This window comes from Saccoglossus kowalevskii, chromosome 16 (assembly GCF_978046115.1).
Source record: "Saccoglossus kowalevskii chromosome 16, keSacKowa6.1, whole genome shotgun sequence".
Classification (NCBI taxonomy): domain Eukaryota; kingdom Metazoa; phylum Hemichordata; class Enteropneusta; family Harrimaniidae; genus Saccoglossus; species Saccoglossus kowalevskii.
Genome location: NC_140656.1, coordinates 21,142,894 through 21,214,982, shown reverse-complemented (window position 1 = coordinate 21,214,982; position 72,089 = coordinate 21,142,894). Strand labels below are relative to the sequence as shown.

The following is a 72,089-nucleotide window of genomic DNA, read 5'->3' as shown; positions in this document are numbered from 1 at the left end:
TGTAGAGCACATTGTATGGAAGACACTTGAAGATCTCTATAATGCTGGCTTGGAGAAGTGTGGCTTATTCTTTTGTATGCAACACAGGTATTTCAGGAAATTTATGCAGAATTATATGTCATTAGCAACAAATCCCGATTTGCCCGTCAAGGAATTTTGCAGATCGATATACCATTATCGAAATAGATACACGATTTATTCCTTACAGCAAGTTGCAGTTTGCTGCGACAAGGTCAGCATATCGTTTTGTACGATAGATACATCCATATTTGTTATCTAAAGTTGCAGGTTGTCAATACATAAGTGATTGTTCATCGAGGAAGATGCTGCAAATGTTATTCTCTGTAATATATTTGTTGTAGGTTCAACTGTGGCAAATACACTTACAGTCTTTAGAGCCAACAGGCAGCAGTTGGGACCAACTAATGAGTTTATCAAGCACTTTAACTGTTTAAATGCAAGACGTTTTACTTGAGGCATTAGGGAAGGAAAACGCAACTTCCTACACTATAGGTCCCCTGATGGTGCAATGTGCAGTCTAGATCTTGTTAAATGTCTATGAATTTGTTGTTATATCGTGAGATAGGGTAGAACCATTCAAATTCTGAATTCTCAATGTCCAACTCCTAAGTTTTTTTACATATTTTAAGTTACTGCGTTTTCTCACTGCATCATTCATAGTTGTATATAAATGATAACTCATGTCATTACATTGTCAATTATCACATCACATCCACCATAAATTTAGATATGTTTTTTTTTATTCTAACAATATTAAATATATTGGTCCGTCTGTTTGTCATGTGCATTACTGTTTTGTCACTCAGTGGTTGAAGGGAGATTTTCTTGGTTATCTGTCAAGTTGGTGTCAAAGAGCTGAGATTGGTGAAGTATCAGAAACAGAATGAAACTCAGTTTGTAGACCATTGAGTGCATTTTCATGTCTGGTAAGTATATTTCACCATGTTCAAGGGTTATAGACAGAAAATAAAACCAATATATAGAAATGCAAGATGTTTTTTGTTGGCTATTTGTAGCTGTTTTTTTTTAAAAAACTGGGAGATTAAAAATCAGAAGTTGATACGTTTTAGCCTGTCGAATTCAACCAAGACTTCCCACTTTTCAGCATCATTCACAAAACAGTCCTGTTTATAGTCTGCATTTTCCGAAAGAAGATTAGAACAAAAACATTTTTTTTCTGTTTTTTCTCAAAATTTGTGTTCACTTCAAGAAATATTGAAGAATATAAAAACAAAAAAAGTACAGAAAACTTTTGGTGGTGAAAAGGTCAAGACGGACAGCTGACTGGCTAGAAGCCTGCGTGTTGATGTGTATCCTTTGTAATACATAATGCAATACCTTCAAAATTGTATGCCAGTGTAACATGCATAAGTAAGTTGACAATGAAAAGAACAATGATAAGTTAGACATAAATGTTCCTACCAATGCGTACAAATAGTAAAAATAATACATTTGAGACAATGCAACGTTCCGTGATTTTTGTATACACTTGTGTTTCAAGGGTGAATACCTCTCGGCAAGATGGTTTCACGTGAAGCAAGCCATTCTGCAATTCACTCGCCTTTGAGTTCAAGCAAGTCAACATTTGACATACATCAAGTGTATGCACGTACCTAGCTCGCTATCCACCCATTGTAAATATATTACCCTATATATAAATTTACAAATTGAATTGTTCCTTCCCGCTGTTTTGCGATGGAGCCTAATTACTTCGATAGTATGTATGTGCAATATATGCATCTTCTAAAGATGTTTTTTCTCCGCCACATATCTACAAGCATTGAAAATGATTGCCAGCAGTTGTAATGTTCATCTGGTATGATGTCTTTGCTTGCATGGGAAGAAAACACCAAAACCCAGTTCTTCCACTGATCTGCTGAGAACCCAGAAGATCAGCAGCAATTTTAGAAGGAATCCTTCCAATTGTTGCTGGTACACTCAATTTATCAACACGGTCTTGATTATTGATCAAATTGTCAGCATTTATAACGCCTAATTTTGTCCATGTTTTGGTTACGTGCTTGGCTGTTCCCAGCAGCAAATTGTGCATTGAATCAAGATGAAAAAGTACAGGCTGAAAATAGTTCAAATAATTTAAATGTGACCATCTTGCACCATATTCTCTTTCAATTCTTGTTTGTTCTGCAGGTGTTTTGGCATGTAATGTTTGAAATCCAAACGCTTTGTGGTCACTGCCAGTGCGGACTGGGTAGTGTGCTGCATCATAAGTCACTGTTGTCGGCCACAGAAGCTGCTCATGATATCATGGATGAGTTCGCTGCTTCTTTTGGTACAAGCTGCCACTCTGACCCAAGTCGCCATGGTCACGGTAAATCAAGTTTTAATGTCGGCACAGGCAGCGGTGTACTTCACTCTACACCATCACCATATGGTGGTCAACACAGTTACAATAGAATATCACAGTTGACAATCTCAGATAGTAGAGAGCAATACAATACAGTATCTCGACAGCGACAACTGCTACTCGATCTCAACGCATCAAATTATGCTGGAACTACAAGTAGTACCACGAACTATCAATAGATATGATCTATATTTTATTTCCAGAGTACGTATTTCCAAATTGCTTTCCTAAAATTGAATGAACTTGGCTAAATGGACTTCTAGTTGTCTGCGTTGATGTACATTACTATTTATTCAGAAACTATCACTTCCCTTTTCTGCAAGCTTGTTGGAGAGTTACATGTAACACAGGTGGCCGACTTCCCCCTGCCTCTTGTCTATGTTATGCAAATTAGGCATGTTAGACCCAAAGTAATGTGAACAATATTTTATGCACGAGGTACAATACCTGCTTTAATCCATCATTTTTTACTTCTAATTTTTTTTTTTCAGAATGTCAGCAAATGTTGGAAAATGTTAATGCATCGGAAGACATCTGAAAAAGCACTGCATCAAAGAAACAGCAATTTCAGGATATATCATCATAAGAACAGAACAGTTTAATCAAACAATATTAGATTCCCGTTTGCACCAGATGAAAACTGCATCTGAACTTTCAGTGAGTATCTACATGTCTGTAATTCTGGTTGTTTTGTGGGATGCAGTGTCATTGTATATAATTTTCAAAAGGCCACTCTTAATTTTTGAACAAAGCTATTGATAATGTTAAAACGAAAGCAATAGAATAAACAAATGAATGGGCAAAGCAGGCTAATCCTGTACAAAAAAAAATCACACCTTTCCAGCCAAATATTTGAGATCAACGCATTGAAAAAGCACATAAAAATGTGAAAAATGTTTGTACTTCGTATAGACATACATTTTGTATTTTGTTAAATTAAAAAAAATGTAATGAAAATGCAAACACATCATTTCCCATCATTTTATTGCAGATTGCATATTTCACTGTTTTTTGTGGTGATAAAATTATTTTTATATATTATTTTTACTACTGAATTCTCGTGAATATATTCTTCGCCTGATACATATACTGATGTGCATATACTGTCGTTTCCCGTCTTCTTGCTTAGATATGGAAAGTAATAAATAACATAATACATTTATTATTATTTAATCAGTACACCCACTTGAATGGTCAAGTCATGTAAAAGTACACGAGGCTTGCAAGATTAGGGTTAAATTGACAAATCATTTTAAAATTGAATATGTAATATATCTTGAAGTGATACAAAAATACCCTGCTATATTGCCACAGCCTTCATAGTTGCCACATTGTTCTGGTAATAATTATGCTAATTAGTATACTGTATAGTTATTGTAAGATGCATTCCAATGAGGGAGATGTAACCTGTTCTACACAACTCATACATTTGTGATCCTACCACAGCTTAGGGCATTGTGAAAATATGATCATAATAACAGCAAGACATCGCATAAGGTTTTAAAATGGTAATATTAATTAATTTAATTTTTAGTTCACTTGGGAAAAAAAACACATTTATATCCTAGTAAAAAATGGCTAAGTTCAAAAAAATGTATAATTTCTGTGCCTTCAATACTAGTATTCTGAAAACACATACCAGATATATAGAATAGTATATATTGAAGAGTTGCAAAGTTGCAATATTTCTTTACTGTATTGAATTTCTGCTTTCCCAAAAACAGATGGAATGATGCATACAACAAAAATATTGAAGAAAAACAGTTGCGGATGAAATTTGGTGAAAAATACACTGAGGAGAATTATCAATGTATGGATTTTTGCTGTCACGCATGCTGTGATTGGTTGAGACTCTGTGACATGACACTGAATAAAAATGGATATTACATGGTATATTGTCCGCCAAGTGGATATTTAAGTAATACCCCCCCCCCCCCCGCCGAAGGCGGGTATACCACGAGATATTGCACAATTCACGACATATATGCACGAGCCGCAGGCGGGGCGCTATTTTTATTATAGTGTACCAGGATATTGAGAATTCGATAAAACTAGTAATAAACGAGTTTACTTCCATCTACTAAAAGATCTTGATTATGGCCCTTGAACATGAATATTATGTAGTTGTACGCTGAATGCATACACAAATTACATACGCAATACAGTTCAAATTGAATACAAACTAATGTTTATTCCACAAGAAAACGAAACGTATCCACAACGTAAACACAACAATTAGCATAACAAAAGATGACCTTTCTGACCTTTTACTGACTGCGTCAACGCCATTTGAAATACAGAGGTAGTGTACAGTTTGGATCATTAAAACAACGGATTTTCCACGTTTTTATACCAGTTTTGTAATTGTAATTTGCCCATTGAAAGTACAGTTTTGAAATAAACCGGTTTGTGACTCGTCATACTACTTGTAACTGGATATTTGACGTTCAGCCGTACTGGGTTCGACCGAAATTTGGGACGCAGTGTATCGTGTATGGCGACCGGCACGGCGACCCCAGTCCCAATATCTGACCTGGATACATTTGATATAATCAAAGTTTTGTGACAGTATGACTGACAAATCTTGTTGTTACCGGTAATAGTCTAAATCACTACCAAAAATAAATAGTTGTGTGGAGGAGTTTGTCCTAGATCCACTCATCACACAGAAGTTCTAAGCTTTTTCTGGTTACATTTTCGACTACTATATTAAAACCCCAAGTCCGAAAGCTTTGATTCTGCATATGTAGACGGACTCGTCCATTATCTTTTAATTTCATGACTATTTCCAATTCTCTAATTATTTTCTTCATTACTGGTAAAAGTTATATTTTCTGCTAGAAAAGTGCTTTTAGTCTTACGCCAGACCTACATTTGTTGGTCTTTTGTAGAATTGAAGAAGTCATCTGTAACAATTCACGCAATTCCTCGTAACATATTTAGTGACAATTTAACTGACGATGTAAACTGTTTATCATATAGCACGATTTTGTAGTTCCAATTTTGCAACACATCAGTTCTTTTTCTGTACCACTAAACTGCCACAGAGTGACAAGACAAGTGGCGTGTGTTATCCAGCACTCATCTTTTTTGATCTTATACATATCATGATTTGGTTAAATTGTTGATCTCGTTTATCAGCTGAACTGCTTTAGCATTTAATATTTTATTCAATTCTATTGCAGGTACTGCTGCTGCATTATGCAATGCTGTGTATGGTGTACTATAAGAGTTGAGACAAAATCAATTCAGCTCAATTTGAATAACAATGACCATCATAGTTTCTGGAAGTGTTCAAGTCCCCCAAAATGTAGAGACGATAGTGGTAGAAAATGGTGCCACTGTGCGTTATTATTACACGTTTATTTTGGGTTCATAAGCCATTAAAGTTTTAAAGAATAGTTTCTTCTTGGATTTAGTGAAGGGACATGATGCTAAAAAATGGATTTCATTTTCAATCTCATTCATATTACACAGAAGTTCTAGTGGTTGTACATATTTAAATGAAAGCGCGTTTGATATGGAAGAACAAACATAGACAATAATAGAAAACGAAATATGAAAGTCTGATATACAAATACATAGACTGCAGTCAAGCAATAGCAAACAACGCATAAGAGAGTTAAATTAATGTTTTGAAGCTAGTTTTAAAAACAAACTTTGATCAACATTATTTACATTGAAAGGAAGTGTTATAGAGCGTTTATGCCATCCAACTATACCGTGTAAAACATTATGATCGACTTTATACAGTTTTAAGAGCCCGTAAATATACCCCTTTGCAACTTTGTAGTTCGCTGTGCAACGATCAACTCTTATCACATTATTATCGCAGCCAATATCAACATTTGTCACATGATATTGCCAGTTGATTTTCTGATTTATGTTTTAACCAGAATAGTAACTGGTAGTGTTGCAAATAACGATGACTTCACTGTCGAAGAGGCGACGCCTCCATTTAGTCCTGTACCAAACCTTCCCAATGTTTTGCTCACCGATTGTCTGATGGTACAAGTGACAGATGAAAGTGATCATCCATCCATCGATCGAGTCCATGGCAGGTGACAGTGAACAATTATGAAGACAGTATAAAAGAAATCAGCCTGGTAAGTCACTAGTAAATGTCAATGATCCGACAAATGACTATGACCAATCATGTATCTCCCTGACAGACGACAGTATAAACAAAAGAACGTTTTACGCGTGCGATTTTATTTACATATTACGTATGGGATTGGCTCTCTACATTTTATTGCGACTTTGTGACCAATCGGGAAAACATGGTTGCACTTATTTACATATTTTCTTCATTAAATAGTCTTGTGACGACACGGACTAACACTTGTCCTTTGCGAGCTCAACGCGACACAACCTTCATCTACGTGCTCAACAACCTTTCAATCTTTGCCCAGCCAACCATCAGCTGCTGTAAGACTTCAGTTCATTTATTCTCAGCAAACCATCAGCTCTCAGCAAACTATCATTCGTTGCTTTTTTAAACATGATTTCGAACACCCACGATTTGGAAATTCTAGAAGTGGCAAAAACAAACGTTACATTTAAGTAGTTGAATAACAAGGGGCTGACCCCACTTGAATATTTTACTTTAGTTTTGTTCCATTTGAACGACAGACCAAACCTTGAAACACTGAAAGTGAGAGCCATATCCGATGCTTCAAAAACGAGTTTCTCTTCGAATGGATCGAAAAAACATGAGATTACATTGCACCGATCTAACCCTGACAATCGGACATGCAAATCATCATGGCATTGTAATGTCTCAATTAATTATACAAGAGAAATCTCAATTTATGTATTAACAGATGAAAGCAGTAATCGTTACTGGTTCAATCACAAGATCAAGTATCCGAGCTGAATTATGGCGTGTTATTAAATCCAGCAGGGTGGTCGATACAGCACACATATTCGAGTTACCACGTGATTTTTGTCATCCCTCGCCTTCATTTAACCTAGCTCGATGAACTACTAACTACACGATCTCCCTGATCCGTTCCATTGAGACATCAAGAATCACTTCTGTGTCACCTACAGTCAAATACTCAGCTTCAAGACACGTACGATTCGTGTCATTAACTTCCTGCGCAGCCTAGCAAAAGAAATCACTCAACTAACCTCGCCACCAGATTCGAATCTCATGGTCAACGACAAAAAAGAAACATAGGAGATTCCTTTCCGATGGGTTTGGCTACAGAGAAACAATTGAAGTTACTAGCTCGCTAAATTGTTCACTTAGAAACGAGACATCTAGCCGATCTGCATCATTACATCGACTCACAGACTGCACTCCTCAGCAAAGTCACCAAATTGACAAACAACAGATTGACAAATTTGTGGGATCACGTGTCAAATTCCAACAAGAACATTGCTAACATACTTAAACTACGTTTCTTGCAAGAACACGTAGATGTCACGGGAGAAAACGTCTACACAACAAACACAATTGGAACTATTTCGGGATAATTGGATTCGCTTAAAATGTGCTATTGTAATGGTTTGTTTTCACAAAAATATTTTATTTTTTTCTGATAATTTCTTGTATTGATATCAGAAATGAGGAAATTAAGAACAATACTACCCTAAATCATTCAAACTTTAATACTTTGTTTGTTCACTGACCTTTGAAGATGAGAACACGCTTTGCATAGATTGGAACGCTTAGTAATAAAATCTTCACAGATGTTTCCTGAAAATAATACTGCTGGAAGTTTCATCGTACGCTGGAGCCGAGGAATTTATTCTTTATGGGAAAGATTCAATTAATTTTAGCAAAAAATACAGCACCAGGACAACTTCGTATTCATCGTACGAATATAACTGCCACTCATTCAAAGTAGATAAGATCGGCTCGCATTCATTCATGACTAGAAAAGAAATCCGCTGAGCGTAGAATAAGAAAGGGCCCCGGCAAGTTTCTGACCGACTCTATCAATGGAGACAAAAAGGGAAAACGAGAAATCGCCAATATGAAGATGCTTATTCGGGCATATACGAATCAATCGAGATGGTTTAAGAGTAAAAAAAACTGGACTTTAATGGCTGGTTCCCGTTTACCATATGATATTAAACGTTAACCCGTTTTAAAAAGTACCTAAAAAGTAAGCACGCGACTAAAGTGATAAATGGAAACAGATGTTTGAATATGACTTTATCACGTGAGAGAAACATCAAAGGTAGCACATCCATCCACCACTAATTGCTGTTTTAGTGGCGTGGAGGATATCTGGGTAAGGTGCAATTCGAGGATTGACGAGAACCCTCAACGAGATGTCTCCAAGATATAAAATGCGCAGCTAATGGGGGTATTAGTAAAGTGGTCGCGTGTCCCAGCAAAACGATAATTAGCCTATCTGATGTATAAAATTAGAAGTCTGGGGCAATTATAACAAATTGGATTTGCCCCTTTCTTGTCGCAAATTAAACGAAGTAAAGTATAAGTTCACTAAAATAGCCAAGACAAATAATTTGGTATATTCTAAGCAAACTCGTACATCTTTAATAGCACATATGCTTAATTTACTAACCGAACACCTCTTTACACCTGGAAAGTTGAGTAGAATAGTTACGGGTATTGAAGCCACTGATTCATTTAAACTTCAAGTGGGCGATTATCGACGCAATTTATAAAAGTAACAGTGATATGACGCATGTATACAAGATTATCCGTGAATTATCTATGACCTTGCTTACTAATAAATCGGTTCTTAACGAAGCGTTAAGCCTACAAAGTGAATGTTTGGAAATCATCTGCAAACTTTAATATACAGCTAAACAATTTAACGCTGATCTAAGCAAACTTCCCGCTTGAATGATACCCAAAGCAGCCCTAAAAATGTTTATGGCTGTAAGAGCTATGAAGCCTTCATATTCCAGATATCACACCTTGGATTCCAGAAAGGATACGTAGACAAGATAAAAGAAAATCAAGATGTAATGACTTATCAATGAAAAAGGAGAAGTGTACAGAAGAGAGTCACTTGGAATTGGTTAAAATCGTCAGTGTTTGTATGGAATTTGTGTTCCGTTAAAACAAAACAGTTGTTAATAAAGTATTGTATCCTGATATGCACAAGTATATACACTTACACCTCGTTTCCTGAAATACACCCATGTCAAAGGATCTTACTGTATATTAATGAAATGAGATTTGGTTTGGTTTGTGGGGTTTGTTGAGTTTGATAATATTTATATTACTGATTTTGTTTCTAGCCTCTACCACATATTGGACAACTATACGATGATTTTGGCATGCATACAATTGGAGTTATCAAATCCAGTGGCATAGCCCAAATACGAAGCTGGGGTTAAATTCACATATCAATTAAAATTGATGTCACATGTTTCAATTAGAATAATGCTGTCGGCATTTGCTTTTATGTGCACGTGCTGCGTATACCAAAACAATACTTTTTACATTAAATTTAAATTAATACGAATTCCCAAAAAACTTTTAACATGTTGGTGGCATATCAAATAATTGTGAGTTTATCACATACAATACACTCTCCAAAAACAAAAGAAACAAGTAATTGACACTCAACTTAATTTACATGAGGATTCCGTTTATAAGAAGTGACAATCTCATTCATAGGAGGTCGAATTTTATCTACATTAAGTCCACGTCGGTAGACGCAACACCACCAATTACAAGCGAGACTCAAGTACTCAAGCAGCCAACTCGAGTGAGTGATTCCCCTTCATCCTCAACCCCGGTGACTTCAGATCCCCTGGTTGCAGATCAAGCATATCCACCCTTCCCCGACTGAGCCCCTCGAAAATAGTATTACACCAGCATAAAAGATGATACACCCATTCTTACAGAGTTGAAAAACATATCAAACAATAAAAAAAGAACAAATGGCACATTTCAACAAGTGGACCTGACATTACCGTAGTCAGCAAAAGAGTTCTGTGTTAGCCATTGACATGCACAAATCAATGAGAACATGACTAATAAAGAGAGCAGTCTCATCAAGTTTAGAATCCCCTATCAGCGTGTCTACACAAGTCGTAACCATTCCATATATGTTTGGACATCCAATAATTAAACTGTGGTAAGCCCATTATTTTCCAATAGCAGCAAACGTCATTTTGTTTTAGAAGTCATATAGATATTACTAACTGTATAATGGAAAAAACAGAACTTAGGGAGTGGGCCGAGGACAATATTACTACAAAAATTTCACATTTTGGCTGATAATATTATTTATTTTCGACTTCAAGATGCTTGAGTCGCACATGTTTATACAAATGTACATTTGGATAAGGTAGAAATTTGGGTTGGTCCTTCAGAGTTGATTTTATAATGATTCGGCCTTGCAACAAAATCTGCTCAAATTGTGTTTTGAAAATGGTGCCGTAGGGTATATTTCACAGCTTTCCTCAATTCGTCAACAGAGGGCGCTGTGCAGTAGCTAAATAAATGAAAATAAAATATTGGTCAGCACAGGAAACTTCACGAAGTACTTGGACGCTGTGGGCGACAAAGATTCAATCAGATACTAATACACTTGAATTGATCTATAAAGTGGACAGAGGGTGCTTATTTGTAAAATTGTACTCTTTAGGAGTCGAGTAAAATCACGGACCAAGTATTTCGGGTAACTATCTGACCAAAGAACATGCGATTTTATTTACATAATGCGTATGAAATTGGCGACACAACGTTCATCCACATGCTCAACACTTCAATCTTTGCCCAGCCAACCATCAACTACGGTAAAGACTATTCAGTTCTTTTTCTTCACTATCAATCGTTGCTTTTTTAAACATGATTTCGAACACCTACGATTTCGAAGTCCTAGAAGCGGCAAGTACAAACGTTACATTTGAGTAGTCAAATAACAAGGGACTGGCCCCACTTAAATGTGCAACAGAATGTATTAAATACAATCACATTCCAAATTTCGCTTGAAACAGAGCCATAGCCGATACTACACAAAACGAGTTTCTCTTCGAATGGCTCAAAAACCAAATGAGATGAAGCCCTACGATTCTTAACAAATTACATTGCACCGGACACACGCATGCAAATCTATATGCCATTTTAATGTATATTATACAAGCGAAATTTCAATTTATGTATTCACAGATGAAAACAGTAATAGCTGTATTTCAATTGCTACCATGGTTACTGATTCAATCACAAGATCTAAGGGAGGAGAGTCATATGGCAATAAGTACAACTTGAATTTATGTCCAATGAAGAGAAGCAGGGGATGGCCATCTCTTCAGATCTCCAAAGTGGAGGGCTGACCCTCTAAATCAACTTATTATAAAATTGGATCAGCGCCTCAATGATATAGGGATCATGGACAAGCTAGTAAAGCAAAGGCACAGAAAAACAGTTTTTTTCACTCAGAAATAAAGCAAATAAACATTACTCAGCCAGCTGTGTCGTTTAAACTTTCTTAAAGTTGTGTTTTCGATTTTCAATCTAACATTATCGCAATAAGTTTTTACAATTGTTGGATTGAGTTATAGAGTCAAATTAACCTATTTACAAAGTGCTTTCAAGACGCAATAGTGGCTTTAAGTCCTTTCTTGGGGTGTTAATAATAGTAGTAATGATAATAATAATAACTCTTTCATTTCTATTTTAATTCCCTTGTGCTTTTTCCTTTACGTCTATGTCAATTTGTAATTTTCATTTTTTTTTTTACTCTTGGCATGTACTTATTTTTAAGTGTAATGTAAAACGTGCAAGTCAAACTGTCTTATAAATTGCTTAGTCCTTTCGAAATGAGGATATATTGTTTTTTGTGAGCAATTATAATATCACAAAGCTGTATCATACTGAAATCATTTGTGGGTCACCATGACACACAAATGATGCGATATTTTTATGTATTCATTTGGCTACAGATTTGTAAGATTTTATATTTCCAACAACGCAGTAACTATTGACATAAAGTATGAGAAAGCTTGTAATTCGCTTTCAATAGTAAAGTAAGGAACAAAGTAGGGAACATCCATGAATGCCTCTTCTACAATTAGTATAACCCTTGAAGAAAACTCGCTTTGCACAGATTAGAACGCTTTGTAATAATAGCTTCACAGATAATAGAACATTAATAAATCTCACGATTCAAGTTTCCGAAAAATAATACTGCTGGAACATGGCATCGTACGCTGAATCCGAGGGATTTCTTCAATATGGGAAAGATTCAAATAATTTAAGCAAAAAACACAACACCATTACGACAGGTTAACTTCGTATTCGCCGTATCTATTCGAATCGGATATAACAGCCATTCATTTACAAGAAATACGAACGGCAGGAAACTGCTCACATTCATTCCTGACTAAGAAAAGAAATCGACTGAGCGTGTCATATGAAAGGACCCGGCAAGATTCTGACCGACTTTATCAATATAGACAAAGAAAACTTATAAAATGCGAAAAATTGCAAAATTACCATATATTAAACGTTAACCTGTACCTAAAGAGCAAGCACGTGACTAAAGTGATGAATAGAACCGGATGTTTGATTATGACTTACGGTTATCACGTGACCAACGCGGCAGAAGTAGCACATCCGTCCATCACTAATTTCTGTTTTAGTTGCCTGAAGGATATCTGGGTAAAGTGTACTTCGAGGATTGACGAGAACGCTCATAGAGATATCAACATGTGCAGCTAATAGGGATATTAGTAAAGTTCGAAAACGAGGGGTCGAGTGTATAAGCAAAGCTATAATTCGCTGTATCAAATTAAAGGTCTGGGCCTTTGTAACAAACTGGATTTGTACGCGTTTTTCTGCCTCTTGTCGCAAATTCAGTAATGGATAAGTTCACTAAAATAGCATCGGTACATAATTTGGTATATTTTGGGCAAACTCGTATAGTTCTAACGGCACATATGCTTAATTTACTAAGCGAACACCCCTTTTTACCAGGAAAATTGAGAAGAAAAGAAGCCACCGACCATTTGAATCTCTAGAGGACGATTGCCGACGCAATTCATAAAAGTAATATGACGCATGTATACAAGATTATCACTGAATTACCTATGACCTTGTTTACTTACTATTAAATCGGTCGACATTCTGTCCACGCTGATTTCCGGTCCCTGAACGAAGCGTTAGGTCTACAAAGTGAACGTTTGGAAATCATCCGCAAACTTAAATATACAGCTAAACAATTTAACGCTGATCTAAGCAAACTTCCCGCTTGAATGATACCCAAAGCAGCCCTAAAAATTTTTATGGCTGTGAGAGCTATGAAGCCTTCATACTCCAGATGTCACACCTTGGATTCCCGAAAGGATGCGTAGACAAGATAAAAGAAAATCAAGATAGATGTAATGACTTATCAATGAAAAAGGAAAAGTGTACAGAAGAGTCACTTGGAATTGGTTAAAATCGTCAAAGTGTGTATGGAATTTGTGTTCCGCTCAAACAAATAAGTTGTTAGCGAACATATATGGAATGAAAATATATCACCCAGTGGGACTGGTGGAGTGCAAGGGAACTGAGAAAAAAAAACTGTTATTAATAAAACAAAGATGAGGCTTTAATACACGGAATCACTTTGGGTCACAGGTGACGTACAACAACCAAGACACAGATACTTTTAAATCGATCTCATGAAGCTTACAGAAGAGGTGCCGCAATGTTTTTTACTGAGAATGTAAAGCAATTTACAATCTTCTTTTGCATTGAGCAAATATTATTTGCACATCCTGATACATTTGTGGGTCGAAAATATAAACTCCATACACAAGATATACTTCCATCCTCTGACGACACCATGATGAGCGCAGTTACAACTGCGTGATTCAATTTGAATATTGTCTTGAAGTTAGAACCTTGACCATTGCAAATCAATGTGTGTAATATTACTGCTACATATACAAATGAAAATTAAAGTATTGTGTTCTGATATGCACTTGTATGTACACTTAAAAATCGTTTCCTGAAATACACCCATGTCAAAGAATTTAACTGCATATTTATGGAATGAGATTTGGTTTGTGGGCTAGTACAGAAAAAGTATCGATAGTGATACACTGTTGTAAACTGTATTTTTACAACCATGAAGAAGTAACGGTATGAAGAACGCTTCAGCCTGAAATTCCTCGGAAGGAAATTCCCAAAATTAAACACCGACTGGTGTGAATGATATTAGTCATGTAGTGACTCAGAAGGTAATTATAGAAGATTCTTCCAGCCAATGTAACTGTTCGGTTTGATGATATATTATATTACTGTAGCATCTACCACGTATTGTTCAACTATACGATGATTTAGGCATGTATAAAAGATATACACATTCTTGACGAGTTCGCAAACACTTCAACATCTGATACAATCAAACAGAACAAAAGGCACACGTGTACATTTACCGTAGTCAACAAACAAGTCATCTGTTGAAATGCTAGCCATTAACATGCACCAAATTCATGAGTACATGACTAACAAACAGAGCTCTCACAACAAGTTTATAATCTCCATTCAGCGTGTCATACCCATTCTATATATATATATGGGAGTGGGCTGAGAAAAAAATGATGTATACAAAGTATAAAGCAGAAATCCTTAGATGTCTATATGAAAGAACTGCCAGTGATTCAGAAACTTAGGGAATCGCGCCTTGCACGACGAGTTGGCATGTTTGCCATTTCTTTCCAAATATTCAAAAACTAGATCTGGAAAAAATTAATATGCAATACCTTAAATAAAATTAATTTACAGCGACTTTTCTTCAGTTATGGCAACTATACGAAAATCACATCGTCTATTACAACAAGTTATTCATGTCAAGAAATCTGATCAGATTTATGTTACTTTATGTTAGAATCTTAACTAACTGTCAAGAAAGGGTTTAGAATATACAAGACGTGCCAATTTAACCTATTTTGACACTCTGAACGATTTATGAACAGTTACAAATTGCTATGTTAGATATACCTTTTGACGTGTACTATGGTGTTATTGACAAGCACTGGCAGTAGACAAACCATCATACATTAACACAGAAAGAATGCATACACTAAATTTTAGCAATGATCAATATATGAGAAAATATGGCTGCCAGATTGGCCATTCGTCAACCACAAATTTAATCTTGAAATGTATCCAGACCAACCAAACCTATTTTGGTATGGTTCAAAACTTAATCAGCCATCTTTGATATGATTAAAAAAAACATGGCTTTCAACATGCATGATGTACGTGATAATTAAGATTAAACGAGTATACAATTCTCTGGGGTGAAAAACAAAATGGGACCAGACGTTCATCTGTGAACTGACTGTGAAACAAATGTTCGAGGATATGCATGCTAATATTTATAATGCTAGTCAAGTTTGAATAAGGAAAACTAAAAGAGCATTTCCAACAAATAATTACCAAAATTGCTGCCAGTCAGTCATTGTTGATAGAATCTCAGACATCCAAAGAATCAAATTGATTCAGATCGGTCGCACATATACATGTAAAACGAAAATACAAGTCCCGCTTTCATAATTTGTTCCAACAATAACTAACAATTTGTAAGTAAAGCTTTGTAGTGATTTACCACATGCGTGAATATAACAATAGAAATGACAATAACTTTGATGACTGCTATACAATTCAGGAACCCATCACATTTCAAAAACAATGCTTGTGACTGATTTACCAGATGCTGAGAATGCAAGAGAATCTGAACAAAGCCGAAATGTAGACTTTATGAAAGCAACAATACAATGACAAGAAAAGAAGATTTCGTAAAATGAACAGTGTGCCACGTGTTACGAGTATTGAAGAAGGGTTGCATTTTACCACATAACTCGCACACACGTTATCTGCGAAAAGACAGAAATTACAATGAGCATTATTAAAACTAGAATCTAGTGATAAACAACAATATTCGTGAATAAATTTGTAATTTTTCCCGACGTGACAAAGAATAACACAACACGCTAATCAAGGACTTATAACAAGAGTTGGTATAGCATTATTGTCAAAATAATAATTCCAGTTAACCAAGCAAACGAAAGACGGACTCCAGTAACTGCACACTTCACGAAGACTGAATTGTCAATGACAATCACGATGCATGAACGAGCAAGCAATCGGTAAAATGAACTCGCATTTCACCAAATAAAAGAGCCCACGTGATATGCAAATACTGCTGCTTTGCATATCAATGTAACATTCCCGGCAAGAGGATTGGCCTATCATGGCTGGCATACCTTTATTGTTCGAAGACGAAGTTTTTCTGTCTTATTTGTTTTGGGTGTAGATGTACAATTATGAAACAAGAATGGTATAGCAATTATTATTGGTGTTTTTACTGCAGTAGCCGTGAAATAAACGGTTATTTTAGTTCTACTTTGAAGGGAACTGGAATTTGTATTTGTTCTTTTATAACTCCTGTAAGAGCTTGATTGTCGCTGTTCGCGGTTGTTTTCCTTGCCACATGAAACGTTAGTAAAAAATCACAACAAATTGACAAATGTTGTTAGCTGTCATAATCATTTTAGATTTTCTTCTCGAGGATCCATAACACGTGTTAAGTGTGGTCATTCACAGCTGTGCTTTTGATGGCAGTCACTCTGCTCTTGGTCGGATGTATTACCACAACAAACGAAATGTTTTCAAAGGATATATACACGACAAAATATATATTCAACCCAATATTCACCGCGAAAATTAATTATTCAAAATATATTGATAAAGTGGATAGCTGTTTGGATTTTTGACACTATATTACACATTTTGCAAGCACGTTTTAGCGATTAAACACAGGCATATTGTCGCGTACGACTTGTTTACCACTTCCGTGTCACTGAGAATGTTCTAGAACCGTTCTGTATCTGGGTGGAATATTCTAGATTTTTAGAAACTGGTTGAATAGGTAATATAACACTGTAGAAGGCAATAGAAGGTAATTGAACATTCTAGAAATTTGTAGTAAGTTCCAGACTCATTATGTATGCTGATGTAATGGTCTGTTTATAGACAGTGGGGGTATATACAGGGGAGTTGTTCAGCACTGAGATCAGATCGATAATCTCGTTGAATTGTATTGGAGTTTAAGTATCTAGTTATTGGAGTAGTTGAGTTTTACCGCGTTATTGTACTTGATGTTTGCAGATTATAATAATACCAGTACCAGTTGAAACCTTATCTGTTGGCTCCGTGTTCGTATGTTACGGTAATATTACGTTGCGTGTGACACATATGTAGTGTGCGGACTTTCAGCTGAGAAGAATTAATTGTGATTCATTTTGACTGTGACTCTCGATGGTCAAATCGGAAACAAATGTTGTTTTTTCGGAGGTCTCGCTATTTTACCAAATGAGGCACTATAAGATGAACTTAAACGTTAGTTTTTCCAGAGGCAAATTTATGTGCGTTGTCTATGGGAGGCAAACATATCGTGTTTACTTATCAACAGACGACATTACATGTCACAAATGAGCTAAAACAGCTACATCCAACGAAACTGCCGTGGCAATCTTATTCAATCTGAAAATAATAACACAGATGCTGATAAAAAATACAACTCTCAGCTCCATATCCACCGACATTAATGTAAATATAAACTATCAACATGAAATAAACGCATGCATCGTACCTCATATGAAATTAACTACTGTACGCGATATGAACACAACTACAGAAAGTGCAAAATGACGCAGTCATTCAGCCAGTTAAAAACGTAACCATTCAATCTGATACAATCACACACACACTCAAACCGTTAATCAAACTGAGATGCACATTAACGTTGCCGACACAACCACGGAGTTCTTAACATTAGAAGCCAGTTTAATCCTGATGAAAATATAAATAACCAATTAAATGCGATTGCAAGTAAAAGCGTACCCCAGACCATTCGTCCCGGTGTTATCGCTATCGCCACACGAGACTCCAGCTTGTCTCCTATACAATTTGACTGCGCACATCCAGAAAGTAGATGTAGCTGTGATTGGTGGAATACTAATGAGTTGAGTGTCAATCAAACGCCCACGCTATCTTTAGTAAACAAAGTCACGCGACACGCGCCATTTTAGTTTTGATTAGTTCATCGGATCGGAGGGTTGGTGCTCGCCATCCATAAATCAAATCAAAATGATTTCTAAGGAAATTGTCGCGTCAGCAGTGGACAGTGTATGTATTTCTTCGGTGTACTGATGCACGAATGCACCGTGACACGGTGTTTCTCGGGTGTCGCCATCGCTGAGAATGCCGCCGGCGCAATTTTTCACCCAACTCGCGATTCTGTTTTGCAACATTTTATCAATATTCCCTTTGACAAAATCGCCGACAAAAGCACCGCTTTGCTGATCTTTTGTTCTATAATTCTTAATGCAAACACCGACCCTAGTAGTAATTAGTAACGTCGTCTAGTACATATGAACGGTCGTCATTGCAAATCGAACATCCTTTTGAAATTTGGACGTCGGGCAGGCGATTTCAAGGCACCGCACTTAAATATTAGCAACATATTTTTCTGAGCGGTTGTTTATTCTCTTTCAAACGAGACATAAATGTGACGACATAGTCGATCCCTTATCCACCGCTAAGAATGCCGCAATGTTTCGTTCGTTTTGCAACATGCCACAAATCGTCGAAAAAAACACCACTTCGACGGAAGCTTGCGTAATAAGGGGGTTAAAACAAGAAAACAAATGCCATGTTTAATACATATCGACCTGTTTTACTTGCGAAAGATAACGGAACATGAACTCGTTTCGTGCGACTTCGGAACCCGAAGGAACACACCAACAACGTTGAATTTACCCGCTATCTTCCAAATATGGTATATTAATTTATTCAGTTGTTTATTTAGAGTGACGTCCGCGGTCGAATGCGATTGGCTATCGATGTCAGTGCAAAGGTCATATGAATATTAAAATTAAGTGGGCGGAAGGAAAATTGTATAGGAGACAAGCTGGAGTCTCGTGTGGCGATAGCGATAACACCGGGACGAATGGTCTGGGGTAGTAAAAGCGGTAATAATAACGCAAACACTGATCAATATAAACAAGCCAAAACGTGTACCGATCACTCTGCTGATGCAGACAAATTACATAACTCAATCACCAATAACAACATTGCAGTCATGGCAACGACCAAAAACAAAATGACACAGGTGGTGCCGTTACTGTTTAATCTGCCTCAGGTCATTTTTACCTGGACGTAACGTAACGCCAACTGAAATCACCGTTGAGGAGATGATACGAATCCATCGCTCTTTATCCATGCTTTTTGAGATTGTTCTCTCTAATAAAATGGAACTGAAACATAGCAGACGAATTCATACCTTGCCTATAAACATTACAATTTACTTGACTATCATGTACGTATGTGTTGTGAAATACACAAGAATGACCTGAACTGCGTACATAATATTATAATAACTTTAATGAGGGACACATATCTCATAAATATTATTTTATAATGCAATTAATATGTTTTATAAAACGCCACAAGCACATATTTTCAGCCTTGGCCTCCACCGTGTCTATTGTGTTTATTAGAAGACACGTTTTCAATTATATTAAAATGGTCACCAGATTTAATTGCCACTCCTCCTTTTATTATGGGTCGAATTTTGCGAGCCAATAAAGATTCCCTGTACTGATTTATTTGAAGCAAGGCACGTCTCAATACATTTTGAAATCATGCATCTACCAAACATTTCGGTCTGTATTAGATCAGTACGGAGTAGTAAACCCTGCCTTAAAGTACAGGTTCCTGTGTTTGAATTCGACCAATCACATGTGTAGAAATAATTTTAAACTCATAGTTGCTGTCGACATAGGAAGTAAAGTAAGCAAATAACACCGAATAAACGGCAAGGTAAAGACTATGTCTAATTAGATTATGTCTATTAGATTGATTTCACTTAAATGGTACGTGTGTAACTCTTAACCGGGGTCTTATTGCTGATCCATAACAATTATTGTGGATTATCCTTAAGTAGATGTGATAAGCCTGCTGAGGGCATGTTTTATTTACAGCTAATAACAGCGGGATTACAGGCTCTTACGATAAAACCTTTCGTTTTCGACATTGTGAAATTCGTATTTGGGAGAAAAAAAACATGGAAAAACTGATTTTGACAAAATAATTCAGAAATTTATATTAAGAATAATTCACAATGAAATATATCCCCTATGCACCCATAACTATTTTGTATAATTACCGATTACACAAGTATATTACAGAAAAAAAGATAATTCGCTATATTCTCTATATTTTTGCATTTTATTTGTCTTGAATTATGACAGAAAGAAGCTGAATGAAATTACAAACTATCTAGTGTGTTCAACAACAATATGAACAATAATAAATACGATTTGCTTGGTAGAAACAAGTTAAGCGTGCATCACAGATGCTAAACAAATAATAAAATTACAGTATTTTACGTCAGATCCATTGCATGCATCATAAAATGTACACCCATAGGTTGTTTGTTATGAAATCTACCAATATTATTTCAAATGTGCGACTTGAATTCATGTGATGGAAAATCGTGTAATTTATCCCCAACTTCACTAGTACATTTCAGTTCTGCGTGGATTACACTTGATCCGACCTTTTTTGACCCCTCTCACCCACAGGCCATATCGCCCCCCCCCCCCCCGCCACACAATGTGCACTCACCATACTTCAAAATGGCTTAGACTTTCAGTTTATCATAAGTGATGTCGGACCTTGTGAATGCGACGTTTGACGGTGATTAAGATGTATAAATAGTCGGTTACCACGTGTAGCATCTAATATACATACGTATGACTGATCACAATGTAGTATTCACTAAACAGATCCGTGACATCCTTTATTTTAGATCCTATTTGTGTTTCTAAAATTTTGTGCACCGTTGGTGGGATGCGGAGATGTGACATATAATACAGCGCCATCTATTGTTTGGAAGCATAGTTACATATAATTGTGACTTGAGGTAGGGGGCGTACTTACGGAAGTTTGAGTTTTTTTTCTTGGAGTATTTTACATCGAAACGCAGATATTGTTGAGATGAAATGAATTACAGTATTTTGTGAACGGTTTTTATGACTTGTTAGTGTACTCCGTCCATGAACAGCTGTTCATATGTACAGTGTATTCCTGGTTTGTGTAAATGCATCTCTTCTACTTGAACTACAATGGAAGAAAACATTTTTTTATTTTTAACAAAATAGCATATTAATCAAATATTGTATTTAGTAACACTTCAATGAGTCAGATGGATGTTATTCGGGATTTGAGAAACATTTTGATTTACATAATAAAATAATGATTTACTTGATAAGGTTTACTCTGTGAAGGAGGTGGCGCATTTGCATTGTACACAGATGCCAAACTCAAACTCCTGCGAATACATGAGTGAAATATTACAAGTTGATCACAAATGGGATATTGTCCGTTCAGCGAAGCAGCTAATCATTAAGTTGCTATTGTAACTTTTTGCAGCACCTTTGTGTTTTAAGTGTGCCATCTAGTGGTTGGTTAAGACCCGTTTATTGTTACACTCAGGCGATAGCTAAGCACTAAGTGGAAGAAATTTACAAAGCTTTGTTTTTTCATAACGCAACTTGAGAAAAATTGAGACATGGTTGATTCAAATGTGTTGAAAACATTGGTGGGAATGGTGTATAGTCCCACCATTGGCATTGGCTAACACTGTAGACAATCAAATGTATTAAGCAGAGGTAAAATATCACCTAACTCACTATTTCAAGGGAATCCCCCCCCCCTCCCAAATAAGGAAACTTTGCTCGACGGTTTTATCGTAGTGATTCCTTGATGCTATTAGAATATTTTTGAGCCGAGAAGCAACGTTATTTAAAGCCCCACTGAGTGCTTCAAGATCATTCAAAATGTTTACAGGACTTCATATAGACTAAAAGTATGTCAAATGTTCGTTGTTCTCGTAAATTGTTCAGTGTTATGAGCCAATGTTCCCAAAAGTTATAAGGTTAAAACTCAGCTTTAGGGAACTTTTATTTTCAGAGTTAGTTCATTATGCAAAACATGTGAACAATTATTACAAATTTCGAAAACTCACACACGCGATGGCATATTCCATTTGAACATTTGGGCAATAGTAAAATACATTTGTGAGACGATGCATCGTTTCGAGAATTGTTTTTACAATTTTAAAACATATAGTCAAAAAAGCAACACATCGAAATGTCAGGCTTGGTTCTCATCGCCTGCTACGTGAATACGCCCAGTCCATGAATTGTAGGGCCCGAGATCCGTCTTCTTCGATGAGATACTAGTAGTTGTTTTTGTGTATACTAACTATATACTTCAAGTTTCTGAGACGGACTACATGCGCATACACCGTGACACAAAATCTGGACAGGAAAACTTGAAGAACCATTTGACGGTGAGTAAAATCAGATAGAATGTACGACATGGCCTGTTTTTTAATCAACCTATAACTATATTCATATGCCTACTGTATTCTGTAAGCAACTACAGTTGCTAGCTTATTATTCTCACGTTATTGCACGTGAAAAAACATTTACGTTTGACTGTTGTTTAAATATAAAAACGTGTATGCACAAACAATATAATAATATCCTACTACAACCTCCTTGACTATCTTTTTTTATTGAAAATATAAGTGTAGATATATGCAATTGTGTCATCTCGCTCAGTTAATAAGTGTTTCAAGGGTGAATACATCTCGGCAAGCTTGTATCACGTGAAGCGAGCTTTTCTGCAATTTTCTCACTTTTGAGTTCATCATAGTCAACATTTGACATACATCAAGTGTATGCACTTCTGAGTATCACGTACTTAACGTTTTACTCCTCGCTGTCCACCCATTGTAAATATACCCCTTATATCAATTTACAGATTGATGTTCAAGAATTGTCCCTCCCGCTGTTTTGCGATGGAGCCTAATTACTTTGATAGTAAGGATATTGCCAGGCAACCCACTGGTTAGCGCACATTACTTTTTACACAGCATGACTACCTGGTCCATAACGTGTTTATGTATTGACGGGTAAATGCGACTTTGGAATAGAACGAATGCTTGATACCATTGACGTTATTTCAGCTGTACATTTATGAACAGAGAACGTTTCTAATAGCCCACTATTATTTTCTGTAACATCGGTTTGACTATAAACAGTATCACAGCTTTTGAAAACGTTTATTGGAAATAGGTCGAGCGGAAACACTGAGGCCGTTGCCGCCGGCTAAAGATTCATTTATATGGCTTCCTACTGTCATAGTCGTACGCATTTAACTGTGACGGGGACGACGGGATATAAATAATACAGCACCAGCATTGTTGATAAGGTCTAGAATTTTTCTGAACACAATGAACGCGATTAGGAGTGTGATGGCAGCACGTTACTGCAATAGACTGGGTTTACAGAGGTACCCATGTCATGCGGATACAAGTGAACATCACTGGTTTGTTTGGTGTTCACATGTTTAAAACGTATCAAAATAAATATTGCTGATATTATTTTGAAAGATCAACAGCTGCAGTTTATGTTTCTGTCTGTGTAAAATCTATGAATATAAAACTGAATACTGCAGACTGTCTGGAGCTTTCCCCTAATTTTTATTAATATGTGAGGTTCACATTAGTTTGTTGAACAATACAATGTGTACAACACATAGGTATCGATTCGAAAATAGTTGATGTAACAGATATCGAATCGTGATGATACATTGTACATTTTTTTGAGAAAATCAATAAACTCTTTTATATATTGTCCAATTAAAGGGCCATCCTGACACTTCTTGACAAATGCTCAATGTTATGTAAATCAACTTCAAACATATGTACTATTCACCTGAATATCATTTGTGTAAATAAGACAACGTTTTACTATGTATGTGCATCAAAGTGTCCATCGCTATGATTGAATCATTTTATGAATATATACTTGTACGCTGTGCTTACTTACGTTAATCCTTTGAAGAGGTACAGTCACATCAAAATGCGTATACGGCTATACCAACAACTTTAAACTTTAATGTATAAGTATGAAATGTGATTTTTTCACTTTTTTTTGAACTTTCGGGATGTGTCGCACAATATCAACGTTAATTAAAGCTCGAGTTACTGAATAGTGACGTTCAACAAAAACAATTATCTATGTTGCCCTTTCGTTTGATTCACTGTTAATTGAACGAGTACTAATTTGGGCTTGGTATGGGGCAAAGTGTTTTCGAAAATATAGGTGTGGCCATTTTGGAACTCGATGCTCGTAACTCGAACAATTTTGCGTCTCACTTGTGACATTCTTTAACAGGTTACAGTAAAACACACGTTACATATTTGTTGCAAAGTTTTGATTCGAAATGGCTGACTTGTATTCAATGCATTTTGTAATATGTTTGAGGTTTCACAAACTGTTCTTTATTACTGTATCCTACCATGCCAACCTTGTAGGTCAATTTATTGCAATAATTTCCGGTAACTAACCTGTAGTTCTTTGTGTTCAATTGTACCAAGTACCTATAAATCAAAACTTGTTGCAATTGATGTACGCTATGCCAATCGCAATATTGGGAACAAATAAAAGTTCAATTACCACGATCTTTTCTAATATATTATCACATATTTGGGTTTTAATGGCTTTGTCTAATACATTATCGTTTGAATTATACAAGGTAAATGGTAGCTTATGATGTATAATGATTATTGGCACCATGATCAATGAATTAATGTTCCAACACACATGAACGATTCTCTTTCTCTTCTCCGATCATGGTAGATGTCAAATCTCGTCAACTGCAACATAATTATCAGAGAAGTATTGACACTTGTATATTTCATTGTAAGTAATGTACATCAGCAACAATTTAAGTTCCATTTCCAACTTATATATTGTCTTTACACTTAATTAATGTTCTTGTCATTCTGAAAAATCACTCGACTGAACAGCCAATTTTTGATAAACAGAATTGCCATTACCGATTCTCGTCACTTGTAAAATGTGCATCAGCAACAATTTAAATTCTATTTCCAACTTCTATATTGTCTTTACACTCAATTAATTTTCTTGTCATTCTGTAAAATCACTCGATTGAACAGCCAACAGAATTGCCATTACCAATCCTCGCCTCTTGTGTAATGTAAGTCGAATGCTATTTTGTAAAGACTTATTAGTTTTAAACTCAGATTACTGCCAGTGGCACGTATCACGCGCAGAGAAGGCAGCATTCACTCATTCATTCATTCATTCAAAAGATACAGTTGGGTTTAGAGGCGTATATCATGCCGCTGCTGATGTCATTATATATGTTTTACTACCTATGCTGCCAGTTTGTTGTATATGTATTATGTCTTACTCAATTATTATTTGGAATTGGTTTGATGATATTTCTATATTCATGCATTATTTATTTATTCTACATATTTTTGATTATTTTATTTATATTTTTAATTATGTTTTTGAAATCAAGGTTTTCAGCATTTATGCATTTCTCCCGAAAAATGAATTCAAATTTGCTGTTCTTCAAATTGTCAATTCAAACTCAGTCTAATTATGTTTGACATTGTAGCTAAATACGCCAATAACATCAAAACAACGCGAACACATAAGGTCTGGACCGTTGCATATATATTTCTGAGCAAAACAGCAAATCTATTTTTAAAAGACACCCAATCTATGGAATCCCAACATTTCTACTAATGATTAACGGTAAGTGAACCAAAAAAATGTGGCTCCATGACTATTGATGCTAGTTCACAAATGAATCGCAGAAAATGAGCTTTCAGTACTATCAAATATGAAAAATCAGACAGTATTTACAAACGTTAGATTGTAGAAATGTGAATATAGCACTGTGTTTACAACGCGCCTCGAAATACTCTGTTGGGTGCGCGTGTGATGCACGCTGATTATTCCACTGCACATATATGATACTAACCGTATAAAACCTGTGTTTTGTGTCTCGATACGACAGTGGGTTTCCTCGTGATCCAAGGTTACCACACTCAGCTGAGTAATTTATAAAGCTATAAATGTGTCCGTGGGCAATAACAGAACATTCCGGCAATAAGATATAGGATTACAATGAATGTTTAGTGTTGCTAGGCTACTAAATTATGCAGGTAATAATAACGTTGTTGTGGAATATTAATATTAATGAAACCAGGATAACAACTAGGGTGTGAAACATGTGCACATTTAGTGAGTTTTCATATCTTGAATATTCAGTATGAGTAATATTGTAACGGCATAATATGCTAATGGCAGCGTTGTTTTGTTTTTTTGTATATTCTGCATGAATTTGGGGTTACCTAGTAGGTAGTCTATAAGAGCATTGTCCCACTTTCGTATCGTTGGGTCTAGTCCGCCCTTTAAAGCAAGAGCACACTGCAAAGATTTTGTATGTACTTAGAGCGGAATGATTTAATGAGAACTCTGACTTCACAAGCCATTTCATGATATAACCATAAACGAATTTGAATTAATCTTATGAAGTATTCGAACTTTTTACGTCACATAATTATGCAACTATTACGCCGTAGTCCGCCTCGTAGTCTAGCAGTCGACGTTTTATCCCGATATTCACATATTAATTTCATAATCTCACTAAATAAAGTCACAATATGCCAGTTATATTTTGCCGAACATTCAACGTAACCAGATTTCCAGTTCTTCTTAATTATATGCGCCATGTCCCTCTTGAACAGCCCACCGCATTTACCTAAATCACTCTTGTTACCAGCTACAACCATCGGTATTTCACCAACACCGCTCGCGCGATAATCCAGTATCTGTTCACGTAAGTCTTTGACGTATTGGAAACTGTCAACATTTGAAACATCGAATATAAGAAGAAACGCTGCTACATCTTTCACTTCATCCGAGTAAGATTGAAAATCCACCCAATCATAGTAACTCTTCATTTGAAAATATTGTAGTGGAGGCGTTTCGATAATGTTCAGTTGATAAAGATGTTGATTTGCTAGAACAACTGGTGTATATGTTGACGTTACCTTTGTTGGGAAATGCTGGTCTGGAAACGTGCAGTCTTTATACTGTTGTATAATAGCAGTTTTACCTACTGCAGGGGCGCCAAGTATTGCTATATCAATTGTCTGCATAGTAGATAGATGTCACAGTAGCACAGTATATTTGTAATATTATACTCAGTCGTAACAGGCTGTTTCAAGTTATGGCTCTCGTATAATTAATGATCCATATGTCGTTGATAATGACCAAGTCTTATATATAATGTTCTGTAAAAAATGACTGGTAGACAACAACAGGTACTTATTTTGCAGCTCGGGTCTGTTGAACGTTGACCAAGTGCAACCATTCTCCATCACAATATCTTCGAAAAAAAAATTTGAGTTCCGTCGCATATTCGTTGCTGGGTAGGTATTGTAATAGATGGCAGTGAATTCCTAGGTGTTGTAGAGAAAAGGAAACGAGTGCGACGGTTAAAAGTCGAGTGACAGTATAGTAATATCTACAAAGATACTATAATCCCTTTGTACGCTCGATTTATAATTCAACGTATACTCTGAGAACACAAAGTCTCGGCGGGTCATCAAATAAGGCAGAAGTTTAATTGGTTTCATGCCTTTATTAACTCGATCTGACAATTCTAATATACAATTTTCAATTTGCGGAGATGAAAGCCGGAACATAATCCAACGATAGGCTTTAAATTAGATTGTATTAAAGGTAACAAGAAGAACGAGTTAAGCTGAAATACTGAGTATGGACTTTGGTTCGCTGGCATAATTAAATCTGTAACCTATTCGGATGACGTTTATTAGAAAATGATGAAGGGGAAATTGTACATTCGGGTAGGATCTATAAATCCATATCTTGTTTAGTGCAAATATTCAATTGTCGAGTCTATAACTACATAAGTGGCAATAATGGTAATTAAATTGATATGGTGAAGCATGCAAAGAATATGAAGCACTGCTTTTCATCACAATTATATGGTATTTGCATTGTGTTGTGGTGTTATATGTTTATTTGTTTAATTTCTTAGCGCAGCAATAATAACGACTGTTCAGGTTCATCTTTTTAACATAAAAAATATATATATGTTTACCACTTTTTAAATGTTGTGATGTTCATATTTAGGAAATAGATAAGATTGTTTTACATTTAAAAAATTCACGTCAACATGTTGTGATGATTTCAGTAACATGTTCAAATATTAGATATATTAAGTGTTCATTCATTGTACGTAATTCTGTGGACCCAAAGCCTTCACCAATCGAATAAGTATGGTATATATGCATACATTGCTTAAATACGTAAGATCCATCCATGACGTCTAGGTCAGGTTAGGAGCATAATTACAATATTCGTTCACAAACACATAATAATTGCGGAGCAGTATTTTAAGTTTATGTATATTAGAATCAAGAACGTATGCATTATTTTGTGCAATTTGATTGCCTTTCAAATAAATTATTTTTTTAATGAAAATTAAATATTATCGGTTTTGAAGTGGATAGTATGAACGGCAATTTAATTAAAAAAATACCATTATTTAATATGTACAATACGTGCGGGTGGAGGAAATACTAACCTTATATTGTGAATTTGAACGTTATATATTAGGAGACATTAAACATGACATTATTAGTTGAAGTCGTGACTGTTCTTGTAATTGAATTCTCTGTTCACTTGAAAGTGAGTTTTGCTAAGTACGGCTATTATACTGTAATAAGAACGTTAGTAAAATAGCAAAGTTCATGAATATGTCATTTATCCTTATCTTGTCAAGTCAATGTAAAAGTGCACGAGGCTGGCAGGATTATGGTTAATATGTTCTGTTAAGGTTCCAGTGGTGTACATCTACTCTTAAACAAACCTGGCAGCTAAGCAATGAAAATATAATTTATTTTTATCAAAACAAATGACAATAATAATACAGGATACTGTTTTCCATTATTATTAGATTTTTGAATTTCTGTATTATTGCCAGAATTATGTTTAAGGTAGAGATGCACTTTACCTGACAGGTATTTTAATTAGTTGATTAGGAAACCAAGATGACCTCCCTTGTTCAAAAAACTATATATGTTCGGAAAGCTTATTGTATAAATTTAAAATGTTGTTAGTATTTTTTTATGTCAAAAGTGATTTAAAAAAAATAGCTTCTAAACCATGCTTCTGTTTCCTGTAAAAATTGGTTTATGGGTACATTTGTTTACTATGAAGCAAGTGTCGTCTTGAAAACTGTCTACCAGTTGTCAATTTTACAGGGCAGCAGCTCACATTTCACTACTTCAAGTTTATGCATTAACACCCCCAGGCTAGTTGTCTGTACGGTTGCTGTAACACTGTCCAACCAAAAACAATGCCCCAACGACGTTTTGAAGATAAATATATTGTCAATCATTTGTGAGAATTTCAAAACAAAAGGTCAAAGCGTCTAGGAGCTATTTTTTTAAAGTTCTGGGATGTGCACTAAACAAAGCTGAGATAATTGCTAATTTGCATAACCTTTCACTCAGTAAAAAGTTTGCTAATGCTCATAATTAAAATGGCTGTAACAGTTCCAAATTTGAATGTATTATCGTTTTGTTAAAAGTTAAGTATAGTGCATAATATGGAGATCCCGTCATTTCTTTTTTTCACCATGTTTTTTTTTTATTATTTATGTACAGCCTTGCTAAATCTTGCTAAGCATTCAAAAGAGAGAATGTTTGCACCTGTTATCTATATTTTAAAATCGTTTTTTTTTTTAGTATGTTCCACTATTCAAAATTCTACAAAATTTTAAGTCTATAGTCAAGACTGTTTGGATAATAAAAAGCCAAATAAAAAAAATTCACTCCCAAGTGCCCAAGAACCTGCATCTCTAGTTTAAATGGCGGCAGTCGTCGCGCCGCGTCCTGTTCGTCATGGGACCCATAGCGACGTATACAATGCGTGTCAAATACATTGTTTATTTACATGAAATTCGAACACGCGCTGCGCGACGACCACCGCGCTTTAAGAGTTTCAGTTTGACTAATGTGCGTAATTATTTTGTTGATTAATGAGTCTGTTCTACGTGATAATGCGCTTTTCAATTTCGAATATTTATAATTTTATTAATACATTGCAAATACTTTCCAATATATGACCACTAGGTTCATTGTAAACAACACAAGACAAAATTAAATCATGTTCGAGCTTTCTTTTCGATGTTCAGTAAAATTTTAGCCACAATCAATTTGTAAGAAACTAGTTAGATTACAAAAATTGTCCAGTTTGTGAAACCATAACCTTTACACAAAGGTAGCAATCGTTTGAAGCCATACAATTCAATAATAGAGGGCGTCGGTTCAATTATAGGGACGTGGTCAATATGAAATATAACATTTAAAGTTAACAGTCCGCCTGAAATGCAAAATAGTCCTAGATATTACAAACATTATTAGTTATTTTCCACTATCTTGTTCTTTGGGGGAGTAAGCTAAGTATGCGGCGGGTGTAGAGCAAGATTCGTTTTTGTAGGTTTTATGTTGTCACTACATGTGTCTGATTTCATAACATTACTATTTACCTTTATATACTGTAACACAATTATACCAGTAATCTGATGTCATACATTCTACGCATTGATTATGTATCGAGTGTCTCGTCGTATACTTTGAAAAGAAAAAGGAAGAACAACGAAGAAAGTCAGAATGTTTGTTGTACTAACTGTAATTTATAATTGGGTTAATGAAAGCAAACAAAGTGCTGACTTCACAACGCCAATTTTGGCGCAAATAGCGACTTTATATATATACTTCTTTTACAAGTTCAATTATTTTGTAATCACATATTTCAGTGAAATATTAGTTAGTGAGTGAAATATTAATGTTATACATACTTAAATCTACAGAAATAACACATAATGAACTCATACAATGCGTGTTCGTATTTCTGGGGGAATTTCGGGTTTCAACTAGCTTGAATCAGAACGCAGTAAGATCACGGGCAGAACCCATGCCGATCAAGAATCTAGCATCTTGAAATGATTGTTGATTACTAGTACACAATAGGGCCAGTTTATGTCTATTGTTTCTAACTGTTATTTTTTATCATTTAGTAAAGAAATAACTAAATGAGTCATTGTATTCGTACAATGCGTGCCGACCGACGACTGAAACAAACTGCCGTACGGAGAACGCCGACCTGCAGCGAAAATCAACTTTGTCTCTACACTTCATTACTTTATAGTAACGCTTTATAGTAACCTTTTTTTTATTTTGTGGCATGCATATTTCCAGGTAAATCGCAAATGTTGTGTCCCTATTGTAGAGAAACATGAACTTGTATGTCATGTGATTTGTCAATGTCATTGTCAATTGTAGTTTACCTGAACAAAATTGCAAATAAATAGGAAGAAAATCGACTGTTTGAAGATAATTAACACCAGTTTAAACTTGAGTAACTTATTATAAGTAAATCTAAGACACGAGTATTAGACCCAGTGCAAAATATTTTACACATTGGTCATTTTGTTAACCTGAGAAAACAGTTTAAATAAATAAGCAGTCATTCCGATGCAGCATTTGAAGATCATAAGTGACCAGTATCCTATCTTTTTCTTGATGGCATATAGTCTCATTCGAATGGTAGACGTAGCGTAATTTACTCTTTTACCCACAGTTACAATGTAAATTTCCTTCAATGGGAAAGGGGTAATTTCTTAATTCCGAAACAATCACGTACTAGATTGTAAATGATTTGGAGACAGTGATTTGTGAGACGACTATTCGTGCGTAATATCAGCTTTATATTGACATGCGTTTAAATTCAGTGATTTCCCGTTTTATGGTTAATTACACCGCATCTGCTTCCAAGACAATGTTTCGTGCAGTACAAATTCATTAACAAAAGCAGGAGATGTGGTTATTTGTGATTTGACGCCAAACACAATTAATAGTCTAATACGTTATGTTCCATTTAATGAGCTTGGCGCGTATTTTGAAGTATTAAAGCGGTGGAGTCGTCCCCTGCGCATGCGCCGGATGGTCATAGCGTGCCATTGTTTACAAACAAGCGTCTTCCCATGAGTCTTTAGCGTTTGTTGTTATCGTCGCCTGGGACTCAACGACCCTCAACGGGCTGACGATCCTCACTCACTCACTCTTTGATGAATTTATTTATTTATGTTTTATGTTCAAAGTTTAATATATACAACAAAGAAAATCCCGGCTCCCCCAGGTGATCGGTGAGTCAACCAAACGCATGTGGTTATTTTATGACATGCTTTCAATTTGACGCAAATTCGAAAAACTGGTTTTGGTTAGAAACGTCCGCGCATTTTTGCGGTTTAGTGAACGTTGTAAAAGACCTTACTATTTTTGTGGTGGTTGCGATGGAATCTCAGTCAATTAGAAAAAAAAAACAATTTACAAACTTGCATGGCAAACGAAATTTGAATATTTTCATATTCAAATCGCCGTCCACAAGGACCGGCGGTTTATCGACTAACGACCAACAAGTGTGGGAACACGTTCAATCACTATAATGTCAATATGAAAACTTTGTAGTAGGCGTCTTTAGTTTTGATTTAATCTGAGTTCTCTGTGACGCGAATACATCGGGGCAAACAAGGTAATGTTCAGAGTACATATAGATATTCATCATGGCGCCAGTGAACATCTGTACGAAAAACGGATTATCATCGGGTTAATATGGCGGTAGCTTTGCCGAATTAGTATTGACTCATGCTCTTATTTTCACTGTCCCTTGACAATGTACGACAACTGTTTTTTTGTTTTTTTTCAAAAAGAAAGTGACCGTTGGCAAGCTGGTGTTCCGTCAACTTGGCTGATTTATGAGCGCGACATCAACAGATGACAAATGTTTAAAGCATGCCTTGCGCACTAAACGACTAGTTTGTTTTTACTCGGTAAACATTTCCGATAAATAAAACACATTAAATTCGACACTTTGGGGGTTATTATGTCCAGGACACCAGTTTGCCACATAAACGCCCAACCAAATTGACGCTCCTACTTCCTTTTGCCTTACCGTAACATGTAGGTGAAACTAGAAGAATGCTCCTCATCTATGGTGGTTTATATTCTTTACCGTCATTTCTTTTTGACAAGGGTGAAAATTTCACTCAAGAGCTCGTTCAATTCGCTTTGTGGTATGTAATCAAGGGGGCACGTTACATTTCCACCAACCACTTATGGTATCTGTGGACATCCCGTTCGGTCGTTTTCACTGTACCTTTGTAGTGTGTCCTAATAAAATTATACACTTAATAACCTCCTAGTCATTATCGATTGTGTATCCCCAAACAGTTTATCGAGTACCTACTGAATAAGTTGTGTCGTCTGTTACTTCTAAACAGTCAGCCGTTTAACACAATATGTTAAGATATTCATCCGCAACAGGGAATTTTAGGAAGGATTATAAACTATTACGAACATACAAACACCCACCATGTCTTTCGAAGCTCACGACCACAGCTTCAGCGGTAATTGCACATGCACTTCAATTGGAATGAATTATATTTCGTTAGCAGATATATTGATAAATAATATATGACAGAATTACACAAATGATGCTAACATAAATAAATATAAAACATAATAATAAATAGATTCGGCTACAGCAATATTTTTTTCAAACTGGTCGTGTTTTTACACATGCATATCAGAAGTCCAAATCTCTGTTCGAAACTGTCGTCTGCGCAACACATTTTCAAAAGAACACTTGCTCTCTCCTGAACAATACAACCAATCGTAATCAATATATAATATTAAGATATTGAAATAATAAAATAGTGTATTGTAAATGGTCAAATAAACACAACGATTACAATATTTAATTATCGCCTACGTTAATTTGCAATGACTTTGAATCACAAATGATTAGATTTGCATGGACATACTACCATTTACATTATATGTATCCAGCTACACTCGTACTTAAGGCTGAGGACGTTTGACAATACTGTACGGTACGTACGGGATATGCACTCACCTGCCTAGCTGAACACGACCCCCTCTGTCTAGTATGTACACTACATAACGTGAACTGAAATACGACAACTCCGTATCACAGAAGACTATATGTGGACCATTCTATTATAAACGGGGGTGAGCAAATTACTGCCATATGAAATTAACTGTTCTGTCAATTAGGTATGTAGGCTTTCAGCTGTCAATGTTTGTGATATGTTGGAAATTAATCTGTTTGATTGACCTTGCTTAGAGATTACGTTATTATCTGTTATACGGAGATAAGCAGTGAATGAACTATGAACATTCGATGGTCGCTATTTTTATTGAAAAAAACAAAGGATTAACATGCATAATATAAGTGTCAAGAAAAAAAATTCGATAAAATTAGTCTCTTGAAATGGAGGTCAATTATTGTATAAAACTAAACTCTTGTCACATCATCTACTGACCATTTGATATAATATTTTTTTGTTATACCGGTGACCATGTTTTCCTACTGTAATAAAATATTACTTGCATATATGTGCTCGGTTGAGCGCATTACCATAATTCCGCCCACATTACAAAAATCAATCGTCTGTATATTTGATGCACCCTGCTGTTGCCAGTGCATATCTGTCGCGACGATTGGCATCCCTCTTACACATTGTTTTCGAACTGTCATTTTTGTATTTGTAGTACAGGTGACACTCTCCAATATTGGTGTCACGAGGCTATCAAACCCGTCGACGAAAAAAAATCCGAAGGTAACGCAATATACCTTGATGAGGGCGCAGCTGTGATGTGCTTAAATAAAAGACTAAAATTGAGAAATTCAACACCGTCAGCATCGGGTAAGTTACCATACAAATAAAGTGCAGAAGTAATTATACTGTAATTTGAGAAACAAGGGTTCTTATGTGGCAATCTATAATAGTGCGCAAACTTGCTATTTGCTTGTCTGTCTACTGACACACTTAAGATCGCGCATTGAACCGTTAGTTCGGTATTCACTCCAGCACACTTCGACTGCATCTCACTACTTTGTTGTTTCCTTGTAATACTAAAATTCGCGAGCTTTTCCAGGAAACCGGACACGTGTCAAGACGATATTGCAAATAATATAATTCATTTTATCGGGATGTTTGCCTGCTGGTACCGAAAATAACTAAAACCATAATGTATAGGCACACGTGTGACGTTAAAATTTCATTCACCTGTATATGTCAATAGACGTACATGCTCATATAGAAATCACGGGTAGATTTTCTACTTAATATAATAAATTATTCATCTCACTTAACACATATTTTAAGTGCATTATAATTTGAGTACGACTAACTGGGCAACGCAAAATTAAAGCGGGAGAGTCGTCACATGCGCATGCGTCAGATGGCCATATGATATTGCTTTTAGTCAGTCCGATTCCCGGAATTAGGTTTATTGCCATGGCATTCCAGTCTGATAAGCAAATGCAAGTGGTACATCTCCATTTATGTCAAACGTAGGGCATTCCCATTAATTGGTTTTCACTATATTTATCATTCACACATGAACTCATACGAATCGGGGATTATGAATCACTTCCATTCAAGCGATTATGCAATGTTTTGTATATATAACATTAAATGTTATAAATGTATTTCACAAGACACTGTAAATTTCATATAGAGTGCTATACGGTAAAAGTTGTGTTATAAAATTTCAATTTGTTTTTATTCTTTGGTCTTTCTTGTCAATTAAAGTGACGCTAAATTACAAATGATTTTCTTTTCACGACGATTGTCGCCTCTTATTACGCAGCAACCTGCCAATCAGCAACGGAAATGCCGTTATAATAACGTAATGATTCACGAAAAAAAAATATATATATATTGAATTTCCGTTCTGTGAAAAATATGCCAACATGTATTATTTTCTGCTTTGCCGAGTTTCCAATTGCAGGAATTGAAAGTTTAATTCCTGATTAAATATGCATACATTGCGTGGTTCAGAGAAAGCTTACAATACAAGTGCTGATTTATTGATAATGTACCGTCTAACGCCTAGAAATGTCTAAATGATTAACAATTCATTCCGTGTCATTATGACGTTAGTATACATGTGAATTGTTTTAATCGTTGGTAGAACACTTGACAATAAAAAACAAACGGGATGTTATAGAAGCATATAAATCAGGGATTCTTGAATAAATGGCATCGGAGATGATTAAAGCGGAGGGGTCGTCACCTGCGCACGCGCGGGAGTCCCAAGCGACGATAACAACCATGCTAAAAACGCAATGGCTCATGGGTAGATGCTTGTCTGTGAAAAATGACACGCAATGGCCATCTGACGCATGCGCAGGTGACAACTCCCTCGCTTTGAGCTAGTTTGTATACTGAATACCAGTATATTTATCCCATATAACTAGTTTTTTTGTTTTGTTATATTTATCTTCTTATCTCCGTACTGCTATATACAATTACAACAAAGGTAAATAAAGCTTCAGACGTTCTATGACTACTATATGGACAAGACATAGTTGATGTGGGTATACAATAAACACGATTGGAGATTGTTGATGGAGTCATATGCCTTGAAAACTTATATAACAAATATGTATAGATTACAATGTTTTCTGGCTAGACAAGATTGCTCACACAGAATTAGTGTTGTATCATATCTCCACCGCTAATGAAGAGAGTTACTACCTAGTGTTTTCTTGGCGTCTATTTCAAGATTGTTATTTTACATAATCGCAAATAAACAAGCATTTCATTTCACCCCCCTCCGTATTTTTTTGTTCGTGTTGTACTTGGGTACTCGGGAATAAACGATATGTTGCAGTGCTGTAGCACATGGAACGACAGGGCGTATATGATTGTGCATGTTTACGAAGTAAACCTCGACCTCGCACGTCTATTTTTTTTTAATGAATCAGCGTAGAGCTTCTTCATCAATACTACTGTTTCATTTATTGGCTTCATGTATATGATAAAATGTGCGAATGGGAATGCAATCGTTCAAATATTGACACTTCATAGACTCTTGCCTTCCAAAAAGCTGCCAAGTCAAGTTTTTTTTTTAAGAACGCTTTACCTAAATCTGAAAGTGCACATTTCGATATTTATTCGAAAAAAACCCACCACTTTCGCAGGTTCATTACTTATAAATAATGTCTTGATTACAAAGTAATATATTAACTTTCAATTCGTAAAAATGTGATACAGTCTTAACTTAATACATACGTTCGAGTATACTTGCTAAGATCTTTATTGTTTTGCACAATCAAAAATAAACTCGATGCTTGCATGATAATTTACAGCAGCCTGTAGCCACGTATTAGCAAATGCTCTCACAGCGCTGAGTGATTAAATTGAATCTGCTGGGAATGGACAACATACTGTTTTAAGAGCGTTTATACTATGTATTTAAATGTGTGTGTTTAGGTTATCAAAAGTACGTATTCCGCGCCGACCTTATTTGTACACACGATTATATTTTGGCACTCGACTTGTATATTAGATATGCAAACGTAAAATAAAGATATATCAATTAACAATGTAAACCTCGTTTTTACCGTAGTACAAAAAGCCTCGTCCATTTGTATTTATAGTGCTTACCTGTTTACGAATATAAATGCATACGTGCACGTACACAAGTAACAGCATATCATCGAAGCCATACATCAATGTAATTTACTATTATTACGTCACTCAATAATACACCACCCTAAGGTTTATTTGACAAAATAAATTATTTATTTATTGAACTTATTCTTTGCACAGAACATATTATTAACGGATGACTGTTTTGCTTCTGTCAGCTGTACCCCACGACAGAAATGTTAACAAATAACCTCAATTTTATGAAATAAATAAAACAAAACTGTCGTACAACTTTGTAACGTAATATGTTATATTGCGTTCAGTATTCACAAAAATGTTTTGTCGAGACCCGTTAACAGTATAATCGCAAATTGTTTGATCATTTGATTCTACTGTCTTATGGGAACGTTTGGTAAATAAAAACTAGCAGAATATGGGTTCTCATTAATACGGTCAATGAGATGACATGAATGTTCAATGATCAAGCAACGTTGGTGATGTCCTGCACTAAGCATAACATTGGCGCAGACCATTGTTCGCCATTAACAAATAATTACACTTGCATACACACAGGCGGTTATGTGTCCTGCTTATCATTCATTATGGTAGCCACGGCCATAGTATAATTAATTGCCCGTATACCACTGACTATATTAGGCCAGCAGCATACACATCTCCCCATCAATCGAAGTGTTAAGCATATGTCCAATTTAATTATGTATGTTGTATTTAAAGTACACAATTTTAATTTTGCCCACTGCTTGATTTGGTGTAAAGAAGTATTGAGTTTAGAACATGGCCCTGGGTAAAATATATACATTTACAAATATGTTGGAATTCAACGTAATTCTGCTTACCCTATTTTGTAGATAAAGTTCGAAGGTCAGATGCGCACTGCCAACAAACCAACATCGTGTTTGTCTATATAAATCACACAATTTCAAGTAGAAAATAGGTTTTATTTTAATTTGTCATTTACATACATTCTTCCAGCATGTATAACTCAATTAACACCTTCGTATTTAATTTACACGTAGCCAGTGTTGACGACAGTTTGTTGCACATAAATCATTTATTTATATAATCCCACCTGCCAGTCAGTGATTAACTACAACATTAATTATGTTAACATTTACTATACAAAAGCAACATTTGTATGGATAGGTCGTCCAAATATAAAGCACTTTGTCGTGCAGACAGGCAATTCAAACCTATTTTGAGGGATTAGATGTATCTCTTATCACGTACTCAAAAACGACTGGTAATCTCCGGTAAATATTATAATCATTGTAAACCGTTTTTGACATTAATAGTTTTTACTATTCCATTTACAGCGATGTGAGTTAAAAATCTACCGAGGCGAACGCGATGGCGGTGAGTAGACACTTTCATCGACATATTACAATTATATTAGCGCGAGTTTATCCAATATGCTGCCTGTGTATGATTTCCGCAAAGAGTTACACGTTCTTTATAAAAATATGCATCTTTTTGAGTTGGGAGCCTTAATGTATTAAAATTCGGTACACCCCCCCCATTAACGTACACCATGTGTTGTTGGTATATCATATCGCAAGAACAATGCTATTGTAAGTTGTGATTTTACACTTAATAATGTGAAAAATATAAAAAAAAACGTATATACACATGTCACTGTGTATTTATTGTTACGATAAAGACAGCCAATCAATTTGAAATTTAAATGTTTATGTGTTCGCGGGGAAGTAACCTTACTCATTTGATTTCTCGCTTCACCAAGAAGTAAATGAACACCTTGGAGAGATCTGGCTTTTCTACATGAAATTTGAGATCTATGAATGAATTCTGTCGATAAAAACATCTTGTATGTGCTGCGAAATGCCCTGAATATTGGGTATAAAACGAGCTGTGAAGTAGACGACAAACGTTCGCTTTGCATGGCGTCATTTCCCCTCTAGAGGGCCAGTCAATGATGTCATTAATTCTTAATTCTAGTACGTCAATCTCATAGAAGTGATAATATGAGTACCTTTTTAACTGATAATTTAAAGGTTGAAACATTGTGAGGTGTTGCGCGTATGAATACCATAACGATCCGTGTTAAGTTTCTCGAAAAATCACGTTGTTGGCTGCGAGAAATCGGCAGAAGAACTAACCTGAAAGTGAAGACACTACAGCCTTCTAGCTAGGGTAAACAGTGAATGAATAAATATTGTACGAGTTAAAAGTAAATTAGAAATACGCTAACGTCACTTGGATTACTGTACTCATTTCGCCCAACTTCCCAATTTTACTCGATCGCACGGTATTTTCCGACCGGAAAACGACCGCATTTTTGTCGTTTTTTTCTCTCTCGCTCGCTTATTGAAAATACCGACCGCTCGCCCAAACACTAGTCACTGGCACAGGAGTGGTCGAAATGGTGGTTTGAATAATACAGTTTGGGGATATAACGAGTATTAACTATTATTAAATTCTGAACGACTCTTCAAATCTATACACACTTCGAGCTGCTCACATAGTTGTATGTACACGGGGAGTTAATCTTAGTATTTTGCCGGATATATTTTTGAAATAAATGTACACAAAAACAAAAACTTAACTGCATTAAGCAAATGTTATAAATAAACTGTGGATGCTACAATTTCAATTATAATAAGCCATCTACGGTGGAAATAACCGTACATTGTTGCCATAAACTACGAGTCACGTTACGCAATATAAAAGCGAAATCGTGGTATTTGCTAATTTAATCACGTAAATGCAGTAACATGTGGAAACAAGGTGAGTGAGTAATAATATTAAGTAATAATGTCACAATGCATGTAATTGAATTCACTTAAAGTTCACGATTAAGTGCTTTATGAACTCATTACAAATCAATGATAGCTGGGTATAACTTGTATATGACCATGTTAGAATGTCACATGTCGGAACTTATGTAACAAGAGTGAATACTTCACACTTAGCTCAGATGCTTTAATGCTCGGTAATTACGTTAGAAAGACTTCTGTCAGATTTGTTTAATTTGTGAGGATATCTTTTCTGTTTTAGCGAATATTTTTGTAATTTTGGGTTTAAAAAAATATTGTTTCGACTTCTTGAAAACTATCAGCTTAATTGCTTTGATACATACATGATTTATAATACGATGATAACGATTGGAAATGCCATGGCAACAATCATGATTGTGATATGGCAAATCATTGTGGTGTTCACTAATAACCACAATAACGCTGTTCACTGAATATAGATTACCATGTTCAAGTAAATGTGTTCATTTTTGCGAACGAAACAGGCCACTACGATTGTACAGTGTTTAAACTTGCATAGTCTAAATAGTCATTTTTTACATTTAACACTGAAATTGATGTAAATATCTATCTAAATAGTCTGTTAGACGCCTTTATAACCAAACGTAAATTATTTAACTTTGCTTCCAATTAAATGCAAAGTCTTAATGTATCATAAAATCAACAACTCAATTATGCCTGCTTATCAAGACGTAATGAACTGCAATGACCTACATGATTTGAATTATTTACTTATATATGGTGTAGACAATTAAAGATGTTCAGTTAGTTCACGTCATTTACGACACAATTGACTTGAACATTAGTTATAATATTGATATATGAAAAACTGTCAGCGTTATAACATTGTCCCAATGGTTGAGTTACTCCATATTAGAACAAAATACAACCTTAAATAGAAAATGATGTGGTTAGAGCAAATGATAGTGCGTTCTTTTTATGCATCTTTCCGTGGCAACAGATTTAAAATCAGCCATATTGTTCTCAACTTTAAAGCAAAAGAAACAAATTTTGGACCAAAATAATTTGTGTATCCTAATTTGATTATGATTTGCCAATTACCTAATTTGAACATATATTATTCATATCATAAAACACATACTATATTTACATAACGACTGTTTATGTTATATCGATTGTGTGCACAATATGCGGACAACCTTCGAAAGATACATGCAACGGAAACTTAGTTGACTATATTGCAACCACCCCGTCTCTCGGCAAAATAAATCGAATGCCTTGAGTAGTAACTTCGTGGTCAATCTTCATTACTCGGGTAAATTAAATCCCCCACGGATATACTGTGGATTGGGATTGTTTTGTCATTTCCCACTGAATTGCCAATTAAAGATAGCTGCAGGTTGGCCCCTTTTGTCTACAGGCAATATTAATGTACAGTATGCCGATTATATACGCTAGCAAGTTGTTAACAACAAATTAAAAATCAAAAGCGCAAATAGGCCGATGTAATGCAAATCACTTTGGTTTTGTTTGTGTCAATGTGCTATGAGCATAAGACTAGGAAATTATAACACGATAGACTGATATAATAAGACTACAGCGTGCCGAAAGTGATTGCACTTTTCATGGGTTTCCTATAGTGTGATCCTTGGTTTTCCACATACTTGCACAGATACTGTTTTCTAGTCACAGAGCAAGTTCTTTATTTTATTACTGCAATATTGTAAGGCCGTCTAAAAAAACTCAATATGCGCAAAAAAGGTATATCTGAAAAGCCTTACATCTGACGTTAAATATGCATTTCCATTAGGTAGTCCAGAACAGCTTCAACAGCATCTGGGAACAGCTTCTGTATTATATCGATTGATAAGGAGCTCCGACTGGTTACAATGAAACAATTATCAGTGGACTGAAAAACGCCGAACTTTTGGAGTTTCTAGAAAATTCTCTTTGATGAAATGAAAATTATGTCAGAACTCCTATACTCTAGACATACTGGAAAGGGTTTCTGTGATCTGGAAAATATTAACAATGAGAAGAACAAAATGTTGGTTAACTCATTGGTCAAAAGCTAGATAATATCTTAAATGAACCACGATTACTAGAAGAACGGCCAGGAACTCTTTCAATCCTTTGCGTTCTTAACTCACTGTTGCCGGAAGTATTCTGTTCATGCCTCGTGATTGTTGGATCTTGTATTTATCGTTATGCCGAGAGCTTTATTCAGATTTCTTTTATTTCCAGGAAGATTCTATCGATTGGGAGTTTTTGAGAAGAGCACACCTGCCTTTCACAACGAAACAGAGTATGATCCAGTCGAAGATCCGCCATCGACAGTCGATCCACTCACAATTACTAGCCACCGTGATTTCCCGACGTAGCAAGAATCAAAACCCCGTACAATGTACGAATACATTTGTCCACTTTGTGCGAAAGTATACAAGAGCGCCAGTGGTTTTTCGTCGCATATGCGTCACATAAAGTCAAAAAACGTCAAGGGTAATTTCATAAACATTCATCCATAATTGTTTTTTCTGCAACATTTATTTACAGTTATCAGATGACAGTGACCCTTCTAGCCATAAAACTGGTCACACCAAGAACAAATTATACAGGATTACAGACAAAACGGAGTCTACTCGTTAATAATATCACAAAATTAATAGACATTGTTCAAAATATCAAAAGCTGGTATTTTCCAGAGGGACCATTTCCTGTCGTAATAGTGTGATGAATAGCTAATTGACAACTGACAATTTGAATGTACATGACAATGCACATAAAATTTGTGATCTTCATCTGCAGCTTCTCGGAACAGAAGAGAACTCCCTGTCTCTGTTTCGAATACCAATAATGAAACACCAGTTTCTTTATGATCACATATCACACCACATGACAAAATAAAGAAAATTCAGAAAAGCAAACAGTTTATTGTTTTAACAGATTCAAATTAAATAATCATTTTGTTTTCTTGTGAAAACAAAAGGCATAAATATTTTCATCTTCCGTACTTGTGTATTACACTAGCAGTACATTTTATTATTATTCATAGAAATTTCCAGACCCATACCAAAATATACTGTTGAGGAATACCTGTGCGATAAACCACCAAACCTGGCAAAAACCACCAAACCTGGCAAAAAAGCAATTAGTGAAGATCAGAAGTTAAGATTCAAAGGCAATACACATGGTGATGCTGTCGCAGATCTGGCAATAAAGGCAAGAACACAGTGCAACAAGAAAAGTGAACAGCAACTTTTGTACAAGTTAGGTGGCTCACTATGGAAATCAATGGTATCCGGTGACCACCTGTATTTGCCATCTAATGGAAGGGAGCCAATTTGAAACTCGTTCTTCAATATTTGGTTGAGTAGTAATGGACAACCACGGCAAAGTACTATATTTTGGATATCATTCTTTTTTAATATGACAACACAAACATTTAGACTCAGTCAAATGCGGCTAATGTTTACATCACTAAAAGTTAGGCATAACTCCAACCAGTCACCGCAAACCCCCAACTTCAGCAGAGGATCTCGTTCTCACAGAGGAGGAAAAAAGCGCACTACGGTATATGAGCGATTACATACCATTTCAACTAAAGAAAAAACTACTGCGTCGAAAGGCATCAAAATAGGGTTAGACATCTCCTCACATATTGTGTTTAAATGCCGTAAGAGAGAGAGATGCAAAACAATGACACTGCCTTGACTCTACAAGGAAATGGGCAAACAAACAAAACAGAGGTGGCCTATTAACAGTCACTGATTGTGCGTTTGAAAAGTAAAAATGCACTAAGTACTGTTCCGTTTGTGTTGTGAAAAGAAATTACTCCAAAGTACTGTACTCCAAAAGTGGTCTACAGTCTGTAGAAACTTATCAGACGAAGGTCACTTGAAAAATACAAGCAGATTTGTCATTGGGGGGGGGGGTGTTGTACATGCAATTATGGTAAGACTAATTTTATTTAAAATCTTACTTTTAATCTTGGTTCTGTAGCGTGTATGTATGGAGCCAGGTCTGGTTTTCTCTTTCTTTGATGTTCGCTTGTATTTCTGACGTTTGAATAGTCGAAAAATCTATCCACCATTGTAACAAACAGTATCTCCTGCATCTGGTGGACCATACAATTCTATAGCATTCGAAACAGTTTCGCTCAACACCTGGAAATAGATACAAGTGGTAAATTTAAGAAGAATGTGTATGGTAAATGGCAAGTAGGTGCACAATAGCAGCGAGATTACACAAGGATTTGATGCATAGTACATTCTATTTTATATTTTATTGTGTTGGTAAGGACAGCTTTAGTAGACTTGAGCAGCAAGATTCACTCTCATGATTGAAAATGAAGTCAGATGTATATGTTCCCATCCTAACTTTTTCAATTAATGAATTGGTCTATCACGATCTCTGTTAACCAGGTCAGATAAGCGTTTCCACAATACGGGTTGTCCATTATTGTAGATGCTGCATGATACTTTTTATTTAATTACCCATGGAACCACTGACCCCCCCCCCCTCCCAATCATTAATATTATTGGCATTGTTTTCACAAAAATTTAGCGCAACATTTAGCTTATTTCTATAACTTCAGTTGCTGGCTTGCTATGATTGAAAATAACTTAAATGTTTGGAATGACAAGATACATACCCACAAGCTCCGTGTATTAACATGAGACTCAGAACATATTAGGGTCTTCGTGGATTATAAAGTCTGCAGGCATGTTAGGTGTTTATGGAGCTTGTAAAATCTGCTTTTAGGCCAGGCCCCCATCACTTGTCGATGCAACAACTTTCAAGTCACAGCCCACTTCGAGGAATGAAATGTTTTCCCATATAATGGTGAATAACTCATCTGATGTACAATCGTTTTATGGATAGTAGATACACAGTAGTTCATATCAGGAACCACACCACGAACCATAAGTGCAAGTATGTGAGCTGCTAATGCTGGTTTGGTCGTTTGGTCTCCATTCTGCTTAATGCAGGTTTTCTCAAATTAACTTCTTAATTATTAATGTCACCAATGGCATAACCAATGAGTTCTTCAGATGTTTTGTCGTATACATTGGTTTTTCAGTTTCATTTCCTCGTGCAGTAGCACAACATATCTCTTGTGCTGCTTTTGACTTAACATCATATTCGGTAACCAGTCCTTCTAAAATACAATGAATAACTCCTACTTGCGGTTTGATGTAGTGTGGTGTAGTCGCGTGAAATTCGCTGACTTGGCAGAGAAACAAACCCAGACGAACGCAGTGCTTTGTAACCCGAAGAAGATTGCAGCTTTAATGCTAAGCACAAATTGTGGGGTGCCATCTTATTCGACAAGGATGGTCAGTGTTGTTTGCTTTGCATTGCTCTTCCCAGAATATTCGCTTAAATGAACCATCTGGAAACCGAGACAGCACATGTGTGTTTGATACTCTCATCAGTGCACAGAATTTCTTAGTAGTCGACATGTCCAAATAAACTTCATTCACTTGTACTCCTTCCTGTATATACCGACGCAACTGAGCACGCAATTTATCGTTTGCAGTTTGTATGTTTCGGGTTCTTTTGGTTCGATAGTTTACTGTTGTGCGTATTCCTGTCAGTTGAATTTAATTTACGACATTTCCTTCTTGACACAAGCTTTCTCAAAGTGTCCCTGGGTTCTGTGCAATTTAGACACCTTGTCTTCTGTTTTTCTGTGAAAAACTGGCAATTGGCACGCCTTACTGAACTGTATTTTACACCATTTTACTGACGCCACCAAAGTATGGTTATTTGTATGCTAAGGTAACCACGACTTCTGCCGAGTTGCACCAAGGGGCATTAGACCCATGGAGTTAATCTGTTGTCCTCAAAGGAGGATATTAGTGTAGGTAGGTCACACATGATTGGTTTAAAATCACCCAGAGTAGTTCATTTTGTATTGTGAACGAGCCCCTTATTTTTATTATTTAGTCAAAGGGTATCTAGCATTGAGTTATATTAGTATATTATTTGAGAGTTTTTCTGGTCTCAAGGATAATTTGCTCAATTTATGTTGGTGACCTAGTTTTTGGGTTGTTATATTTGTCTTGTACGTATATTTCTAGAATTGAGCAGTATTTCTTATGTTCGTTTTCATGCTATTTTGATTGTGTTTTCAAATATAAAAGTGGGTAATACTCTGACTCAGTATAAGCTGAACAGCGTGACTGTTGGTGACAACTTGTGCGTAGAAAGACCATGTGAGTGACGTCATTATTTCAACACACGTAGGGCATGACACCAGAGGGTTTTGCTGCGCATCGCTAATGACTTTGTATTGTGTCAGCGCGTTTTTGCCCCATGGGTTGCATAATTTCATAGTACTATTATAATTTTAGGTGACATAAATGTTGTAGTTAGGGATTTAATATTTAGAGTTGCAGAGATTTTGTATTGGTCCCCAGGCCTTCTTGCAATTGGTACGAGCCTGCCTAGGAGCGAGATTGAGGCAGCGGTTGTCATGGCAATAAGAAATGTCCGAACTATTTTGAACATTTCTACATTTCTGACGGACTATGCGCTCAGAAAATCAATAATCAAGCTTCACAGAAACCCAGCGTGGATGTGACTGAAATTCCGGATTATTTGAAGCGTTCGAAACATCGTTTGTTGGCACAAAGAAATCAATTTTGTCGACAGACAGAACGCAACTGCAGATATGCGAGTTCCGTATACTGTGTCCACAATCTAATTAAAATCTGATGTAGTGTACGGGCTTTAATTGTTTTGGCTATAAACTTATTTTATTTTTTATTAGTTTTGTTACTAATGCCTTTTTATTTTATTATTTTACTTTGATTTTGTGATTTTGTTTTAATTCCGCCCTACATACATCTGACCCGATGCCTATATAACGAGATTCCAACGAGACCCACTATCGACGATTTTAGTCAACGAATCACATGCCTCCTTCTATAGCGCACGTGATGACGTCACCGGGCAGAGTCAGGTGGGAAAAACACTCAAATATAATGACGGATTATACCGACGTTAGCGACCGGGGAAAACACGGCTTTTCGGTAAGTTTATCATTGTCAAATGCAACTTAAGTCATTTTTTATGTTTTTATATTGTGGCTCGAATGGTTCGAGTTTAGATCGTTGTTTTGCGTAGTTATTCTGGGCGTGACGATTTTGTTTCCAAGGGACCGAACACCGGTATCTTTTTCCAGTCGCTTGCCCTGGAGACAGATGATTTGTTGACGATCGGGCCAAAATCGTCTACGGTATTGAGACTGTAGCTGTAAATTCTCATCAAAATGTATCAACATTTTGTATATTAAAGTAATTAAGCTGATTTGGACTGGAATAAAATATTATTATTTATAACTTACACATCGCAATTGATCAGGAAATATTTTCTGCGTCGTTTCCTTGGGCCGGTGACCGTTATACAATTTAAAAATCAGTTTGCATTGTTTACTATATAATAGCTGTTTATAATGTTCTAATCATTGCGATTTACTTATTTTTTGCTTCCATTTTAGATAATTATGCTCAGTGTTTGATGTAAAATTGAAGCGATGACTGAATAAACGAACCTTGGCTGGCGAAGATGTATCAGGAAGTGTACACATTTGTTGGAAGTGAAAAAAATATTCAATGTAATAACAACAACAATAAAATGCTGTGGAATTTCTTTTGTAAATAAAAATATACTAGTAATTTTATATTAATGGTTATTCAAGTGGGCAAAATATAATGCACAGAATGATTAACCGTAGAGTATCACTACACTGAAAAGTAAGCAACCGCGAGATTTGAACGGGACTTACATAGGCGTCGGTTCAGATGTATGTAGGGCGGAAATAAAAATAAAAAAATCGAAGTGAAATATAATAAAATAAAATAAAAAAGCATTAATAACAAGAGTAATAAAAAATAAAATTAAAATAAGTTTATAGCCAAAATAATTAAAGCCCGTACACTACATCAGATTTTAATCAGATTGACTGTGTCCATAAAAAACTTCAGTTGGACCCATTTCGATATGTGCATGCCATATATTGTATAATTTAAGGTGCCTTAGTAATTTCCCAGTACGAGTTTTTATTGAAGCATATGATTTAGTTTTTTGTTACGACAGTGTATGTTATCGTTTTCTGAATTTACTGTCATATAGACTACACTAGCAGTGAAGAGCTACGGGAGTACCGGATTCAATGAATGACTTGTTGCTTTTATAGTCATTTTCTCTTGATTGTTCAATGAATCTGGCTACTTAGCGTTTATCATGTGTATTGACGTTTTCCTTGACGAGTATCTGGCCTTTCCGTCGCACTCAGTTTTTCTGTTTTACATTTTCGTCCATTGCGGTTAAATTTGTTGATATACGGGTTTGAAGCATATACCATATTACTATTGCGTTTGTTACATATTTGTGTATTCATAACTAAAACAGATTGTTCTGTGGTATATCTCACGTAGACCCTTTTAACTGTTGTAATATTTGGCCTATTTGTTAAAGGGCGAGTGCTACTTTATGATTGGACTCTTAGTATTTTCTATTTTGAATTTACTAAGTAGACTATTGTGTACTTATTGCTGCTTTCGACTGGCTAATATTCATGTTGTGTATTGTTAGCCAGTGTGCAATTTTTGTTATTTATTAGATCATTGTTGTGTGTTTGGTCATATACCTTCTTTGCATTGGTGAAGCTTTCCATGCCATAACACGAGCCCGTAATATAAATTTGTCTGCTTCGAGTGCTTCGATTGTGACTTTAAGGAGACCCGTTGTCATTGGTTACATGAATCATTGGAAGATCACTGAGAGAGGGCTTACACTGACACATGATGTTCATTACTGAACGACATTGCTGCTACACCTGCTCCAATTACACCGTCTTCGAACTCAAAGGATGTATATTGTTCCTCATAATTTCCAGCAAAGACTTCAACATTGCAAGGACAAGAAAACAAGTCAAATACAGTCTGAAGATCCTCCATGCGAGATGGATAACTAATGAGTTGTGGCAATTTCCTTGAGATCATTTTTCTATGTATTACAATGGCCCATGTTATCAATTAACAAACCTCTTGAAATCACAGGTTGTTTGTCGAGACAAGATATTATTTTATGTATAGTTATGCCACCTCCCTTTTCTATATCCGTACAACACCACCCAACTTTATTATTAACCAGTTCTGTCATTTTGTGCTTGATGACATCACAATCAAACGAGGTAACATTGGTGTTCATTTCCATCAAACTACATCTACAATTATTACTATTGTCAAATCGATCCCAGCGCGTCGTTTTCACGCCACTGGTTCTTAAACAGATTTAGTGTTTTTTTACGATGATTGTAGGTCTACTCGATCTTTCATCTTAATTTTAATCGGGTCTTGAACGCTTGTTCGACGGCCGTTTCTGGTAATCATTCAAGTTTCTTCACTTGGGTGACGTGAGATTTTGAGTTCTTGAAAGAAGTCAGCGCGTTCTGAACCGTAGTTGTGGGAAACCAGAATTCATGAAATGTTTACCAATACTAAAGTAGGTATATTATCATTTGAATACCAAAACAGGGCTGTATTGATTCAGAGTTGAGATATTGGAAAACAGGTGCAACAATGCAGCCGCACAGCAGGCACGCAGCAGTCGTGTTATACACAACAAGATAGCAGGGAACAAACATTCCAACAAACGGGGGAACAGTGTTAAGGATAAAAGTGTATCCGTTTCAGTTCTCGCTGTCTGGAATTAAGCTCAGTTATATAATCATCTGAACAGTTTCTAGTAGCAGCAGGTGCCAGTAATACGTAGCACAAATAAAGATTGGGTTCTTGTATATAATTGACTGTAACACACATGCAATGCCCGCGAGATATCTTCACCAAATACCTTAATTATTTTATTCACAGAGTAATATCTGATGAAGACAAATAAAGCAGTAGTATATTTTTGAGCATGTGCAAGGCAAAACACGGCATTAGTCAGCACCCAGCACCCGGAAGTAGTGAGAACGTTGTTAGACATTCAATTGTATAGTGTATACTTTTAAAAAACTTACAGCACATTGCCATGATATACCAACGGAAAAAATAACAATATTTGTTAATATTTACGATTGTTTTTATAGCAATCATCGTACGTGGCGCATACAAATCATGGGTAATTGAATGATAAAACAGTATATTCATGTGTGTATTATGTATTACAATGAGTGTAGGTTACTCCGATCCCATAGTTGCATTATTTTATTTATAGAGCTGTGAATAATATGCAAAATAAATTGTCTAGTCATTTTTGTGAAATGGTCGGATATCAGATTGCACAAGTAAGGAGGTAAACTTCAAAATAATAAGGCAAGTAGGCAGTTAATTGGGAGATATATAACATACATTTGTCGTTTCGTGTGACACCTAGTCATGACTGGAAAACAACCAGCAGTAGTCTTAGGCACAATGACACGTTGTACGACTAAAGTGTTCAAGTTCAAAACAGGACAATCTGTAAAGGATGAGTGCGGGGGGGGGGGGGGCAGCATCACCAAGTAAGTGTCTTCAGTGTGTTATTCCCCATTCTCTGCGTGGTGTTTTATGATGACAATTAGGTGACCAACAATTCTGCGTGCATGTCTACAATAAATTGTAGCTTTATTTGACATCTGAACGAAATCAGGATAATTGTACTGTTTCTTTAAATCTGTGTAGTTTTCTTTATATACCTTATTATTACGGGCCCGTGCGTTTTTATCATGGTAACCCGTATTTGTGACGTAATGGAAAAGTTTTAGCCTCATAGTTATCTTTTTTATTTGACACTCGTTGAGACGCGCTGCGGTGATTGGTTCTTCCCGCGACGTCACGCCCATCCGATCGCAAGACGAAGGATAGACTGGACGGCATGCGTTTTGGAAGCTCACGAAAAAGGCTCTAAATTCCGGAGATGGTGACTGCGAACACCAGAAAACGACCTTGATTCCAGGAAAAAACACTGCAAGGACTTTCTGTGTGAGATTTTGACCGAAGAGCGCCGAGTTTAAACTGCGAAAACTGCTTTGCCGAAAAACCCGCCATGTCGGACTGAAAAATCTTGTTGTACTGTTACCGAAGGAACGTCGCCGCGAGAACCAGAATCATCGTCTGCGTTGTTACTGAATTGTTCACGACACATTATTGAACCTGCTTGTAATCCAGCCGGTAGGATCTCCTTTTAGTTATGAACTGGTCCGGTATTTAGCAGCCGACAAGACATTGTTTTTTGAATTCCGTTGTTGTTGTTTTCGAATATATGTTGGTGTATTTTAATTGGCGAATGTTTTATATTTAGTTGACAAGTTAGTCGTCCCCCATGCGGAATAAATGCATGTATGCTCCTCACCACTCCATATTAGCTAGCCCAAGATTCGAATACGATTCTTTTGAAAACGGGAGACTCGCCCTGGAGCACAAATCCATGCAACGTCTTCAAAAACTGGACAAATTCCAGTAATCTGGCGAAAATACCTACAATTCGGGGTCATTTGACAAACCTGCAACCATCAAGGACATAAGGTGGTGTACCAAATGTACACAAGATGCCAAATATCGTGTTGAAGTGTCAAATATCGTGGTAGTGGCTAAGTAGCACACGCATTTATGTAAATGTTTGAAGTATGCATGCAATACTAATAGACAAAATACAGCATTGCTCACTCTTGTCCAGTGTGCCTTAATAAGACTGATTTTATAGACACGTTTTCGTATCTGGTACATGGCGGCTGTGGTTTACACAATGTGAATTTTCCTAAACCAAATTCTCCACAACAGTAAAATATTGTTCATAGCACTTTCTATTGAGTTAGTGGTGTGCTTTGTATAAATCTCTGCTCATGGTTAAGAAACCCACATACATGACAATAAAATAGTACAAGCTTGGCGAGATATCCATGTTTTGTTATTCATAATTAAAAATACCAAATGAAAAAATAATAACTGTAAAAATCAGTTCTAGAACATGGCTGTAACGGCATCAACAAACTGGTCGATCGAGACTAAAAAGTTTTTGGAAACAAAATAAAACATTCACAATTAATTAAAAGATGGGTGCAATATTTAAAATATTTGGATACTTTTTTAATAACTTCGACGACATTGTCCTAATAGCCTGTGTAATAAAGTCTTAGCTTTTCTACATATTTCAATATAAATTATTTAATTGTTAGTAAAAGAGTGTGTGTTTGTGGTGGTGGGGCTTCTCTTTATAAGTATTTCACTCAAAAAACCAGGAATGATTTAAACCGCAGAATTCCAGTAAAAATATTCACACCCTTGCAAGGACAGGCAATTTCGTCCCACCTCCTACGCGTAACGAAAACAAACACTTTGTCCGTTTCGAATATTTTGTATACGATATGCATACTTAAACAAATGGCGCGAAACCCTGCCTCTTGGAGACGTCAAATGCCATAAAAAGTCAAAATGGCCGCTGACAATATTTCATCACCCGCTGATTTTATCACCTGACCTTTGCTAAACTCAAGTGAGCATCCCGTATTTTCTCAACTTTGTTTGTAGAAATGATTTAAATGTTTGAAATTGATTGAAGTTGAATTTGATCCTAAAACTTTTCATTTTTCCGAGGTTTCCAGCAATACCACTCTATGACAATTTAGTCCTAGTCGATTAGAATAGTAAAGTTCAAATTACTAGTTCATTTCCCCAGGTATTCAATCATCATTTTTTATATTATGCTATGTCCCATACATTTAACCATATTTTTTTTGCATTTGAAATGATTTCAACAGATTCATAACAAGTGATATTGATGCCAAAACAGAATATTGGAGACAGCTCCCAACTAGCGAAAATATATGAAAAGCTTCCGGTGTAGTCTATGTTCTGCAGCAGACTGCGAAAAATCAACCGGTGCACTTTTGAAAGACAAATATTGTGTTATACAACGAAAATTGGTGCTTTACAGTAAAGATCAAACCCAGCAGGGTTTATTTTAAGTTGTGATTGTCAGGAAGGTACTATTCATTATCAGAATTTGAAAAATACCGATAGATGTGTATGTGAAGATGTGTTATATGATGAGTGTCGATTAAGATATTGACAAGTCACTCAGTTCTATATCACCAATATATCGTTTTATTCACTCTTCACTGTGTTCAACTTATTCACATGAATCACGATAAATCAGTCATGTGGTCCTTAATCACAGTTCACATTGGCAATCGCAATCACAATCACAATCACGTAAAACTGTGAAGCAAAATAAAACAATAACAATCTTAAGTACACAAATACAATAACATATTATTCTGAATGAGATAGTGCGGTAAAACGCCATCAACAGCTAATACAAGTGCGAACGAATTGGGGTCATAGGTCAGACCAACACAACACGACCATTTTATACCACTCGGGTTCACGATCAGAAAACTCTCGATTTCTCTTGCAAAAGACTTCAAAATTACACAAAATCATATCGACTGAAATCGGTGTATGTTCAAAAAACTATAAAATCATACCTCGTTTCCGGGTCACAGCTAATAGTCATGAAAAACTAGAGAAAGTGGACGCACATTACAACTGCGTCATAACTATATAATCTTCGCTGGAGACCTTCAACCCCAGAGGGCGCTATGCACCAGAAGGTAAAACAGCACTTAAACAGCGCCAAAGCGCAAAACGAATAGACAACACTCCGCAGGAGTTACAGAAGATTTGGGACATGAGAATTGTGTAGCTCAATGTAAAGAAATATACTGTTTGCATGCTTGTGCGGCTGACAGTATATTTTCAACCTCAGCTTCAGAATCAGTAAATAATGAAGGTAATTTTCCATTATTTTAGTTCTCGTATAGGCCAAAACAAGCAACATTATTTAGTAATTTTAACTATTGTGCAGTCAAATTTCGATGAATGTCCATGGAGTGTCATTTACTGACTGTAGTTCATATATTCTGGGCTCATTTTCATAGTTGTTACGTCATTGCTGGGAAGAGCTGTTCATGTCCTTATTATATCAACAGTACAGAGCAAGTAGCAGTTGATCAACTTCAAGGCACCCCTTTATTAGTTGCTGTTTTTATGGAGAATGTTCATCTGGCTCATCTGCGAAGGACATTACCTAGAAAAGTAATTTCATGCTTGACCTGTAAGTATGGCTAAACAGAGTAAAACCATGTAGTAGTATATCGTGAATGGTTGGAAGAAGGTGGTCATCAACACCAGAGACAGAGAATACTGCCCCTCGCAGCAGCAACTTCAGTTCAATTTCATACCACCCAAATACCATATATGTTACCTCTAGAGTTGAAAAGTATATGTGATCGCCAAAAAAGGGGCCAGCTTTCACCAAACCGGGGTCCATCTATACCATAATTTGGGGAGTTTTCTTCATGTCAACATGGATGCAGTTGGGGTGTTAATAATTGTTTTTGTTTTTTTTGAGATGACTATTTATAAAGAGAATATCACATTAACTGAAGTTAATGTTGATGACGGTGTTATTAATAGTTCAGTTCTGTCAAGCATCTGATTATATGTACAATGAGTTATATAAATGTGAGTGTTCTCTTGGAGGAATGTGATCCAGTTTCACATTGGTGTGCAGCTCGATGACATTTTTACAGACATCATTGATGTCAATTATTCGTATTTTACAGTAGCCAATTCTATTAAATATTCAGTCACATAGTTCAATGGTTTATTGATTTAAATATTATTTGTCTTTATTTTTATCAAGTAATGGGCTGTGTAATTGTAAGCTATATTATGATGGCAGAGATGATTTATTGTTCAACCCGAACAATCGTGTTATGACCCATTATGGAGTTCTTTTAAGTTATCAGCATCTGATGTTAGAATCAAAAAACCCTATAGCTGTATTTCATAGGTAAGACAAATCACATGCAGATTAAATATGAAAAAAGTCAATATATTATTCATATCTTTTAGCTTATGTTCTCTTTCGTCCAAATTTGTGTAGTTGTAAACATTTCCTACTAAAGTGTTGTTGCGGAATACTTATTTGTATTGCCATGCTTTCAGTTGTATTAAATGTTATTGAAATTTGATCACTCTATACTTACACGAGAACTTTAATACAATTTAAATTTTTAATCTCCATATTTTTTTTCCTTTTTGGAACAAAAATCCATGCAAATAACACTTTATACGCATTTTACCATTGGATGAGAAGGATATTTCCTCATATCTCATGATTTAGCCACAGTGACATGATGATAAAAATCGTATATAGTAACCTGGGGTGTACTAAGAGTTGTCCTAAACTATTTAAAAATGACGATTATAAATAATGCTTTATCATGGTTGAACTATTTTGCATTTTTTTAAAGTTTATATCTGTTTATTTATTGATCACTGGTGCCCGAATTAATAATTATATATCAATTTGGAAATATTGTGATGAAATGTTGACCTCCGGTGAATGACAAGGTCATTGTTCTAGTAATTCAATGTTATTATTTTTGACAGTAATTCGTAAATTGTATACAGGGCATATGTACAGAAGCGTTCAACATTGTCTACCACATCACCCTTGCCTCTTCACAAGCTCCGTTTATCGTGGAATGCTTTTGTCAGGTTGTTGGACTTGAACTTTGAAGAATTGTTTCAGTGTGATGTTTGTGGCAACAATCGAGACACTCTTCTATGTGATGGAACAGTTAGAGGTTTAAATAAACAATTATTAAAGGGATTCATCACAGAAGAGGATATTAGCAAATTCACCACCGATTTCTGGTTCAAAACATGCTGATATGGTATATAGACCCAGCCCACGGGGCAGGAAGACTATTAATTCAGTTTTCTCGTCTTCACCCGAACATAATAAATAGAAAAATCTTCAACCAGTACCACTTACAGAGAAACAGTACGGATAATTGTCACTTCTGAGAAATCATGACCATCTGCATAAGTCTAGTCAAAGTTATTGAGAGAATAACTGACAAGAATGAGTTGCTAGCCCCACCTGTTTATTGCAGTTTTCTTCAAGATATAGCTTGCAATTCCCCTAAAAGTTGCCTTGCTACAGCTTAATAAAGAATTCCGTGCTGGACACATTATAAAAGAAGTAATCGTCAAAGAAATGAATATATTTGATTGTCAACTTACAAAAAGAAGCTTCTATCATTAGCAATGTTCTTCAGTGTGTTATAGTGAGAGGACTATTACCAGTAGATGTACGACATTTACTACGTGACTTCCTGAAGCGATGCAAACCAAGAGCCGCCTGTGATGACACAGTGGCCCGGTGTTCCTACTGTGGCTGTGGTTTGGCACGTGAAGCCCCGTGTACGTATCGGGAACACTGTTCTATTCGTAAAATATGTCACAAATCTGGACACTAGAACTTAACTTACTGATGTGCCAGTATTTCGAAAATAGCTCTGGAAATGCATTATTTTTCTGGAATATTTTCTTTTCCTTTTTGAGGGAACAGTAGTTAACAAAACACTGTAGTTTACACATGTAGTTTTAGCAGTAGGTTTAAACAAAATAGTTTTACAAATAATTGTGTCATTTGAGAGCAAAATTTTGACTGTAGATAGGACTCTACATGTAATCGTAACTATAATTACAGCAAACTACATGGAGCAGCTCTAATGAATTTAAATAATTTATTTCAATCAGGAGAAACCGATCAAAAAAATTTTAAAATTAATATTCTTGGGTCAAATAAATGGAGGAAATTATTTTAATTTAGACGATATCATACGTGTTAACAACATTGTAAAGGAGACTTACCATTATGAGAAGAAATACGCTGTTCACTGTTGTCATTCTGTGGAATGGTTTGTTGTACCGACTCCGAGACTGGATTTTCTTCTCCTAGGGGAAATGTATATAGCATACCGTGTAAGCTAAGAACATACAAATACTTTCCACAATGCAAATAAAAATGAAGTTTGGAATGCATGCGCAATTTCTATAATATTTTTACTAATATAGTATTATATATGCTTACCTGTAAATTCTTGCATTCCATAGAACCCATAACACATTTTAGTAGCCACTTCTTTGGGACGTTTTGATGGATTTTCATATGGTACATCTTCAGTCCACCACAGTGGAGCTTTTTCTCCCTTTTGCCCCATAACGGCTGAACACGGTCCAGATTAATCACCAATATAGTTGAAACCAGTATTCTGAGTGAAACTTAGAACACCTGTGCATCAATTCTTTTCATTTTCGTGTTTTTTAATGATATATTCGCCCAATAATACAATTTTTAATGGAAAATCAACTGTATTTTACAATGCTTCAAATTACATTTTGATGATTCTCAATTTAAAATGAGAAATAGATTGTGAAATATCTAACCTTGAACCGCACATTAATGTTACAATTTGGTGCCTTTCAAGTTTCAGATTTGTTCATGAACACAAAGCATTCCTTGTATATAGATGGCTTCAAATCATTGTTCGGCATCTACCTTAAAATACATAATTATAATTGATTTGACAGGACAAAGTACTGATTCAAGTACTAAATTTATTGTCTTTAAGATTGAGATTACAAGATTATTTTTAATTATACGTCTTCATTTTGGAAATGAAGTACATGACCAAAAATTATGATGCTCATTGGCACCAGTCATGTTAAGTTGGACATCTGTGATTTCTTCTTGGCTCTAATAAGCAATCACAACACCACTGACTGAGTTACATAGTGTAACATATAAGAGATAGTACTAGTAATAGATTAGCACATTAAATCTAATTTTTTTCTTCATTCTTCAGTTTTGATTTCATAAACTCAACACATAAATAAAAAACTTAGGTAAAAAAATCACACCAGACCGCTACGCTTTTGGCATGAATACTGCTTCACTAGTTGTAGACCATTTCATTATTTAAACACGATCAGGGTTCGAAATACTCGGGTGCACACTGCACTATGCACATAGATTATTAGCTAGTGCAAGTAAACTCAAAATCCAATGTGCACGCTGTGTATGTAGAAATTAACACAACATTTTCTCATTATATTCACTAAGCCTAAATTAGTTTTAACCATTATTGTAAAAAAAATCAAAAGCACAAGTGAAAAAAATCAAATTCGTCCGTGAACGCATCGATCGAGAACCCGGAAGTAAATTGGTAGCGTACTCGCGTACATTGTGAGAGTACTTTGGGTCTCGCGTGACCTCAGAACAGCATACAAATTTGCGCATGCTCGGTAGTCGCGTGTCATTCGGTTGGTATACAATCATGTCAAAACAACGAAGCCTTTTCGAGTGTGGACTATTGACATTGTTGAAAAAATCTGAGACGGCTGAATGCCCAGTATCTCAAGCAACAAAAAATGATCCCGATAATGGAAACATTTCTGAACAGGATGTAGTACTTGGACACGTTTCTACCACTGAAGGAAATGTTGAATCTCAGCAGAGTACGAGTGCGGCATCATGTGTCAACACTGGGGACCGCGACGCGAGTACTTCGTTTAACTCGGTGATTGAGTCGCCACCCACTAAAAAAAAAAAGTTTATCGTTTTCAACAGACGTGGCTTCAAGAGAAAAAATGGCTAATATTCGATGAAAAAAATAACGTAATGTTTTGTGATGTTTGTCAGAAGTTTGACCACAGTGGAAAGATAAACAAATTTCGCACACAAGGGTGTAATTCCTTTCGTTTACATGTTTTAAATGGTCATGAAAATACAAGTAACCATGTCCAGGCTGTATTATCAAAGCAAGTCAAGGAATGTAATCCAAAAGACAGACCAATAGAACGACTTTTGATTAGAATGGAAAAAAGTGAACTGGAACAAATGAGAGTTTTATTTCGTGTGGCTTTCTTTCTGGCTAAATCCGGACGTCCATTCACAGATTTTCCTGGACAGATAAAATTATTGGCTGTTAATAATGTACCTGTTAGTGAAACCTATGCAAATGACAAGCAGGCACGAATATTCACAGATTACATATATGAAAGTAAATGTGTTGAGATGATCAAAGAAATGAGTGAATCAGAGTTTTTTGCTATACTGTCAGATGGAAGTACAGACACTAGTATTACTGATGAGGAAATTGTATATGTTAAATACATTAAAAATGGTAGGCCAACATACAGATTTGTAACATTTAAACCACTTGTTAAAGCTGATGCTCCGTCAATCACTGCCGCACTCCAGAGTACAATGGAGGAAAATCTTGAAAGAAAAACTTGGAAAAATGATCTTGTAGCAGCAAGTTTTGATGGTGCCAATGTGATGATGGGGTCGAAATCAGGGGTCGCCACGAGATTGAAAGAAGATGTACCACACTTAGTTGTTGTTCATTGTTTTGCACATAGATTTGAACTTGCTGTCAAAGATGTTTTAAAGCAAATGCCATATCTCACTGTAGTCCATGAATTTCTTCAGAAGGTGTACCTTTTCTATAAGTACTCCCCCCTGAATTGGGCTGCTTTTAAGAATGCTGGGGAAGCTTTGTGCATTTCTGTTGTAAGGCCAGTGAATGTTAGTGGTACAAGATGGGTGCCTCATCATGAAAGAGGAGTTCAGGCTCTACTCAGGAACTACAAAGTTCATATTGCACATATAGAAGAGTTCAGAATACATGGTGGAAAAGAAAGCAAAGACAAAGCAGTGTATTTCCTGAAAATGCTGAAAAGTGTTAAGTTTGTGATCTGTAAATTCCTGCAAATTTACTTTAGAATGATAAGTGCACTCAGTAAATGCCTCAAAGACAATGAGGTTACTGTAGAAAGAGTCAGAAATATGGCTGAGTTTGTAAAGAAACTGATGGTACAGTATAAAGATGAAGACAAACTGAAAGGATGCATGATGGAAGGCATATCTACTAATGCTGATGGGAAACTTGTATATGAAGGCATCTTATTACAAGAGGGACCAGGAAGACCTCAAAGAAATGTAGATAATCACACCCAGTCAAAACAGCAAGAAGCTATAAAAGAATCAAAGAAAGCAATAGAATTAACTGTACAGTGTATTGATAACAGATTTCAAGATTTAGTAGAAAATGAAATCTTGAAATCCACAGTGATATTTGATCCTGCTATGTGGCCTACTGAGACTGAGGCTTTGGAGGTGTATGGAGATGATGAAGTCAAATGTTTGTACAGTCACTTCAAACAGATACTAGAATACAGAGGATGCAATAAAATTGACACATTAATTGAATGGACAGCACTGAAGAAAATAGTTCGAAAAATAGAACAGACAGAAGGCCAATCCCTGAAATATCTTGATATCTGGCAAAGAGTGATGTTGGTGTTTGGAGACAATTATAAGTGTATTCTCATGCTTGTCAAGATAGTTCTTCTCATACCATGTAGTACAGCAGTATGTGAACGCGGATTTTCACTAATGTCAGTAATTAAAAGTGACTGGCGAAGCAGGCTTCAACCTGAAACCTTAACAGCATTAATGGCAATCAATTTATGTGATGATGAACTTGACACATTTGTTCCTGACAATGCAATTGACTTGTGGTTTCAAGATAGAAAAACAAGCAGAAGACCCCAAAAAAGACGATATGGATCTCGGGTACCAGAAAATGAGGCTGCATGGTCTGATGACGACGATCTTATAAAGAAACTTTAAACTTTATTAAAACTTTAAAAGTGGTGCATTTCACAACAAGTTAGTGCAGGTAAATTTCAAATTCAACATGCACACTGTGCATGCAGGTAAAAAATTATATTTCAATCCCTGACGATACAGCTGTTGTGATGTTAATGTACATATCGTTATACAAACACCCCCTAACAAAAATTTCCTGCAACTAGAAACAAACAGAATTATCTCCTGCTTATACATGAACATGACTTTATTATAATTATCAATAAGCCATGACCATCATGCTCAGTATTTATATATAACTCCACAGAATAATAATAATTTATAAATGTTAATAAATACAAACTGCCTTTTGGCTACATTCTCTGTGGTATGTGTTGACACTTCATGTAATGAAGTAACCAGTCAGTTCATTTGCCAGAGCATGTTTGCCAAAGCAAGTCTATAAAAGCACATTCAAACTTTTCAATTGTTTTTCATTATTTAAATCAGAACTCAAGTTTAGAATTAACATTGAACACGAAATTAATAAGCATAAAGCCAAATTAAAATGGAGAAGACTAGTTGAACTGGTGTCCTCTCTCAATTAATAATGTTATAGTAGTCTTTTAAACTTATTTTTGTAATTGTAACTTAAATTGCGTGTGGTTTAATGATGAACACCGGAGACAACAACTGACAAATGATACAAGTTTTTGTTTGCATCAGTAATATAAATATGGTCTTGATATAATACTTTGAAAGTTATGTAAACACTATTTAGTTTTTGCATTGATGGAATAAATATAAAAAAAGACATGTAAGATTTTTTGATATGGATATTGTACAAGTAACTATTTAAATATATAGTATATGTATTAACCATTTGCGATGTGATAATACAAGAATATGAAAATAAATTTGTTTGCGGTCTAAGCAAATAAGATTATGTCCTGTAAATATGCAAACTGATTGATGTTTTCGTATCCTGTTACCATTGGAAATTGTGATGGCAGAACTGAAAATACCAAACTATAATGTAATCTTGTGTAGATAATGTAATCTTACGTACATACATTTTCATTATTAAAGACACTTGGTTCATTGTTTTGCATTAATAAGCTTAATGAATAACTGACTGACAGGGCAACACAGTTATTCAACAGTAGGGTCAGTTCATTTGCTTGCGTCCAGACAAACTATTACATTGATTATTTTTTAACATGTTAAGGCTTGTGGGGGCATTGCAACTACAACCCAATCTTGGAATTTAGCATGTTACAATTTGAATTTTTTTCCCGGCAGTTGTATTCCTGTGCCATTTTACTCAACTATTGAACTATTGACAAAATGCATAATTGCCTAATGTAATATTTCACCATTCTAGTGTGTCACTGATTGATTACAGAATGTAGATATAGACACAATACAAAACACCTGAGAAAGCTTGAAGGCAAAATGTAGCCATTCAGTCACAATCAGAAGTATGCAAGTAATTCTTTCACCATCAAATCAATGACAATATATAATGTTCACTAGTTGTTAATATTAATTTAATCACCCACCTGGATTAACATTTTCAATATAGTAATATCCTCTATCTATCTTTAAAGTATTTCAACATTCCTGCATTGTTCTTACATATATTGTTCCACATCTATGGCATGTATTCTGATACACAGCGTTTTTCAAATCATCTGCAGTCCAATCCTATGAATCAAGCAATGATAACATATTGTAAAGTTTATATTAGTAACTAAGAAAGAAACTCGCGGTTTTCTATTTGAAGTACATACAATTACCCAATATTTGCACATCACTATAATAGACGCATGCCTAGACAATATAAATGTATAATTCTCATAGTCTATTTAACCCACTTTTCAATGTGATGAAGTTAACTTACCAACACATGTTATTAATTGTGTATGAAATTTAAAAAAAATATGGCAGTGTAATATGTAATGCATGGAAATACAATACAAATATAAATTTTTATTACATTTTTCTTCCTAATTTGCTTAAAATGAATTATTTCTGAACCATGTTACACATGACAAGCTTGTAGTATAAGCATACAATTGAAAATATTTTAATAAGAAATTACTTTTGAACATGAATTGAGTGCATGAATTGGTGGAGAATGCAAGAATAGTTGGGGTTTCACAGAAAATGCATGTAGGAGTAACTGAGATACTGAAAATTACCATGCAACTGCCTACAAAATTCAGCATCAATATTCTAACAATAAATTCACTTGACAATTACCTACTTACCAATGGTATATTAAGTACAGCTAGATAAAAGCTTTTAAAAAAAATAAAAATTTCTTGGTATAATCTGCATTTGTTAGATGAAGTGCATCATGTTTTATGGTAACAACTTTTGAATCATCCAGGTTTATCACATCACTAGCATCACAGTCCCGTATAGCTGGTTTTTTGCTGATGTTTGCACAGAACTTCTGGAATACTATTTACCAGAATTGTGCTGTTATTGGTTTAAATGATAACTCTATAAACCTCTGCAGAAACTCTCTGTAATACTTCGAAAACAATTTGTAACTGACTTCTCCCAATCATCACCTGTAAGTTTGTTCAAAACAAACAAATAAATGAATTGAATGCTACATCGGTACATGCAGGTAAAATATCAAGTGATTATGATGTGATCATCAACGGCTTGAGTTGTTGGCTAATAATAGGTATTCTTTAAAGATTAAAATTGGTCCAAATCAATAGCTATCTCATTGTGAACAAATAGTCATAAATTGAAGGTGAAAGCAGCAGTGTTTTCTCCTCTGGAAAATAACCTAAGTTCTACTTTACTTACCTGGTTATTTACTGCTGTGTTGCCATGTAGTATAGAGTTGCAACATGGCAAGTTTCAATTCCATTTGGTAACTATGACATCAGTCAAAAACTAATATTTTTTTATCAGTAATTAAAGAAGGTACCCGATTTACTCAGTTTACTCAATGAGTCTTCGAGTGTCTCTCTAATATCCGGAAGTTCTGGCTGTTCTGAGTGGCTGGTTTCGGTAGAGCTGCCTATGTTGGTCTAATAGTGTCTTGAATACTATTTATTTAATTCTCTTATTTATAAATTCTCTTTCATGATATCTTAATAATATGTAGTTATAATGGATACTCCACGTTTGGTCTTCTTCACGTAAAAGTCGGCATGCTTTTTCAACATGTCCTAACTTTCAAGCTGTTAGGCATGGTAGCATTTATATAGCAACGGTACTCTCGGTGTGGTGTTGATAGTAGCTCAGAGGCATACCAGAAAATTATCTCCAATATATGTTAACAATGTAAAATATGTGAATATTTTTGGTGACTTTGTGTATATTTGCCTAACTGTGCGGATACTCTCAAGGGAAGGAAGTGCTAAAGAGCCACTGTTAAACACAACATAAAAAAATCAACAAAGGCCGAGAACAAATAATCGATAACGCGAGGCGACATATGGCGTGTGTCCTGGTCTTTAGTTGTTCGTGTTACGATGATGATGTAAAACCTTGCAGATATATATTGAGAACATCCTACCCCTATTGCGAGAATTATATGCCGTTTTTTGCACTCAAGTGGAGTCTGATCAACTCGAACAAACTACTTATGGTTGCTGTGTATGCAACTCCTGTTGGTGTCATTCGCTTTTTGATGAAGAAAGATGAGAACTATTGACATGATTGTGAATACGATCGTTTATTTGATAGTTTAATACACAATGTACACAACTTTGCCAGGATTCTTATTCCATCCAATACAAGTACGCAATTATATGTTCAGCTCAATGAGACATGAATACAGGGCAGAAAGCCAAGAAAATAAACTTTAAAAAGCAGGAGCTGAATTAACCCCTAAATGGTGGGAGGGCCATTACATTTATAACTCTGATCCTTATTGACGACACAAATAAGTGAACAAAGATATTCATTAACACTAAAAACATACTCCCATCCACTTAGAAAGGTTTAAAATATCCAATTACCTATTGTTTAGGCAAAGAAAGGTGAGATTATCATGTTATTCTTTGTTATTTGAGGGGGTTATTTGATTACAAAAGTTAAAGATTGGGTGCAAGATCAAAATGTCACCCTTTATGACGGAATTGCTCCGTACTTCATGGTCCATAACGGGCTTTGAACAGTGAATATCAATATCAGTGATTTCAGCATGTATGTTATGGCTGTTACAGTCTCAGGGTTCTTCATCCCCATGTGAGAATGCTTCGGTGGGATCAACCACCAAAGTTCTGCGGCCATCATCTGCTATTGCCCACTGTCTTAGTTTAATCTGGCGTGGTACTCTGAAGTGGCACAGGCTCCCCAACCAGTTCACATTCTGCCTTCTTTCAAAATAATGTAGAGCTCTTGTATCTTCATCTGAAAGACTGAATCCTCCATTACTGAACTGAAGAGAATCTGGCATTATAACAGTCTTCTTCATGTTGTGGTCTATATCAATACAAATTTTCATCTATTTCATATAGATTTAACATCAGTGCAATCGTCTTATTTTCTGTTGCAGGAATGTCAAGTGATATAGGACGTAAATACTCAGCCTTGTTCTGCCATAGTTTCTTATCTTTTGAACTCTGTCCAATATTACATCCTCACCATTGCCAGATATTGCACAATCACATTGACGCCACACAAAGCTACCAAGGTTTTTTGTCTAAACTGCCAACGATCATTGAGAACTACGATAGTAAAGACATTTTCAATTTCGACTAGACATTTATTTTATTTTTTTTTTTATTTTAGGCGTTAACAAACAAAACTTTGTTTGTGAAAGGTGAAGAGTGCGAAGGCGGAAATAAATAAAAAAACGGCTAAGACTGTGTGATCTTTTTACGCCAGTTTGAAACCATAGTGATATCAGATGTGGGTGTTGCACATATAATATTTTTTACTTATTTACCCAATAATAATAATAACAATAAGAAACAATGAAAAAAAAATTAAGCCATACAGAAAAACAAATGGTAAGAAAAATACACATATATATTGGGTAAAAAGGAAATCAGAAAATAGCTTACTGCTAGTCTAGTATGATTTCCTATATACATTGGAAGTAAATTATAATGTATATAGTAGAGGGCTAAAATAAGTATATTAATATGAAGATTAACTAATCAAATTAATAAATAACTAAAAAAATGAATATGAAAGTTAATACAAATCGGTGATGAATAAACATATAGCTTATTAATCAATAAATGAACAAATATGTCTGTATGGCATCACGCTTTGGCGACACCACCACCGGCACCAAACACCGCAGGGCTTCCGCGAAAGTGGTACTGCCAAAACCAACCTGATGCCATACAGAACTTCTGAGTCTAAGAAAATAAGTTTTGGAAAGATAAATCAGGTTAAACAAATGAATAAATAAACAACTTAGCAAACAAAATCATATGTGTCTAGTTTTCTGCCAATAACAATTGTTTAATCATTTTTTGAAAGAGCTGCGTGAGATAAATGGCCTAATTTTAGCCGGGCTTTTATTCCATATTTTTGCACCTGAGTATGTCATCGAAAACTGGCAAAATGTTTTACAGGTATATTCAACAAAAAGATTTTGATTATGGAGTTGTCTGGTTTGATATGAATGATGGCTAGGTTTGAAATAATCATTAATATTATGGGAAGAATTATGGTGGATTAAATCATGGATGAAAGTACAGGTGACTAATTTGTGCATATTACAGATATCAAGGATGTTTAATTTTTTGAATAAAGGTGCTGAGTGTTCAGTGAATGAACTAAACGTCATTGCGCGAACTAACATTTTCTGGGTCATATAAATAGTATTTAAGTGTGAGTGATATGTATTACCCCAAACCATAAGTAATATTCGGCTGTATAAGGGAATTATAAAGCAATATTAAAATGTTAAGGGGAATGACGTGTCTAAGTTTATATAATAGGCCACACTTTTTTCTAATTATAATGTTAATGTGATCGATGTGACATGACCAATTAAGATGTTTATCCATTAAAACACCAACAAATGAAACTACCCTGACTTCCTGAACACATTCTCCTCTGATACTAATTGAGCCAGTTACATTAGACAAGTTTTGCTTGCTACTAAAAATGATATAATTCGTTTTCTTTTTATTTATGGAAAGTTTGTTGGCATCACACCATAACAAGACATCATTTAAATGGGAGGTTGCATCATGTAAATTGAGTATGCAATTTTTCTCATAAGTATGAAATATATTTCATATGTAAATAAAGTTCAATTTGACATCATATGTGTGTTAGGTAACATTTCCATCTACCGCTCACTTTATTTAATTTATTCATAGATGCCCTTACCGGTCACTAAATATACACCCAACAATATCAAAGCTGACGTACAAAATTCATTCGTTATATAAGTGCACGGTTACTAGTTCTTCTAGGAACCGTGATACGTGTGAAAAGTACTTTGCGTTCCATTCTCTTTGAAGCTGCCGCCTATGCTAATGAGTACAGCTGTCGAGACGAAGCCTTAAATTACAACTCCAAGATGGCGTTAACATTACACCCTAAATACGCAGTCAAAACCAACGTGCATGTTGCACTATTTGCCGTTTCACGCCAGCAGTGTGATATGTCATCGTGACATTTGTTTGGTCCCATAATTTGTCTTCCATGTGCTTGTCGATCATCAAACAATGCGACATGTCGCCGGTACATTGTGTTTAACACACTTGTTCGCCGGAGTTCGCGTGCAGTCGGCGAAATAACCATTTCAGGTAGAGATGCAGTTTACCTGACAGGTATTTTAATTAGTTAATTCGGAAACCAAGATGACCTCCCTTGTCCACAATATATATTTTCGGAAAGCTTATTGTATGAATTTTAAAATTTTGTTAGTATTTTTGTTTATGGACACTGTAGTTTGAAATATGCACAAAAATGTGCTTTTTGGTCAAAAGTGATTTAAAAAAAAATAGCTTCTAAACCATGCTTCTGTTTCTTGTCAAAATTGGTTTACGAGTACATCTGTTTTACTATGAAAAAAGTGCCGTCTTGAAAACTGTCTACCAGTTGTCAATTTTGCAGAGCAGCAGCTCAAATTTCACTACTTCAAGTTTATGCATAAATTAACACCCAGGCTAGTTGTCTGTACGACTGTTATAACACTGTTCAACCCAAAACAATGCCCCGACGGCGTTTTGAAGATAAACACATTGTCAATCATTTGTGAAAATTTCAAAACAAAAGGTCAAAGCGTCTAGGAGCTATTTTTTTAAAGTTCTGGAATGTGCACTAAAAAGAAGCTGAGATAATTACTAATTTGCATAACAATTCACTCAGTAAGAAGCTTGCTAATGCTCATAATTAAAATGGCCGTAACAATTCCAAATTTAAATGTATTATCATTTTGTTAAAAGTCAAATATAGTGCATAATATGGTGATCGCGTCATTTCTTTTTTCACCATGTTTCTTTTTTATTATTCATGTACAGCCTTGCTAAATCTTGCTAAGCACGAGAGAATGTTTGCACCTGTTATATATGTTTTAAAATCGTCTTGAGTATGATCCTCTATTCACAATTCTAAAAAAATTTAACATTCTATAGCCAAGACTGTTTGGATAATAAAAAGCAAAAACAAATTCACTCCCAAGTGCCCACAAACCTGTGTCATGAATTTGTTTTTGCGTATCTGTTAATCGACTTAATTAGCTGATTATTAGCGAATTGCTGTGTTATGTCTGTCATCGTTTAGGCTTATTTGCGGCTGATCTGCACTGGCTCGGAAGATGAATTCTGATTGGCTAAAAAAACAAAAAAACTTGTGGCGTTGAATGCACGTTCATTGTCAGTATTGTTATGCAAATTCAAACTAGCTAATCATTTACAACCTTCCGAGCCAGTGCAGATTAGCCCCCTATTTGAAGTTTTGGACGGAACTTGGCTCAGTGATTTGGAACTAATTACCAGATAACCGCCGCTATTCTGACAGTTGGTATCCATAGTTATTAATGTAGTGAACGATTAATCAAAAGATATGACGTATTCAGGACTTAGTGTGATTGGCTTTATGATTGAAGGTTACGCCCTAGAGTCTTTTTACTGTTTTGTAATTGGTTAGAGTTTTGAAAATGAATAAAGAGAGTTTGAGTTGGTCTTGAAGAGTACTCCACGATAGACGCAGTCGAGAGGACAGTCCTGGAGAGCTTTGGGGCGAGCCTTGACGCAGTCTAAGAGAGTCTTGGGTCAGCCTTGCGATAGTCTTGGGGATTTTTTCCCCAGGGCGCTGTGTCTTATAGAGTGCTCGATTGACCGACTAAGACGAGAGCTGAAACGTATTTCGTTGTGTGTGTCTTATTTGACTGTAAAGTATAAGTGACTTTCCCGATCCCGTACCTCAAGGGGACGAGATAGAGAGACGAGACGAGTTTCCCCCCTGACACGTGTAGAGAACCCAGAGAGAAGATTTTCCCCCTGATACCTGCATCTCTACCTTAAAACTTAATTGTTCTATAAGACATGCGATAAACCCTTACACTGTAAATAATATGATCATCGATCAACCATTGAAATTAACGCTTTTCGACCAACTACCCAATGGGAATCGTGCTCTTCTCAGAGTGACACTGCGACCCTTCCGCAGACTGGAATAATCGACATTCGGCGAGTCGCACAATCGCGTCGCAGTTAGTTTCTCAACCACCATACATACATGGCTCCCACTCAAAAATTTGAAATATAGGGGCAAATGTTGCTGACACTAAGGGTTTCAGCTTGATTTTTGGAGGAAGACCCCCCCAACATTTTTCGGGAGCGAGCGCACCCCCTCCCCCCCCGTACCGCCGCCATTGTTGTTGCGAAAAAACTGTCAATAGAGGGTGCAATATATTAAAAGGGAAAACATGTTTGACACCGAGAGGACGACATAACACAACACTATTATATTTTTTGACCGCAAAATTTCATTCATTTTTATGGACTTAGCTTGAAAAAAATAATTGTGCATCCATATTTGCCCGACCCAGGCTTAGTTGGTATTTGGGAAAATAGATTATGTTGATAGGTCATGTAATTGTTTTATCTTAGCATGCAAGCTAGTCAAACAGGATAGGTGATTTACGGAGTCATTAAATTATAGTCGTAAATTATAAAGCGTTAAAGATCGAGATGGCCTACAAATTGTTCTCCATAAATCTTGTATCCCTTTTATCGAGCTATGAGGTCACCAAACATTTTGCCAGGCGCACTATACACAAGAAACGTTCGATACAACTTGACATTAAAAGTACTAACACTAAATGTGCCAAGAGAATGTAGGGTTGTTAATCTATCACAACTTAATGCAGACAAAGTAGTGTTCTTGATTAAGAATCCAGTTATTTCCCCCTAAACTAGAATTACCTGACAAACATGTTATCAATACTGACATTAATGCCTCTCCCGGTGACTTGGATAACTCTGTTACACAATGTAGAACACTGAGAAATGTGCATACAACTTATAGTTGCATACACCATATAATTACGACATACATTATGTATGCCCTCTAATGTGGCACTTGGATATGCTTGAAACAGTTACTTGTCAAACACGGTGAATGGTGGCGCTATTTACGTTTTCGTTTTGTCACCATACTGATAGAGAATATTGTCGCATATCCAACCGAATGGATAATATTAAGCATTTGCAAGACTATTTATCCTCGCGAGTCGAGATCCAGAAATATGTCAATCGCATCAGAGGATATACGACTACATATGTTCAACAGAGGTGTAAGCAATTGTAAATAAGCTTTGGGATGTTGTATGCCCGGCAACTTGGTGCCCGGCTGACGAGTAATAAAGTTCTCTATCTTTGGTAACTTTGAAACCAGATGCGGTTTGTACTTGAATGATACGCTGAATATAATAACTATATATCAAGTTTTCAAATTCGTCTTTTACCTAGCACAGCAAATTTATAACTTCAGCTTACAAAATTGTAGTGTATGCGACTTTATGAGTTGTTCCGAGTGGTCCGATTCTGATTATACCGATGATGCAATAATTTCCCCCCCCCCCCGATACTTTCACGTCATGTGTTTCTTATTTGGTAGTTCAGATTGTTCAGAGATGTTTTTCCACAGTTGTATTTGATTTTATGAACATGCCATTGAGTTATATTTAATTAGGATCCTGCCCGGAGCATTATTTAGATTTGTTTTGGCAATTCGAGTAGTTTCATTTGCAACGGAACTGGGATATTTGCACCGTTCCGTGTTGTTTATGAGAACCTTAATTTTTTAGGCATTTTAACATGATGTGGGGTCGCCGATCTGTTATGTGATTACGATTGTTTTAAGCGGGGTCATCTGCACATGCGTCAGATGGCCATAGCGTGTCACTGTTTACAAACAAGCGTCTACCCATGAACCTTTGCGTTTTAGCGTGTGGTGTTATCGTTGTTTAGGACTCAATTCCCGCGCGTGCGCAGGTGACGACCCCCCTGCTTTAAATAAATACCGTTAAATCAATCTAATACCTCCTGTGTGTGCGGTATACTTCCCCCACCTTGTGAACGTATATCTACCAAAGTCAGCTGAGGACTCGCCCAGTCTGTTGGCTAGAAGTTATTGAAACACACACAGTCGTCATCGTGAACAATATCCAAGACGGCGGCTTCCAGTGGACAATAGTAAACAACAGCGCCAACACGAGTTGAAGAGAAGTCATAAAAGAAACCAATTTAATAAAAATGTTATTCTATTTCAATAAATCACCATATTATTTAATAAGCTGTTAATTATAATTTTCAGATAAAAACAACCGAGGTGAGTTTAATATTTCTTCATTATTGCTCACCGTTGACAACCAACAGCATAGTCATCTTACCCCTCCCCATTAAAAACTAATATTCTCTACACCTGTGGCCGACCTTCGTTTCGTATGTGCGTGTCATTAAATTATTCGACACCGAAGTAGACCCAACGAAACGTTTTGGGTTGACCTTTAACCTCAAACGATCTTTACCGACACATT

At 35.8% G+C, this 72,089-nt stretch overlaps 1 protein-coding gene, 1 long non-coding RNA gene and 1 pseudogene across 3 annotated transcripts; 1 reads left to right on the top strand and 2 right to left on the bottom strand.

The window, feature by feature from the left end:
• Nucleotides 1-26,713: 26,713 nt before the first annotated feature.
• Nucleotides 26,714-30,932, bottom strand: LOC100370366 (ras-like protein family member 10B pseudogene; annotated as a pseudogene). Its single transcript, XR_014926699.1, has 2 exons — nt 30,861-30,932; nt 26,714-27,741 (listed from the first exon to the last, which is right to left on the bottom strand). The product of XR_014926699.1 is annotated as a ras-like protein family member 10B pseudogene (transcript).
• Nucleotides 30,933-53,662: 22,730 nt separating this feature from the next.
• LOC146733746 (uncharacterized) lies at nt 53,663-54,168 on the bottom strand. Its single transcript, XR_014926698.1, has 2 exons — nt 54,069-54,168; nt 53,663-53,799 (listed from the first exon to the last, which is right to left on the bottom strand). It is a non-coding gene; the product is annotated as an uncharacterized LOC146733746 (long non-coding RNA).
• Nucleotides 54,169-59,122: 4,954 nt separating this feature from the next.
• On the top strand, nt 59,123-61,138 carry LOC146733745 (zinc finger protein 862-like). The gene has a single exon (XM_085490932.1). It carries the CDS (start codon nt 59,123-59,125, stop codon nt 61,136-61,138), a length of 2,016 nt encoding a protein of 671 aa, XP_085347058.1.
• The last annotated feature ends 10,951 nt before the right edge of the window (nt 61,139-72,089 follow it).

Bases quoted from the DNA above. Each gene is read 5' to 3' on its own strand.
- LOC146733745 (XM_085490932.1), top strand. From the start codon at position 59,123: ATGTTTTGTGATGTTTGTCAGAAGTTTGACCACAGTGGAAAGATAAAC.